The sequence below is a fragment of the Gobio gobio genome, assembly GCF_949357685.1.
Source record: "Gobio gobio genome assembly, chromosome: 24".
Lineage (NCBI taxonomy): Eukaryota > Metazoa > Chordata > Actinopteri > Cypriniformes > Gobionidae > Gobio > Gobio gobio.
In genome coordinates, this window is record NC_137120.1 from 17,320,637 (window position 1) to 17,391,984 (window position 71,348).

General features: G+C 37.8%; 1 protein-coding gene across 2 annotated transcripts; it reads left to right on the forward strand.

The window, feature by feature from the left end:
• Nucleotides 1–35,879: 35,879 nt before the first annotated feature.
• On the forward strand, nucleotides 35,880–56,859 carry ttc14 (tetratricopeptide repeat domain 14). 2 transcript variants are annotated; one of them, XM_079808588.1, is made up of 13 exons: nucleotides 35,880–36,436; nucleotides 38,186–38,224; nucleotides 38,573–38,691; nucleotides 39,009–39,208; nucleotides 44,653–44,737; nucleotides 44,826–44,955; nucleotides 45,035–45,190; nucleotides 45,274–45,345; nucleotides 48,719–48,838; nucleotides 48,940–49,062; nucleotides 51,137–51,254; nucleotides 52,728–52,834; nucleotides 55,871–56,859. In XM_079808588.1, the coding sequence occupies exons 1-13, from the start codon at nucleotides 36,303–36,305 to the stop codon at nucleotides 56,565–56,567; spliced, it is 2,100 nt and encodes a 699-aa protein (XP_079664714.1). In that variant the 5' UTR covers nucleotides 35,880–36,302; the 3' UTR covers nucleotides 56,568–56,859. The 2 variants fall into 2 exon arrangements, with proteins under 2 accessions (XP_079664714.1, XP_079664715.1); XM_079808589.1 differs by lacking the exon at nucleotides 38,186–38,224 and having other exon boundaries at nucleotides 35,894–36,436.
• The last annotated feature ends 14,489 nt before the right edge of the window (nucleotides 56,860–71,348 follow it).

The following is a 71,348-nucleotide window of genomic DNA, read 5'->3' on the forward strand; positions in this document are numbered from 1 at the left end:
TTTAGGCAGTATTTGGTAGATATGTTTACTCAAACTGAATAATTAGGCCAGCTATGATTGGCATATAGAAAGCACATAATTATTCACAGTAGTTTCTCTTGTTAGAAGAAATCCAGCAACTGTTGATTGCTAATATTCAAGCATATAGCCTTTTTGCTGTCACGTAAATTAAAATTCTAAAATGTACCAAACAGACACCTTTCAGACTCATAGTTGCAGGTTATTCTACTCTCAGACAACTCTTTCTCAAATGTTAGATTCTAAACAGTCGTTAAGGGAATTGTTGTTTCTCCCTGCCATTTTAATTGTCATGTCTCTCATTTGGGCTTTATGTTTAGTTTTAATTTGGTTCATTTCCTGTTTGCTGTTTCTAGTTTTGTAGTCCTTTTGTTGTTCTCTGGATTTACTTTTGTTATTCTTCTTATTAAATGTTTTATGTTGCACTTAGATCGTACTCCATTTCTTCTCTAAATCAACCCTCATTACGGAACACTAGACCACTATATGGATCCAGCAACAACAGCTTCATCACATCTTGCTCGCCATCTCTGAGCTCTACAGTCTAGTGTCCTCAGTGCTCTTTATTTGTCCCAAGTCTGGTGGTTGTGGTGCTTTCTGTCACTGCCATGGAGGTCGTCCCTGAACTCTTTGTGCTTACAGTTTTTTACAATCACTATGACAATTTTTTCAATACTTTTAACAATTTTCCTAAACGCTTAACACACTAACACACCTACATCACACAATTACCAAAACGGTTCATTTCATGCTCAAAATCACACATTGTAAACTAAACTTCAACAGTAATTTTCAAAATACAATAATACACTAACACACTATTTTTACCAAAACACTAACACATGTTCTCTTCCAACAGGAACATTTAGTCAGTCATAGCACAATGTCATATAAACACTAACACTAGATGGAATTACAGAAACTGCATTATTTTATGTGTCAGGTCTGCCCTTATACAATATACAGTATATTTTATTGATCATAGATTGTGTGCATTTTGAAGACTCTCCACATTTTTGTTTTGTTGGGTTTAGTAAATGCATGCGTTTTTTGTTTTTTTTTGCAGCAGAAATTCTCCCTTGCCCTTGTCCAGCTACTCATCTTCCTCTCCCTCTTGCAGGCATTTTTCTTACTTTCTTTGTGTTGCTCATTGTTCCTTTTTCACACAAGATAAGCCCAAAGAGGCCCTCTTTATATGGTCGTGTGATTGAAAGAACATCAACACCTGGACAATTCCTAGATGGGAATCACCTGTGATTTATATATTTGCATAACTTCAATCAGCTGTTTCTCAGTACCAATGGAATAAAATACAGGGGATATATTTATGTTTCACTTCACTATATAAACAGCTGTTTACCTTGACTTTAGACTATAAGGATATGTTTAGAACATGATGTTATCTGTTCTGACATGCAGTGTTAAAGCATTGGTAAATTTGGCAGTAAAAATCCAGTGTTTTGGTCTTGGTTGAGCTTGTGCGTAAAATAAGTTCAAGTATTTTAAATTTGTGTAAACTGTATGCATTTTGTTTAAAAGCAACAATAAATGTGTTACAGTTTTTCTCAATTGTTTACGCACAAATTCTGGTACTTGAGACACAATGACCACAACATGTAACTCATTCACCAACCCCCTGAACCAATTCTGCTAAACTACAAGCACAGTTCCTGCTTTACACTCAAATTGCAGTTCTAAAACACACTTTTTTCAAAACACTACACACAATTCTCTGCTTTTGGCACAATTTTCATGCAGAAAATTTCTTGTTTTCACAAGGAACACACTGCCATTCAAATATGCACACTAACTCATCACAAGGGCAAACACCCGTCACACAGTTTTACAATTAGCAATCAGAGCTTTAGCACAAAAGGGCAACAGGTGAGCTCTTCTGTTTTGGAGCAATGGATGCCAACATTGGAAACAGAGGCAGAGCCAGAGGAGGAGGACGGGGAGGACGAGGACGAGGACGAGGACGAGGAAGGCCAAGGACCATAATCTCTGATGAGATCCGAGCCACTTTGGTTGATCATGTGGTCAACCATGGTCTAACAATGAGGGAGGCTGGGCAAAGAGTACAGCCATAGAAAACAATGACAAGTTTCAAAATATTGATAGGGTACGCTTATCAACACTGGACCGTGTCTTGCGCAGAAATCATCTCCGGATGAAGCAGGTCTACAGGGTGCCATTTGAACGCAATTCAGAAAGAGTCAAAGAATTGCGATATAACTATGTTCAAGTGAGTCCCATAATTGATGCATTCTCTCAAAACTGTATACAGTAAATTCTTCTGTTGTTTTGTATGTAGTGTATGTGCAACTTTGTGTTGGTTGGGAATGGGATGTACACTGTGTACATTGTTTTTGCAGGAAAAATCAAATAAAATTGTACCGTGTATTTGTGTGTTCTGAGTATAAAAACAATATTCTCAAATATTTTACAACACACTTATGTTTGTACTGTCTGTAGTAAGTGTAACACTGAACCAAAAAAAGGCCTAAGTCATTATGATGAATGAAGAAGTGTTTTACATTCATCATAGTGTTTTACATTGAGCACATCAGTGTTCAGCTGGTTCTTATAAATGTCTATACATATGATGGTTTGTGTGTGTCATTTGAAAACAAAATCCCATTTTGAGAAGAAATAACATTGTTTTGAATGTAAAGTTTCATTTTGCAGGAGAATTGAGGGGTTTTGCCCATTGTGTGTGTTTTTTTTTTTTTTTTGGATTTGTGTGTAGAGTTCTGAGAATATGAGGCATGCTTTCAGAAAATGTGTGTAAACAATTGAGAAAAACTGTAATAGTATAGCCTACACAGACAGATGTTGTGCTAACTGCGTTAAGCGTTTAGGAAAATTGTTAAAAGTATTGAAAAAATTGTCATAGCGATTGTAAAAAACTGTTACAGTTCGACAACAAGTTAATGCTTACAATTAGACACAAAATGTTAATGACAAAATATTAGCTTACCTTTTCAATATATGTAATGATCTCAGCATTGCTCAGCACACCAAAGGATCTCATTTTTAAAGTTGCAAAAGCAAATGCTGTCATTTCTGCAACATTCAAACGTAAATTAGATTCATTTTAGCGTGGATGAATAAAACTTTAACAACAAAATCTGGGTAGTGACTAATGAGTAAAAAATGCATGAACTGATCAAAAAATGTTTGCTCACTTTGGGGCAGAACTGGAGATGAAGCTGTAGACTGACTTGCTGGTTGAAGTGTACCAGTTGTTTGTTGAGATGTTGGTGCAGATGTTGTTGATTGAGTGGTAGATGTTGGTACGTGGTTTGATTGGGCTGTAGATGTTGATGCAGTTGAGGTCACTGTTGGTGCAGATGTTGTTGATTGAGTGGTAGAGGTTGGCGTAGTTGTTAATTGAGTGGTAGATGTTGGTGCAGATGATGTCAATGTTGGTGCAGATGTTGTTGATTGAGTGGTAGATGTTAGTGCAGATGATATCAATGTTGGTGCAGATGTTAGTGCAGATGTTGTTGATTGATTGGCAGATGTTGGTGCAGATGTTAGTGCAGATGTTGTTGATTGATTGGCAGATGTTAGTGCAGATGATATCAATGTTGGTGCAGATGTTAGTGCAGATGTTGTTGATTGATTGGCAGATGTTGGTGCAGATGCTGTTGATTGAGTGGTAGGTGTTGGTGAAGATGATATCAATGTTGGTGCAGATGTGGATGCAGATGTTGATTGAGTGGTAGAGGTTGGTACAGTTGTTGACTGGGCTGTAGATGTTGATGCAGTTGATGTCAATGTTGGTGGAGATGTTGGAGCAGATGTTGTTGATTGAGTGGTTGATGTTGGCGTAGTTGTTAATTGAGTGGTAGATGTTAGTGCAGATGTTGTTGATTGAGTGGTAGATGTTAGTGCAGATGTTGTTGATTGATTGGCAGATGTTGGTGCAGATGCTGTTGATTGAGTGGTAGGTGTTGGTGAAGATGATATCAATGTTGGTGCAGATGTGGATGCAGATGTTGATTGAGTGGTAGAGGTTGGTACAGTTGTTGACTGGGCTGTAGATGTTGATGCAGTTGATGTCAATGTTGGTGGAGATGTTGGAGCAGATGTTGTTGATTGAGTGGTTGATGTTGGCGTAGTTGTTAATTGAGTGGTAGATGTTAGTGCAGATGTTGTTGATTGAGTGGTAGATGTTAGTGCCGATGTTGTTGATTGATTGGCAGATGTTGGTGCAGATGCTGTTGATTGAGTGGTAGGTGTTGGTGAAGATGATATCAATGTTGGTGCAGATGTGGATGCAGATGTTGATTGAGTGGTAGAGGTTGGTACAGTTGTTGACTGGGCTGTAGATGTTGATGCAGTTGATGTCAATGTTGGTGGAGATGTTGGAGCAGATATTGTTGATTGAGTGGTTGATGTTGGCGTAGTTGTTAATTGAGTGGTAGATGTTAGTGCAGATGTTGTTGATTGAGTGGTAGATGTTAGTGCAGATGTTGTTGATTGATTGGCAGATGTTGGTGCAGATGCTGTTGATTGAGTGGTAGGTGTTGGTGAAGATGATATCAATGTTGGTGCAGATGTGGATGCAGATGTTGATTGAGTGGTAGAGGTTGGTACAGTTGTTGACTGGGCTGTAGATGTTGATGCAGTTGATGTCAATGTTGGTGGAGATGTTGGAGCAGATGTTGTTGATTGAGTGGTTGATGTTGGCGTAGTTGTTAATTGAGTGGTAGATGTTAGTGCAGATGTTGTTGATTGAGTGGTAGATGTTAGTGCCGATGTTGTTGATTGATTGGCAGATGTTGGTGCAGATGCTGTTGATTGAGTGGTAGGTGTTGGTGAAGATGATATCAATGTTGGTGCAGATGTGGATGCAGATGTTGATTGAGTGGTAGAGGTTGGTACAGTTGTTGACTGGGCTGTAGATGTTGATGCAGTTGATGTCAATGTTGATGGAGATGTTGGAGCAGATGTTGTTGATTGAGTGGTTGATGTTGGCGTAGTTGTTAATTGAGTGGTAGATGTTAGTGCAGATGTTGTTGATTGAGTGGTAGATGTTAGTGCAGATGTTGTTGATTGATTGGCAGATGTTGGTGCAGATGCTGTTGATTGAGTGGTAGGTGTTGGTGAAGATGATATCAATGTTGGTGCAGATGTGGATGCAGATGTTGATTGAGTGGTAGAGGTTGGTACAGTTGTTGACTGGGCTGTAGATGTTGATGCAGTTGATGTCAATGTTGGTGGAGATGTTGGAGCAGATGTTGTTGATTGAGTGGTTGATGTTGGCGTAGTTGTTAATTGAGTGGTAGATGTTAGTGCAGATGTTGTTGATTGAGTGGTAGATGTTAGTGCAGATGTTGTTGATTGATTGGCAGATGTTGGTGCAGATGCTGTTGATTGAGTGGTAGGTGTTGGTGAAGATGATATCAATGTTGGTGCAGATGTGGATGCAGATGTTGATTGAGTGGTAGAGGTTGGTACAGTTGTTGACTGGGCTGTAGATGTTGATGCAGTTGATGTCAATGTTGGTGGAGATGTTGGAGCAGATGTTGTTGATTGAGTGGTTGATGTTGGCGTAGTTGTTAATTGAGTGGTAGGTGTTGGTGAAGATGATGTCAATGTTGGTGCAGATGTGGCTGCAGATGTTGACTGAGTGGTAGAGGTTGGTACAGTTGTTGACTGGGCTGTAAATGTTGATGCAGTTGATGTCAATGTTGGTGGAGATGTTGTTAACTGAGTTGTTGTTTCTGGTTGAGTTGTTGATATGGTTTCAGTTGTTAGATTAACTGCAGTTGTTGACTCGGCCATTGTCGTTGTTTCAAATGTAGATGCTGATGTAGTTGATGTTTCTGATTCAGATGTAGTTTCAGTTGTTGGTGTTGTTGGTGGTGCAGGGGTAGTTGTTGTTGACTGAGCTGTGGATGTTACTATAGTTGATGCAGATGTTAGTTCAGGGGTTGTTAATAGAGTTGTTGTTTCTGGTGGAGTTGTTGATATGGTTTCATTTGTTAGATTAACTGCAGTTGTTGAATCGGCCATTGTCGTTGTTTCAAATATAGATGCTGATGTAGTTGATGTTTCTGATTCAGTTGTTGGTGCTGCAGGGGTAGTTGTTGTAGACTGAGCTGTGGATGTTACTATAGTTGATGCAGATGTTAGTTCAGGGGTTGTTAATAGAGTTGTTGTTTCTGGTGGTGTTGTTGAAATGGTTTCAGTTGTTAGATTAACTGCAGTTGTTGACTCGGCCATTGTCGTTGTTTCAAATGTAGATGCTGATGTAGTTGATGTTTCTGATTCAGTTGTAGTTTCAGTTGTTGGTGGAGCAGGGGTAGTTGTTGTTGACTGAGCTGTGGATGTTACTATAGTTGATGCAGATGTTAGTTCAGGGGTTGTTAATAGAGTTGTTGTTTCTGGTGGTGTTGTTGATATGGTTTCAGTTGTTAGATTAACTGCAGTTGTTGACTCGGCCATTGTCGTTGTTTCAAATGTAGATGCTGATGTAGTTGATGTTTCTGATTCAGATGTAGTTTCAGTTGTTGGTGTTGTTGGTGGTGCAGGGGTAGTTGTTGTTGACTGAGCTGTGGATGTTACTATAGTTGATGCAGATGTTAGTTCAGGGGTTGTTAATAGAGTTGTTGTTTCTGGTGGAGTTGTTGATATGGTTTCAGTTGTTAGATTAACTGCAGTTGTTGACTCGGCCATTGTCGTTGTTTCAAATGTAGATGCTGATGTAGTTGATGTTTCTGATTCAGTTGTAGTTTCAGTTGTTGGTGGTGCAGGGGTAGTTGTTGTTGACTGAGCTGTGGATGTTACTATAGTTGATGCAGATGTTAGTTCAGGGGTTGTTAATAGAGTTGTTGTTTCTGGTGGAGTTGTTGATATGGTTTCAGTTGTTAGATTAACTGCAGTTGTTGACTCGGCCATTGTCGTTGTTTCAAATGTAGATGCTGATGTAGTTGATGTTTCTGTTTCAGTTGTAGTTTCAGTTGTTGGTGGTGTTGGGGTAGTTGTTGTTGACTGAGCTGTGGATGTTACTATAGTTGATGCAGATGTTAGTTCAGGGGTTGTTAATAGAGTTGTAGTTTCTGGTGGAGTTGTTGATATGGCTTCAGTTGTTAGATTAACTGCAGTTGTTGACTCGGCCATTGTCGTTGTTTCAAATGTAGATGCTGATGTAGCTGATGTTTCTGATTTAGTTGTAGTTTCAGTTATTGGTGGTGCAGGGGTAGTTGTTGTTGACTGAGCTGTGGATGTTACTATAGTTGATGTAGATGTTAGTTCAGGGGTTGTTAATAGAGTTGTTGTTTCTGGTGGTGTTGTTGATATGGTTTCAGTTGTTAGATTAACTGCAGTTGTTGACTCGGCCATTGTCGTTGTTTCAAATGTAGATGCTGATGTAGTTGATGTTTCTGATTCAGATGTAGTTTCAGTTGTTGGTGTTGTTGGTGGTGCAGGGGTAGTTGTTGTTGACTGAGCTGTGGATGTTACTATAGTTGATGCAGGTGTTAGTTCAGGGGTTGTTAATTGAGTTGTTGTTTCTGGTGGAGTTGTTGATATGGTTTCAGTTGTTAGATTAACTGCAGTTGTTGACTCGGCCATTGTCGTTGTTTCAAATGTAGATGCTGATGTAGTTGATTTTTCTGATTCAGTTGTAGTTTCAGTTGTTGGTGGTGCAGGGGTAGTTGTTGTTGACTGAGCTGTGGATGTTACTATAGTTGATGCAGATGTTAGTTCAGGGGTTGTTAATAGAGTTGTTGTTTCTGGTGGAGTTGTTGATATGGTTTCAGTTGTTAGATTAACTGCAGTTGTTGACTCTGCCATTGTCGTTGTTTCAAATGTAGATGCTGATGTAGTTGATGTTTCTGATTCAGTTGTAGTTTCAGTTGTTGGTGGTGCAGGGGTAGTTGTTGTTGACTGAGCTGTGGATGTTACTATAGTTGATGCAGATGTTAGTTCAGGGGTTGTTAATAGAGTTGTTGTTTCTGGTGGAGTTGTTGATATGGTTTCAGTTGTTAGATTAACTGCAGTTGTTGACTCGGCCATGGTCGTTGTTTCAAATGTAGATGCTGATGTAGTTGATGTTTCTGATTCAGTTGTTGGTGCTGCAGGGGTAGTTGTTGTTGACTGAGCTGTGGATGTTACTATAGTTGATGCAGATGTTAGTTCAGGGGTTGTTAATAGAGTTGTTGTTTCTGGTGGAGTTGTTGATATGGTTTCAGTTGTTAGATTAACTGCAGTTGTTGACTCGGCCATTGTCGTTGTTTCAAATGTAGATGCTGATGTAGTTGATTTTTCTGAATCAGTTGTAGTTTCAGTTGTTGGTGGTGCAGGGGTAGTTGTTGTTGACTGAGCTGTGGATGTTACTATAGTTGATGCAGATGTTAGTTCAGGGGTTGTTAATAGAGTTGTTGTTTCTGGTGGAGTTGTTGATATGGTTTCAGTTGTTAGATTAACTGCAGTTGTTGACTCGGCCATTGTCGTTGTTTCAAATGTAGATGCTGATGTAGTTGATGTTTCTGATTCAGTTGTAGTTTCAGTTGTTGGTGCTGCAGGGGTAGTTGTTGTTGACTGAGCTGTGGATGTTACTATAGTTGATGTAGATGTTAGTTCAGGGGTTGTTAATAGAGTTGTTGTTTCTGGTGGAGTTGTTGATATGGTTTCATTTGTTAGATTAACTGCAGTTGTTGAATCGGCCATTGTCGTTGTTTCAAATAGAGATGCTGATGTAGTTGATGTTTCTGATTCAGTTGTTGGTGCTGCAGGGGTAGTTGTTGTTGACTGAGCTGTGGATGTTACTATAGTTGATGTAGATGTTAGTTCAGGGGTTGTTAATTGAGTTGTTGTTTCTGGTGGAGTTGTTGATATGGTTTCAGTTGTTAGATTAACTGCAGTTGTTGACTCAGCCATTGTCGTTGTTTCAAATGTAGATGCTGATGTAGTTGATGTTTCTGATTCAGTTGTAGTTTCAGTTGTTGGTGGAGCAGGGGTAGTTGTTGTTGACTGAGCTGTGGATGTTACTATAGTTGATGCAGATGTTAGTTCAGGGGTTGTTAATAGAGTTGTTGTTTCTGGTGGAGTTGTTGATATGGTTTCAGTTGTTAGATTAACTGCAGTTGTTGACTCGGCCATGGTCGTTGTTTCAAATGTAGATGCTGATGTAGTTGATGTTTCTGATTCAGTTGTTGGTGCTGCAGGGGTAGTTGTTGTTGACTGAGCTGTGGATGTTACTATAGTTGATGCAGATGTTAGTTCAGGGGTTGTTAATAGAGTTGTTGTTTCTGGTGGAGTTGTTGATATGGTTTCAGTTGTTAGATTAACTGCAGTTGTTGACTCGGCCATTGTCGTTGTTTCAAATGTAGATGCTGATGTAGCTGATGTTTCTGATTTAGTTGTAGTTTCAGTTATTGGTGGTGCAGGGGTAGTTGTTGTTGACTGAGCTGTGGATGTTACTATAGTTGATGTAGATGTTAGTTCAGGGGTTGTTAATAGAGTTGTTGTTTCTGGTGGTGTTGTTGATATGGTTTCAGTTGTTAGATTAACTGCAGTTGTTGACTCGGCCATTGTCGTTGTTTCAAATGTAGATGCTGATGTAGTTGATGTTTCTGATTCAGATGTAGTTTCAGTTGTTGGTGTTGTTGGTGGTGCAGGGGTAGTTGTTGTTGACTGAGCTGTGGATGTTACTATAGTTGATGCAGGTGTTAGTTCAGGGGTTGTTAATTGAGTTGTTGTTTCTGGTGGAGTTGTTGATATGGTTTCAGTTGTTAGATTAACTGCAGTTGTTGACTCAGCCATTGTCGTTGTTTCAAATGTAGATGCTGATGTAGTTGATGTTTCTGATTCAGTTGTAGTTTCAGTTGTTGGTGGTGCAGGGGTAGTTGTTGTTGACTGAGCTGTGGATGTTACTATAGTTGATGCAGATGTTAGTTCAGGGGTTGTTAATTGAGTTGTTGTTTCTGGTTGAGTTGTTGATATGGTTTCATTTGTTAGATTAACTGCAGTTGTTGACTCGGCTATTGTCGTTGTTTCAAATGTAGATGCTGATGTAGTTGTTGTTTCTGATTCAGTTGTAGTTTCAGTTGTTGTTTGATCTGCAGTTGTTGGTTCAGATGTTTGTGCAGCTGGTGATGTAAAAGAAAATATAACAGCAAAACTTTAATAGATGACATAGAAGAGAAGCATTTACAGATGGTAGAAATGAAAGCAATGTACATACATTTTATGTAACATACAATTAAATTGTGTCTATTACTCAGTTTGATCAAACGTATATTAAATTAATTAAATGCATTGGTGAATACTGCAACCAAGCAGCAAAAAGTGTTCATTTTTTATTTTTTTTATTTAATTTGTGAATAAAGGATAGTGCCACATCAAAGCATGAACACCTCCTCAGCTTCACTTGCCCTGAGCAGTTCATGGCAGTGGAAGAAGGACAGAACTTCTCATTCAATACTTGAACCACAAAAAGATTTTTAAGACCTGCAGGATTTCTTGTAAAAAAATAAAAAAATAAAAAAGATTTAAAAACTAAATAAAATACTTTTTTTGTCTATTATAAGTTTTAATTTAAAATGTTTTTGATTTTAACATTGTCTATAACATATGTTAAAATGTTTCGCCACTTGCGTTGCATGAGCAACGTAATATAAATCATAAATCATTATTATGCAGTCCATTTAAAGTAGTCTACTAGGCTATATTAATATAAAGTAATTGGAGTAAAGGAATTTAATAAAACGTTTTTATTTAATGTGTTTAAGCGTGAGATCTATGAAATAATACAAGAGAATTGCAATGATGACAAGCCATGTTCAGTAGCCTAAGAACTTTTGGATTTGAAATAGAAATAATGAATAAATGCTGACAATGTTTACTTTACGATGTTTATATAGTAATAGGGTACAATGGGGCAAAAGGCTCCTTTGATTTTATTTTCCTCTAAACCACTAGATTGCACAAAAACTTGCCTCAGCACTTTCCAAAACAACCGCTTTTCAAGATGCACGTGGAAATTTGTCTGATCTTTGACGCGATCACAGACAGCAGCAAAGTTGATTCTGCATTCATTTGATCTAATATTTGATTTTTTTTTTTAAATGTTGTAGATTTAAGTAGCAAATAAGAATTGCTAAAATTATTGAATATATTTTCAAACAAAGGTCTTGTTAATGTTTGTCAGTTTTGTTCAAGGTAATTAAAGCAACAGTTTTTCAATAACGGAAGAATATGTAAAAGTGGTAATTGGGGTAAAAGGCACCCCTGCTGTTGGGGCAAAAGGCACCATATTTAACATGATAATAAACAGCTGGCTGACTTTTCCATTTGTTGACGTGACATAGTTAGATTCAGATTGTAAGTATCATATTAAGTTGGATGTCCACCTTAGAGAGAATCACCATATTTATAATGAAACCATCATATTTAAAAATTTGCTATTAATCATATGATATAAAATATAATTTATTGTTACTACTGTAAATCTATATTAAATTATAATGGGATCTCCTTCAATGTTTTCAGAATCTTTACTTTTTTAAATGATTTTGTTTCTATATTTTTTTATATATATATTTCTATATTAACATATTTTAATGACAGCATATTTATTGATCAAAATGAATTATTTTATTCATCAAAATAAACATAAAATAGTTAAAACTTTGCTAAAGTGATTGTTTTGTTTTTAATAAGTATTAACATTATTAAAAACATATTATTTTAGCAAAAATATTTGTATCAATACTGTGTTCCTTTTGCCCCATGCTGATAAGCCTTTTACCCCATGTATGGGGTAAAAAGCCCCCTCTACACCCCATATTTTAAGATTTTTAAATTAAATAAACCACTTTTATGATTTATTTTCACACAAAATCTATTGCTCCATAAATGTTCAATACAACATATATATTTTTCTGTATATCATTCGTTATAGGAGTAATAAAAAGCAATTTTTTCTTAAGGTGTGCCTTTAGCCCCGTTGTACCCTATGTTACAGGGTTCAATAGCTAGCTATGGTTTATTAGCTAGTAAAGCGTTATCATATAAAACATTTTTATCCTTCTGCAAGGGCATTGTCTGAGGTTTCTCGATAGTATGTGTCTAGGTATAGCGATTATTTATTTTACTCGTCTCTCATGCTGTTCTGGTTTATTCTCTTTTGGGGGTTCTCTCGACAGGTTCTGATGGTTAGTTCTATCAAGCTGTGAGAGGGAGTCACGTCAATGGTTTAGAGTCCTCCTAACTGCAGATGCAAAGACCTGCTGTTTTCCAACTCATCTATGCATAGGACATTCTTTAGGATTGGTGCTGCTACGAATGCAGCTGTCCGTGTGGAGTCCGCATCCCCTATCAAGGTACTGTGTACATGGTCATCCTCAGCATTCTAGTTCCAACGAATATCTGACGCTCAGCAAGTACTTTCAAGTAGTAATTTTCAAGCAAATACTGGTGGTGGTGGCATGTTTTCTCATTATATATCAATCCTGTTTTTTTTTGTCTCTATAGTCTTTCTAGACTTTATCTGTGGCCTAACGTGGCTTATCTGTATGACCTAACGGGGATTTTGTCTTCATGTGGCCTAACGTGGCCTTAATCTCTATGTGGCTATCGTGGCCTTCATCTCCATGTGGCCTAACGTGGCCTTATTTGTATGGCCTAACGTGTCTTTTATCTTCACGTGGCTTAATGTGGCCTTCATCTTTATGTGGCCTAACGTGGCCTTATTTGAATAGCCTAACATGGCTTTTGTCTCCATGTGGCCAAACGTGGCCTTCATCTCCATGTGGTCTAACAGGGCCTTTGTCTCTATGTGGCCTATCGTGGCCTTCGTCTCTGTGGCCTATCGTGCCTTATCCGTACGGTTAATGTGGCTTCGTCACCATGTGGCCTAACGTGACCTTTCTGCACTGCCTCGTCTCTGTGCGGCCGTCAAAGGCTTTCTTCTCTATGTGGCTGATCAAGGCCGTTGTCTGTGGCCGTTCAAGGCTTTCGTCTCTATGTGGCTGATTAAGGCCGTTGTCTGTGGCTGTTCAAGGCTTTCGTCTCTATGTGGCTGATCAAGGCCGTTGTCTGTGGCCGTTCAAGGCTTTCGTCTCTATGTGGCTGATCAAGGCCGTTGTCTGTGGCCGTTCAAGGCTTTCGTCTCTATGTGGCTGATCAAGGCCGTTGTCTGTGGCCGTTTAAGGCTTTCGTCTCTATGTGGCTGATCAAGGCTGTTGTCTGTGGCCGTTCAAGGCTTTCGTCTCTATGTTTCTGATCAAGGGCGTTGTCTGTGGCCGTTCAAGGCTTTCGTCTCTATGTGGCTGATCAAGGCCGTTGTCTGTTGCCGTTCAAGGCTTTTGTCTCTATGTGGCTGATCAAGGCCGTTGTCTGTGGCCGTTCAAGGCTTTCGTCTCTATGTGGCTGATCAAGGCCGTTGTCTGTGGCCGTACAAGGCTTTCGTCTCTATGTGGCTGATCAAGGCCGTTGTCTGTTGCCGTTCAAGGCTTTCGTCTCTATGTGGCTGATCAAGGCCGTTGTCTGTAGCCGTTCAAGATTTTCGTCTCTATGTGGCTGATCAAGGCCGTCGTCTGTGGCCATTCAAGGCTTTCGTCTTTATGTGGCCGTTCAAGGCTTTTGTCTCTATGTGGCTGATCAAGCCGTTGTCTGTGGCCGTTCAAGGCTTTCGTCTCTATGTGGCTGATCAAGGCCGTTGTCTGTGGCCGTTCAAGGCTTTCGTCTCTATGTGGCTGATCAAGGCCGTTGTCTGTTGCCGTTCAAGGCTTTCGTCTCTATGTGGCTGATCAAGGCCGTTGTCTGTTGCCGTTCAAGGCTTTCATCTCTATGTGGCTGATCAAGGCCGTTGTCTGTAGCCGTTCAAGATTTTCGTCTCTATGTGGCTGATCAAGGCCGTCGTCTGTGGCCATTCAAGGCTTTCGTCTTTATGTGGCCGTTCAAGGCTTTTGTCTCTATGTGGCTGATCAAGGCCGTTGTCTGTGGCCGTTCAAGGCTTTCGTCTCTATGTGGCTGATCAAGGCCGTTGTCTGTGGCCGTTCAAGGCTTTCGTCTCTATGTGGCTGATCAAGGCCGTTGTCTGTTGCCGTTCAAGGCTTTCGTCTCTATGTGGCTGATCAAGGCCGTTGTCTGTTGCCGTTCAAGGCTTTCATCTCTATGTGGCTGATCAAGGCCGTTGTCTGTAGCCGTTCAAGATTTTCGTCTCTATGTGGCTGATCAAGGCCGTTGTCTGTGGCCGTTCAAGGCTTTCGTCTCTATGTGGCTGATCAAGGCCGTTGTCTGTAGCCGTTCAAGATTTTCGTCTCTATGTGGCTGATCAAGGCCGTTGTCTGTGGCCGTTCAAGGCTTTCGTCTCTATGTGGCTGATCAAGGCCGTTGTCTGTGGCCGTTTAAGGCTTTCGTCTCTATGTGGCTGATCAAGGCTGTTGTCTGTGGCCGTTCGAGGCTTTCGTCTCTATGTTTCTGATCAAGGCCGTTGTCTGTGGCCGTTCGAGGCTTTCGTCTCTTTGTGTCTGATCAAGGCCGTTGTCTGTAGCCGTTCAAGATTTTCGTCTCTATGTGGCTGATCAAGGCCGTCGTCTGTGGCCGTTCAAGGCTTTCATCTCTATGTGGCTGATCAAGGCCGTTGTCTGTAGCCGTTCAAGATTTTCGTCTCTATGTGGCTGATCAAGGCCGTCTTCTGTGGCCATTCAAGGCTTTCGTCTTTATGTGGCCGTTCAAGGCTTTTGTCTCTATGTGGCTGATCAAGGCCGTTGTCTGTGGCCGTTCAAGGCTTTCGTCTCTATGTGGCTGATCAAGGCCGTTGTCTGTTGCCGTTCAAGGCTTTTGTCTCTATGTGGCTGATCAAGGCCGTTGTCTGTTGCCGTTCAAGGCTTTCGTCTCTATGTGGCTGATCAAGGCCGTTGTCTGTAGCCGTTCAAGACTTTCGTCTCTATGTGGCTGATCAAGGCCGTCGTCTGTGGCCATTCAAGGCTTTCGTCTTTATGTGGCTGATCAAGGCCGTCGTCTGTGACCGTTCAAGGCTTTCGTCTTTATGTGGCTGATCAAGGCCTTGTCTGTGGCCGTTCAAAGCTCTCGTCTCTATGTGGCTGATCAAGGGCTTGTCTATGGCTGTTCAAGGCTCTCGTCTCTATGTGACTGATCAAGGCCGTTGTCTGTGGCCGTTCAAGGCTTTCGTCTTTATGTGGCTGATCAAGGCCTTGTCTATGGCTGTTCAAGGCTCTCGTCTCTATGTGGCTGATCAAGGCCGCTGTCTGTGGCTGTTCAAGGCTCTTGTCTCTATGTGGCTGATCAAGGCAGTTGTCAGTGACCGTTCAAGGCTTTCGTCTCTCTGTGGCTGATCAAGGCCTTGTCTATGGACGTTCAAGGCTCTCGTCTCTATGTGGCTGATCAAGGCCGTTGTCTGTGGCCGTTCAAGGCTTTCGTCTTTATGTGGCCATTCAAGGCTTTCGTCTTTATGTGGCTGATCAAGGCCCTGTCTATGGTCTTGTCTAGAATTTATGTAAACCGTGTCAAAGGTTCAGAGGTTTGTCCCCCTCAATGTCTATGGTGGTTACGGCCCTGTGCAATAGTAAGGCGCAGACATTTCAAAATAAAATAAAAGTCTTTTATATTATATTTACATTTATTTATACGTTTTTGATTACACAATACATTTAATTATTTAATTCATAGTCAGGAGGAAAAACTAAGAACAGTATTTGACACATATTATTCAATAAAGTATCAGAGTTATAATAGTTAACTAAAACCATTAAAAAAATGAATTACTTGAAATAAATGTTAACTGAAATAAAAAAAACTTATTTGAAGTTTTAGCTTAACCTGATATACTAGCTAAAACAGAAATACAACATTAAAAAACTATATAGATGTTTTTTTTTTTAAATAAAAAAAAACTACATTTACCTTTTTTAGTGGGGGGGTTTTTTGTGCTTGAACGGTCAAAAACACAATTATGTCAATTTGTATGTATTGATATGTGAGCAACAGATCGTTTATGTAATGCTTAAATGCTCAATTAATGCATTACAATTTAACTAAACTCATTAGATTTTAGGAGGCTAAACGTAGGTTTAGTCGACTAAAATTAAAAACAATTCAGGTGATTTAAATATGACTAAAACTAAATGGCATTTTAGTCAAAGGACTGACTAAATGGCATTTTTGTCAAAGGACGGACTAAAACATAATCTAAATTTGCTGTCAAAATTAACACTGCTTGATGGGCACTGTGGGAAGGGGTCACTTCTCAAATTTTTTATAGAGAGTTTTATATAGCAGAGGAAAACAAAAACACAAGGAAAAAAGAATGGGGGTTACAGAATATACAATCCTTACATTATTTACCAAATGGTCCCACACTGTAAAATCTAATTAGTTAGGCTTACTTTAAAAAAAGCATGCAAAGCGATTACCTTAAAAAAAACATAAATAGTATAGTAAATAGGAATAGTAATAGGAAAATAGAAATAGGAATAGTATGTTGTGCTAACAAATGCTTAGTTAGTATAGTTCACTTACACAAGAGTTCTAGTAACTAAAAAAGAACTATAGAGAGTACTTGATCTTTTACTTTAGATTTACTCTTGACTTACACTGTAAAAAAAAATCCTAATTTTACGGAAAATAACTCTAAATTGTTTACAGTATTTTCCTGTAATTTTGAATTATGTTTAAAACTATGTAAAATTACAAACAATATCTGTAAATAAACAACTTGACTGTTATTTTAAGGATTATATCATTAATGACAAATTACAGTAATTCTCATTTTTATAAAGGAAAATTACTGTATTATTTATACAGTATTTTTCTGTTTTCATAAATTACATACAAATTCATGTAAAATTAAAAAAAATATCTGTAAATTAACAACTTGACCATTATTTTATCATTAATGACAAATCACAGTCATTCTCATTTTTTATACAGGGAAATACTGTATTAGTTATACAGTATTTTTCTGTTTTTTTAAATTACATACAAATGTATGTAAAATTACAGAACTAATCTGTAATAAAATATTTAGCTCATTATATTTAAGGTTTATGTCCATACTAACAATTTAACATTATTCTTTGTAATTTTAAAGTAAATCTTATTAGTTTCACTGTAAAAATAAAATCGTAAAAAAATGGTAAATGACTGGCAGCTACAGCTGCCAAACAAAAACCGTAAAATGAAAGTAAAATATCTTAATTCAAATAAAGTGCAAAAACTTTACGTACATTTACATTAAAAGTTTGAGAGAAAACTGTTATTTTACAGATTTTTTCCTTATTTAAATTAAGATAATTTACGTTAATTTTATGTTTTTGTTTGGCAGCCGTTGTCATTTGCATCTGCCAGTCATTTGATTTTTTTAATTATTATTATTTTTTACAGTGTAGGTGTATTTTTACATTCAAACTGTAATTCTGGATACAAATATAACAAACTATATAGGAAACTAAATATCAAACAATAATCTGTTTTTAAAGAGTACAAATCTGCACTGCTCTCCAGGTTGAAACTTTCAAGCCTCTGCCCACACCACAAAACACCACTTGACCAATTAATTAAATATAACAGCAAATAAAAATAAATATACACATTTGCTAACTGTAGTTTAAAACAAACATTAATATTTGTAAGGTTATTTGCTGTCTTTACGTGTTCACTTGAGCGTGATTGGTCAATCTGAACGTCATAGAAATCTGGCCAATGACAACTGTGCGCGCCTTCTACCGATCAAATTTGAAAATACACCCGTTGCCGTTGGAGTGCTCTGCTCGCGCGCGCGGCAATTCTAATCTGCAAAAGGACTGCTTCGTCGGTCCATTAATGGCATCACATGTATCATTTTACATCTGTTAAAATCTTATTTTGGACGAATTTTGATTGTGGGATGTCGACTGAGAACGAAAAACATGGATATGAACAGACATTTAAGTTCCCAATGGCGGACAACAGACGGCAGAAGGTAAATAAATCCCTTTATATTTTTTCTACTGTCACATCAACATATATAAGTTAGTGTATTAAAGTTATATGCTAATCGCGAATAACTTGCATATTCGGTTTCTGTGTTTTGTTATGTTGTAATACTGTTAAGCTAGGACTGGGCACAATGACGATGATAGTGACTATCCAATATTGCACACAATTATCTCAAAATCCCTGTCGTGAGGTATTCGCTTGATTTAAACAGTCAGTTATGTTTGAAGTAACGTTAGAGTTAAACGGTTCAAGTTAACGTGGGGAATCCCGGATCCGTGTCATTGTGCTTTCGTTCTTAAAGGGGCAGCAGCTTAATAAACTGCCGTCCATTAATTTGAATCAAACAACAAAAGACTAGAGAAGACCTTCTGCGTTTTTAAGAATCGAGTGATATTAATGCATAGAATATCATGCAGTGAAGACTAAGCAGTATTATTCTGTAGTATTTCTTAATAAAATATCTATAAAATAACTATACTGTGATATTGTTATTGTATGAAGAATAATATGGTCATAATGCCCATCCCTACTGTCAGCTAGTTTTAAGATCAAGCTTGTCATAAAAGTAAAGGAGTATTGGAATGAGTAACTGTTAATCTGAGAACACTGTCATGTTCACTCATTCTGCAGAGAGGACAGGAAACCACCATCCTTGGACTCTGAAGACCTGGTGAGTAAATTTTGCAAGTCCATGTCTCTGTCAGTAAGTTGATAATTAATATTAATGTTTTATCAAATAAATTAATATTAATTTGTGTGTGTGTGTGTGTGTGTGTGTGTGTGTGTGTGTGTGTGTGTGTGTGTGTGTGGACTGGTAATCATCACGTTATGGGGACAAAATGTCCCCACAAAGATAGCAATATCCGAAATCCTCATCCTTGTGGGGACATTTTTAGGTCCCCATGAGGAAAACATCTTATAAATCAGACTAAGTGATGTTTTTTGAAAATGTAAAATTGCAGAATGTCTCCTGTGAGGGTTAGGTTTAGGGGCAGGGGCAGTGTAGGGGGATATAATATACGGTATGTACGGTATAAAAACCATTACGCCTATGGAAAGTCCCCATAAAAGATGAAAACCCAACATGTGTGTGTGTGTGTGTGTGTGTGTGTGTGTGTGTGTGTGTGTGTGTGTGTGTGTGTGTGTGTGTGTTTCTTCCCCCCTCATAATCCTGAAGTTTTGGGAATGAAAATCTGCCACATGATCTTCAGAGGAAGTGAGTATTCATGTCATATCCAACATTAATACTGTTATGGTACCCTTATGTGTGTGGAAATGTGAACACAGGCAACTCAAGGCACTTGAGCTCAGGTTCAAACGTACCTTCTTGAGTTTAAAAGCATAGCTCACTCAAAATGAAAACTCCCTCATCGTTTTCTCACCCTCATATCTTATCAAACTTGTATGACTTTCTTCTGTGAAACAAAATATTTTGAATAATGTTGTTGGTAACCAAGCTACATTGGACCAAATTTTATGCATAATAATTACCAATAACCATCTCAAAGCTGAGCGGACTCTGTGTTATATAGCCAGAATGTCTCAATGTCAAATGTTGTTTAAAGGAAAGGTACAAAAACAAAATCCTCCCTTTTTAAGGACTTTTCAGTGAATCAATGTCTTTTTCTTTCTTTCTTTTACAGATCCAGCTGATTATTGGAGATTTGGAAGAGGATTGCTCATTATCTGCTGTGTCTGTCCCTTCTGGTGCAGAATCATGGACCTGTTGTATGTTTTGATTTATATTTCTTATTACACTATATAGCTTAGATTCTGAATTAAAAGGTAAATGTTTGTCCACATATATTATCAGAGCTATATGGAGCCCTCGGGGGTCAGTTGAATATAGAGGAAAGGAACATAAAACTTATTTGGAAAATACAAAGTAAATACAAAACAGTAAATGGCACAATTTGTTATTTTGTTATTAAGGTGAAATCATGACCTCATCATGATATTAGTAACCCTAACTTACAAGAGAAATGCAATTTTTAGTTTTTCAATTCCTCCTGGGGGCTCTGAAGAATTTGTTTACATAAATTTACATCTGAATAATACAAGTTTTAGAATCAATAGTGAATCCATGACAATCTTGTAAATGTATCAGTTTTGTACTTTTTTTTTTCAGTATGAAATTTTATTCAACTTTAAGAATTTGATGAAACTGTTCCACTGTTATCTGTATTTGATATGTATTGTATTGTTTACAGACTGTATTTTGTCTTCCAAAATAAAACTGTAAATTTACTTTATTGAATGTTTTTTTATTGTAATGTGCTGGACTTTAAACTTTGGTTTATACAAGGACTTTTATTTTTGTAGCAACAATGAGTTTTGGGGAATAATTAACTCAAATGGTATTAATATTCATGAGTCTATGAATATTATTTGCTTGTTGTACAGACAAAATTTACGTATAACGGAACCTTTAATCATTTAAAAGTAACCTTTATCCCAATTGATTTCTTCATCAATTATCAATCTTACAAACCTTAAGAAACATTGATCTGTTTGATCAGGACAAATAATATCTCTTATGTTTGTACGATCTGCACTACTGAAGTAGTACTACATGAAAATCAAGCTTAAATGGGTAGCTTAGATCTTCCGCTTCAGTGACTTCGAGATTTGTGAGCAAAACAATACGGATTCAATGTAATGCAATTATTGGGTTTTAATAAAACAACTACAGTTTACAAAGCTACGATTCATACGGGGAAATATGCATATATATGTAGGAGAAAACAAACAATATGGTACAAACAAGGAAACATGAAACTTAACGAATAATAAAAAGGGAAGAAGAATTAACAAGAGAGAGAGAGAGAGAGAGAGAGAGAGAGAGACAGACAGACAGAGAGAGAGAGAGACAGACAGAGAGAGACAGCTTCAGTCTTTTCGCAAGAGCCCACAAGAAATTCATATAAATTCATAATTCAGACAACCTTTTTCAAGCAGTTTGATTGTGAAATAGAATACTTGCATTACTACGGCTTCTCGTGTAAGTGTCTGAGTTCGAATCGTCGGGGAAGTTCGCTAAGGATTTGTGAGTCCCAGGTGAACTTCTTTGAAGTTTAGGAAAGTCACTCCAGAAGTCTGCCGGTTTCTCTCTCCGTGCGGGGAGGCCTTCTCTCAGGGTTGGGAAGACCAGGGATGGTCTTCCCCTCCATGGCTAAATGCCAAGAGGTCCGTTCCTTGTGGTGGCGAGAATGCAAAGAGCTGATGGTCTGTTCTAGTTTTTATAGAGGGGAAGGCTGACGCCCAAAGAGTTCAACGCTCCAATCTCTTGTGGCCACATGATGTGGTTCGGATCTAATCAGCGTGACACACAGGCCCTTTGTTTAAGTATGATTTGATTAGACAAGTAACGAGGGCTGTGAGGTGTTCAGACTTTGGTCTATCCTGCCACATGACTGATTGAATCATTACTGTTACATTTTGATACTTATTTCTGAGTTTTCCTATGGTTTCCTGTTTAAAAAAGGGAAGTATGCCATATTTCTTGAGTGCTTGAGTTGTGCAAGGTGCTCCATGTGGTTGCAGACATCCAGCTTCATCATGCTTATAAGTCCTTCGAAATGCAATATCTGTAAGTTACTTTGTTTGATTTGTCTAGTGAACATTATGATTACTTTATTGCTGTGTTGGTAACCTTTGTAATATAGCATTTAATTCAGCATGTTTATCTTTTCTACTCAAGTTTGTAAAGTATGAGTCTATGCTTTTGATATACTGTATTGTTGTTGGTTCTTTGCCTTGTGTGATGATTTATCTATTTTGTGAAATTGATATGTGTATTTTCTCTTCTTTGTAGTTTCACACTATTCATGATTAAACTTCATAAATTGCACCTCCGTGGAGTTTATTGTGGAAGTGTTTAGCGGCTGGATAGCTGGATCAATTCAAACAGTGAGGCCAGTGACAGTGAAAAGATAAGCAGCAAATTGGAAAGATGAATGGGATGTCTGTCTAACAACTGCATCTATCAGAGGGATAAAGTAATACCTCTGCCTGTAAGCCTGCACAAAGATCATGTCTTCAAGAGAATCTAAATCATCACTGCGCCATCGCATGCACAAAGAAAGTGATGATGCTTGCTCAAATTCTCAATCCTTTACCTCATCAATAAGTTCTACGGCTAGTTTAGCCATCACGAAAGCTCGTGCAAGGGCAGAGGCAGCCAAGGCAAGAGCGGCTCATGCAAAGAAAGAAATTGAGCTTAAAGTGGAACAAGCCCGACTTCAAGCAACTCTAGAGGCACTGCAGGAAGAGAAAGAAAAAGATGCGGCTATAGCGGAAGCAGAAATTCTAGCAGCAGCCTTCACAGAAGTAGACCATGTATCAGCATCAGAGGTTTCCAAAGAGATCAGTCTCCAACGCACTGCAGACTATGTAAGATATCAAGCTACTAGCTGCAATGCACAAAGCAGTCCTGAGCACATGTCAGACACTTACAGCCTGGCCAAATACCTTGCACGCAGTCAGTTGGTAACTTCTGGATTGAATTCTTTTGATGATAGACCTATAAACTACTGGGCTTGGCGATCATCTTTTAAAAGTACCATTGCAGACCTTGACCTTAAGCCAGAGGAAGAGATAGATTTGCTCATCAAATATCTCGGAAGAGAATCATCTGAACAGGTACGAAGAATAAAATCAGTGAATATTAGGCACCCTTTTAATGGTTTACAAATGGCTTGGGAGAGGTTAGAGGAAATGTATGGCTCATCAGAGGCAATTGAAAGAGCTCTCTTCTCTAAATTGGAAAACTTCCCTAAAATATCAGGTAAAGATCTGTATAGGCTGCGTGATCTTGGAGATCTGCTTGCAGAGTTAGAGGCAGCCAAGCTAGATGGGTATCTTCCTGGGTTGTCCTACCTTGACACCGCTCATGGATTGAGCCCGATTGTAGGAAAACTTCCTTATAATATCCAAGAAAAATGGATATCGTACGGATCAAAGTACAAGAGAGAGCATCTTGTGGCCTTCCCACCATTTTCTGTGTTTGCCGACTTTATTCGTTCAGAAGCAAGAACAAGAACAGACCCCAGCTTTACCATTTTTCATTCAGCACCACAAGAAAAAAGGGAAAGATCAGATAAATTCAGGCAAGCTTCTATAGCTGTGCATAAAACCCAAGTTAACATGTTTGAGACAAGAGATGCTACGGACAGGATAAGGACTGTTGACCCTCAGCGATACTGTCTCATCCATGACAAGCCTCATCCACTAAAAAGATGCAGAGGCTTCAGAGCAAAAAGTCTTGAAGATCGCAAACCGTTTCTAAAGGAACATTCAGTATGCTTCAGGTGCTGCTCCTCTATAGATCATATGGCAAAAAACTGCAAAGCTCAAATCCATTGCACTGAATGTGATAGTGATCATCATGTGTCAGCTCTACATCCAGGTCCAGCACCTTGGAGGAAAACCATCTCTCCTGTCTTAGAAGATGGCGGGGAGGAAAGAGAATTATTCGATCAAGAGGTAACATCAAAGTGTACTGAAGTGTGTGGAGCTGGAGTGAGTGCCAGAGCATGTTCCAAGATTTGTTTGGTTAACGTCTATCCTGTGGGTAATAAGGTAGAATCCAGAAGAATGTATGCAATTCTGGATGATCAGAGCAATCGCTTATTGGCAAGAACAGAATTCTTTGAAGACTTTCAAATCAAAGGATCTTCTTTTCCATATTCACTCAAGACATGTGCTGGACTAAAAGAGACCACAGGAAGGAGAGCAAGTGGCTACATTGTGGAGTCATTGGATAAGAGTGTAAGCCTTCATCTTCCTACACTGCTAGAGTGCAATCAGATTCCTAACATTCGTTCTGAAATTCCTACTCCAGATGCAGCGTGTCATTTCAGTCACCTCAGGGATGTTGCTGAGGAAATACCAGCCCTAGACCCAGATGCTAATATTCTCCTTCTACTTGGCAGGGACCTCATTAGGGTCCACAAGGTCCGTCAACAGATTAAGGGTCCACACAACGCTCCATTTGCTCAAAGGTTAGATTTAGGATGGGTAGTTATTGGAGATGTGTGTCTGGGAGGTGCTCATCGACCTGCTCGTGTAGATGTTTTTAAGACCTCCATACTCGAAAGTGGTCGCCCCAGCTGTTTCTGGCCCTGTGAAAGTCAGTTCCATGTAAAAGAGCAGTATGGCGCCAAGCTTCAGTTGCGAGATCATCTCACAGCAAAAGGTGTAAGTGCTTTAGCAACATGTGCAAGCGAGAAGCTAGGCCAATCAATCTTTGTTCATACATCAAGAGATCACAAGCTTGCACTGTCAGTGGATGATGCCAGGTTTCTAAGCATAATGGACAAAGAGTTCTACCAAGATGAATCCAATGGCTGGGTGGCTCCTTTGCCGTTTCAAGTTCCTAGAAGAAGGCTTCCAAATAACAGAGGGTATGCTTACAACCGTCTTTCCTCACTTCGTCATACTTTGGACAAACGTCCTCAGATGAAAGCTCATTTTCTTGAGTTTATGACGAACATGTTTGTTAACGGACATGCAGAAATTGCTCCCCCACTCAAGAAAGACCAAGAGTGCTGGTATCTCCCTTTGTTTGGTGTTTATCACCCGAAGAAGCCAAACAAGATCCGTGTGGTCTTCGACTCCAGTGCACCTTATGATGGAGTCTCCTTGAATGATGTCCTACTTAAGGGGCCAGATCTTAACAATAACCTCCTGGGAGTGTTGCTAAGATTTCGAAGGGAGCCGGTTGCGATTGCCGCTGACATTCAGCATATGTTCCACTGTTTTTTAGTCAGAAAAGATCACAGAGATTTTCTGCGCTTTCTCTGGTATCATGACAATGACCCAGGTAAAGAAATAGTGGAGTACAGAATGTGTGTTCATGTGTTTGGCAATCGTCCTTCTCCTGCTGTTGCCATATATGGTTTGCATAGAGCAGCCAAAGAGGAAGAAAAGAACTTCAACAGTGAAGTGAAAGAATTGGTTGAGCACGATTTCTATGTTGATGATGCTCTGAAATCCTTCCCCACTGAAACAGCAGCCATTAGTGTTCTAAAGCAAACTCAAGACATGCTTGCGGTAGCAAACCTTAGGCTACATAAAGTAATCTCTAATCGACCTGCAGTAATTGAGGCATTTCACCCTGAAGATCGGGCTGTGGATTTCAAAGATGTTGACCTCTTCTTTGAAGATACCCCAGTCCAGCGTAGTCTAGGAGTGTCATGGAACTTGGCATCAGACACATTTACTTTCCAAGCTATTGATGATAAGAAGCCATTCACCCGGCGAGGTGTACTGTCAACCGTAAACAGCTTATATGATCCATGTGGTTTCATTGCTCCTGTTACCATCAAAGGCAGGCTGTTGCTGCGGGAACTCTCAATGCAGGCCGAAGACTGGGATTCTCCATTACCAGATGACATAAAACCCGAATGGATCAGATGGAGGAATTCCTTACAAACCCTGCAAGATCTAAAGATACCACGTACTTACTCATCTTTTCCTACTTCAGAGGTTCAGACAAGAGAATTGTGTATATTTGCAGATGCATCCATGAAAGCTGTTGCCGCTGTAGCTTATCTGCGATCCACATCTCAAAATGGCCAAACAGATACTGGTTTCGTGTTTGGAAAGACAAAGTTGGCACCACGGCCAGATCTGACTGTTCCAAGATTAGAGCTCTGTGCAGCAGTTCTAGCAGTTGAGATCGCAGACATGGTTGTAGAAGAAATAGGCTTGCAGTTCAACAGTATCCAGTTCTACACCGACAGTAAAGTTGTTCTTGGATATATTCATAATCGAACAAAACGCTTTTATGTGTATGTGAACAACAGAATCCAAAGAATTCTTCAGTCATCTACCCCTAGTCAATGGAACTATGTTCCCTCCGATGTCAATCCTGCAGATCATGGGTCAAGATCTGTATCAGCTGACTATCTCAGTAGCACAAATTGGCTTACAGGGCCAGACTTCCTTTTGAACTCTCCACCCTTAAAGGCCTTGCTTCAAGAGAACCATGACCTTGTTGATCTTGAACTGGATCCAGAAATCCGACCACAAGTGATTTCATGTCTAACTGCAGTGCCTAATCAGTTCCTGACTCCTGAGCGTTTTGAACGCTTCTCCAGCTTGAGTAAGTTAATCAGAGCGATCGCTCATTTAAGCCACATTTCCCAGTCATTCTCCCATTTATCAAAAGAGCCAAGATGTAGTGGATGGCATCTCTGTAGCAACAGTCCCACAAATGAGGAATTGGAAAAAGCCAGGATTGTGATCCTAAAGAGCGTTCAAAATGTAGCCTATCCCGAAGAGCTAAGTGATATAAAAGCAGGAAGCAATCTCTCACCTAAAAGTAGTATACAGAAACTTCGTCCTGTTCTGGATGATAAAGGTCTTCTGCGTGTTGGAGGCTGTATTACTCAGGCAGGTCTTGAGAAGGAAGAGTGCAATCCTGTGATCGTTCCTGGGAAACATCACGTAGCTACCTTGCTTGTTCGACACTACCATCAAGCAGTCAAGCATCAAGGAAGGCATTTTACTGAGGGAGCAATACGAGCAGCAGGGTATTGGCTGATGAGTGCCAAAAGATGCATTGGAAGTCTACTTAACAAGTGTGTGACATGTAGAAAGCTTCGTCGTCCTACAGAGCTCCAGCAGATGGCAGACTTGCCTGCAGAAAGACTCCAAGTGGCTCCACCCTTCACATATGTAGGAGTCGATGTATTTGGGCCATGGCAGGTTGTTTCTCGCCGCACCAGAGGAGGCTGCTCCAATTCCAAAAGATGGGCAGTCATTTTCTCATGTATGTGCACAAGAGCAGTGCACATTGAAGTGGTAGAGACATTGAGCTCAAGCGGATTCATTAATGCTCTACGACGTTTTTTTGCAATAAGGGGACCTGCTAAGCAGATACGCTCTGATTGTGGCACAAATTTTCTTGGAGCAGTGCAGGAGCTCAAGATGAATAAAGAAACTACAGGCTCTGGTCTTCAGAAGTATCTACAAGAACATGCTTGTACATGGGTATTCAACCCTCCCCATGCATCACATATGGGAGGTGCTTGGGAAAGGATGGTGGGTTTAGCCCGACGTATTCTTGACTGTATGTTGCTTGAAAGAAAGTCCCTGCATCTCACACACGACGTTCTTGTAACCCTCATGGCTGAAGTGTCTTTTATCATTAATGAACGCCCTCTCGTGCCAGTATCTTCGGATCCTGAAGTTCCTTTGATACTCACCCCTGCTATTCTGCTGACCTAGAAAACCTGTTCAATTCCTCCGCCACTTGGCGAGTTTACCGATGAAGGTCTTTTTAAGGCTGAGTGGAAAAGAGTGCAAAATCTTGCAGAAACATTTTGGACAAGATGGCGCCGTGAGTATCTTGCCACTCTACAGAGTAGGCAGAAATGGCAAGACAAGAAGCCTTGCCTCAAGGAAGGCGACATTGTGTTTATGAAAGATGGCCAAGCCAAGAGAAATCAGTGGCCTATGGCCATCATTGCAAAAACACTACCAAGCAAAGATAGTCTTGTGCGAAAAGTAGAGCTGAAATTTATCAGAGAAGGCATGCAGAAAACCTTTATTCGCCCTATATCAGAAGTGGTTCTACTTTACTCCCCCTAAAATATTATAGTTAAGATGGGGTCTTTACATACCCCAGACGGGGAGTGTGCTGGACTTTGGTTTATACAAGGACTTTTATTTTGATACTTATTTCTGAGTTTTCCTATGGTTTCCTGTTTAAAAGAGGAAGTATGCCATATTTCTTGAGTGCTTGAGTTGTGCAAGGTGCTCCATGTGGTTGCAGACATCCAGCTTCATCATGCTTATCAAAGTCCTTCGAAATGCAATATCTGTAAGTTACTTTGTTTGATTTGTCTAGTGAACATTATGATTACTTTATTGCTGTGTTGGTAACCTTTGTAATATAGCATTTAATTCAGCATGTTTATCTTTTCTACTCAAGTTTGTAAAGTATGAGTCTATGCTTTTGATATACTGTATTGTTGTTGGTTCTTTGCCTTGTGTGATGATTTATCTATTTTGTGAAATGTATATGTTTATTTTCTCTTCTTTGTAGTTTCACACTATTCATGATTAAACTTCATAAATTGCACCTCCGTGGAGTTTATTGTGGAAGTGTTTAGCGGCTGGATAGCTGGATCAATTCAAACAGTGAGGCCAGTGACATGTAATAATCTGTAAAATAACTGTTTTTCTGCAGAATTTTTAGTACTGTCACTTTATTGAAGGTGTTTGATCACAATCTAGGAAAAATCAGTAAAATAAGTTTTACACTGTTAAAAAATGGTAAATGACTGGCAGCTACGGCTGCCAAACAAAAAACTTAAAATTAAAGTAAAATATCTTAATTTATACATGGAAAAATCAGTAAAATAACAGTTTAAAACTGTATAAAAAATGGTAAATGACTGGCAGCTACGGCTGCCAAAAAAAACCCGTAAAATTAAAGTAAAATATCTTAATTTAAACAAGGAAAAAATCTGTAAAATAACTGTTTTTCACTAAAACTTTTAATGTAAAATTATTGTTTTTGCACTTTATTTGAATTAAGATATTTTACCTTAATTTTATGGTTTTTGTTTGGCAGCCGTAGCTGCCAGTCATTTACCTTCTTTTTACGATTTTTTTTTTTTTACAGTGTAGTATAGCTACCATTGTTGTTACCATTGCTGTGTTTTGATGCTGAATGTTGAAGTCTGTGTGACTCAAGCATGGTCAACTGCAAGATATTGTTACAAATATAGAGGGATTATATCAACCCAATTAAAAGTTTCACAGGTGTTTATGACGTAAGTGTTAGCAATACAATTTTAAACAATCATTTTATGACATAAAGGGAAATCTTACATAGGTTAATTTTAAAAGATGACCTTAATTTCTGACTAAATCAAAAAAGATAAAAGCAACCTATTTATTACTTCTCTTCCTTTGAAACCAAATAACTGTGATTTCTTGTTGCATCACTGCATCGATAGAAAGACAGTTATAATAATATGAATGTTTCAAGTGCCCAACCAAAGTAGACACTAATCACCATAATGGTGAGGTTTTTTTTTTTTTTTTTTGCTTGACCAAATGGCACTCAAACCAAACAATTAATCTTAACTTGGGTTTTATGAGTAATCAAGAAATAGTATGTGAATAGTACAGATTACTAGATTTTTACAATTAAAACATAGATATTCCATTGGAATAATATGCATTATCTAATTTAACCATATTTTAAAACAAGAGGCTTGTGAAGATTTCCAGTTAAGAAGTATTACTCTTTTGGCCCACAATTAGAGCCTGATTGTGGTGCAAAAAATATGCAAAATGATCCTCTATATAGAGATAATGATGAGCAGAGAGATCTGGGAAAAGGATTCTGGGAATAACAGAGTCCATGGTGAAAGTAAGGGACAAGGCTGCCATCTGCTGATACAAAATGCATAATGCTACACGCAGCTGATAGATGGAACACCTCTGCGTGAATGGATAATGGAAAAGTCTTAAGTGACATGTCATCTATAATACCCCTTTGCCAGTAAGTGAGAGCCCTTGCATTTATTGTCAAGTTATAATGTTTAAAAATGGGAAGGCTGAGGCACATCTAGTGTTTTTGTAAATGGGTTTTGCTATGTGAGGTGTCTTGTAGTTCCATTCAAATGAGATTACATTAATCTTTACTACAATCACACAGCCAATTGGGGAGTAACTTCCAGCTCTAAATGTTTCATTTAAGGTGGTAATCATATCTAAGAAATTTAATTTAAACAAATATTTAGGGTTCTTTGGAATTTCCAGGCCAATGTGACTCTGGGTCCCAGTGTAGGATGTGGGCATGCTAGCATCAGTGGAGTGAGGATCTCTGTGTTGTTGCCTGTTGTATTGGCTGCAGTCACCATTAAAGTTTTACCTTGACTGTCATGTTTCATTGTGCATTCTTCACACTGGTGTAACGTGATGCTCCACTAATTTAAATTGCACAAAGGGGCTAAAATAAGAAAAAATATTTTCACTACTCCAATATTGCAGAAAAAATACATTTGTTTGTATATTTAAAAAAACAGAAACAAAAATATTTTAAAAAGTAAAGATTCTGAAAGCATTGAAGGAGATCCCATAATCATTTTATATAGATTTACAGTAGTAACAATAAACTAGAATGTACATTTCCTGAAGAAAATCTTGCAGTGGCAAAACTCGGCACTCGGTTGCTAGGGTGTTTCTAGGCAGTTTCTAGGGAGTTATTGGTGGTTGCTATGGTGTTACTACACAGTTGCTAGGTATCCTGGTATCCTGGTTGGTTGCTAGGGTCTTTGCCTTTCACCCCAACGCTGATAAGGAAAATGACAGAAACAGCTGTACATGACCATCTTTTCAGGGTCAAACCCCTCATAGAAACTATCCATCATGCTTGTAAAGCCATCTATCATCATAAAAGAAACTTGGCTGTAGATGAAAGATTGGTGACATGTAAAGCAAACACAGGTATGACAAAGTACATGAAAGCCAAGACAACCAGGTGGGGCTTCAAGTTGTTTGCCCTTGCAGACTCATCAAATCAATACACTGTGGACTTTTCTTTTTATTTGAGCAAACGTCCTTTGGGGTCAGAAAAGACCCCGAAGACTGGAGAAGGTTTAAAACTTGCAAAAACCTTTCTGGCGAGAGATTTAAATATACACCAATTTTGGTGCTTCAGTAGTTCTTCAGCAGTTCTTCAGAGGTGCTATATAGCACCTTAGTCAAAGAACCGGTGAAGAACCACTGAAGAACCACTGAGGCACCAAAATTGGTGCTATATAGCACTAAAAAAGGTTCCCCTATGATTACGAGCCAAGAACCATTTTTGGTGCCATATAGAACCTTTTTTTTTAGAGTGTAACTTACAAACAAAAAACTAAATATTTGTAACATTATCTGTATGACCAAAAATTTGTATTTTAAGTTTTAAAAAAATGCAAGTGATCCACGGCGTGACAGTGTGACTTTGCCACTTCCTCTGGAGTTTTGTTTTCTGCGACTAATACATTCTTGTTCAACTAAGCCTCTTCCCGTCAACTAACGTTTAGTCGATTATTAGGGGCCAGCCCTACAAAATAGTGTTGTCTGATTTCCTTTTTTGGGTACAAACATGTTTCTCGCCAGAAGTCAAGAAAACAAGAGATTCAAACAATAAGACTAACCATTTTGAGCTATATAACAATGATAATTTTTCTGGCTATAAACTTAATCAAACTGTTGCTGACCAGTCTATTAAAACACATAATATATTAAAGCATCTTTGGGGTTTCTACAGAAGAAAAATCGAGGATCTGACATCATTGATAGGTGATGCAATGACACAGGCCATACAAGGGTTAATAAAATGTTATTTAATAACAGTAGTCATAAATAAGACTTGCGTCGCCAACTCAATCATCAGAATCCTCTGTAATCCTCTGGTTGAACCAGGCTTGTTCGGTTAATTTTGAGTCTTCATAATCCTCTGCAAACTTCGACAGATGTTTGAACCAGCTCATTCGGTTCTTTTTTAGTCAGACATGCTGCTTCAGCTTTTGCGTCTTATGTCATCAACCAGGGAGTAAGTTCGATTCAGCTCGATAAATGAACCGGCTCGACCGGTTACTTGCTGAGAACCGGCTCAAAAGAACGATTCGTTCAAGAACCAAACATCACTAGTGTTTAGTGTCCGGTTTCGTTTGTGATCAACGTGTATGCAACTTCCTTTTGTTCTTTGTGATGCTGTGGATTACTATTAAATACTCATGTTGGAACTTTATTCTTCCCCCTCATCTGTTTGAGCAACACTTTCTGATGTAAGACTGGACCAAAAGATTAATTATTCTGCTGATAATAACAATTGCCCAAATGGACTTGAACTTGGACACCTGCCCCTACAACAACGAAACCATCAAATCGCTGTTCTGGATCGGGGCAAACTACCACCAACCTGTAGACCTTCCAGACACCTCAGGACTTGACTGGTGGGGGGCCATCATCAGGTGTCTGGAGAGCGTCTGTCCCCGATCCAGGACACAGCCAGACCCAGAGCCCAACCCACCACCACCCTCGACCGTGGAGAATTCGCTCGAGCCCCCCGCAGACGGAGAGTGACTGCCTGCCACGATGAGTGGGCCAGAGCCTGAAGAGGAAGGGACAGTGCTGACCATTGCCCTAGAGCCAGAGCTCCAGGGTGAGTCTGACAAGGGGTCTGAGCCAGCGACAGCAGCAACAAAGGGTATACAGGTGGTTTTGGACACAGAGGACAGGCTGAGATCTGGACACGGAGGAACTGCCTCCCTTCCTATCCCACCCTGAACTATCTGTTTGTTCTTCATCATTGCAGTTTCAAGACAGCATTGAAATTGTTTCATTGACCTGTAGGGACTGTGAATTACCGTCACTTATCCCATCAAGCAGCAAAGCTCAGCCAGTCCTCCATCCCCGCCTCTGCTGGATGCCTGCAGCCCTTCATCTCCACCGAGGATGCCTTTCTGTGATGTGAAGCCTCAAGTCATGCTACCACCAGCCTCGCCTGAGAGAGAGGATCCTTAGGCTCTGCCTCCGGCCTATGATCCATTCATTTCACCTAGGCCCGTCGACCTTTCAGCTTTGTCTTGGCTCCTCACACCCTTGGTTCCACCAGAGCCCCTCCGCCTTGCGGCTCAACCGGGTTCCCTCATCCCACCGGCTTCGCCCTGGTCAGTCGTCACTCATCTTACACTACAGGCCTTCCGCTGCGCTCAGTCTCTCCACCACTACAGTTCCTCCTTCCCTCAGCCTCAATCACACCGGCTATTAATATAACCGGCTAAAATGTATGTCAGACATGTTTAACATTCAAATTCCTTTGAATGTAAAACTTTGTATTCTTGCAATATATCCAATGGACTTTATACAAACATCAAAACAGATTAAACTAGCCAGCAGAGGTATTCCATCATGCTGGAAGAGTATGGATGCTCCATCCATGAAAGTGTGGATAAAGGAGATTTCGAACTGTATCGGACTGGAAAGGCTAACTTATATTGCAATGGGCAAGTGGAAAGACTTTGATCAGCTATGAAGCCATACATAAATATCATGTAAAGTGGAAATGTAGACCTTACCGGAAAAGACATTGTAAACGTGTAACAAATGTATTTATTTTATTTACTTAATATTTTATTTATTTACTTATTTATTATTTTATTTGTTTATCTATTTATTTTTTCTATATATATTTTTTTCTTTAATTTATTTATTATTATTTACTTTTTTATGCAATTATTTATTTAAGAAGTGTACATTGATTGTGCATATGTGAAATGGTGTATGCTTGTGTACTTATTCTGTGGTTATTAAACAAGAAAAGGACAATAAACATATTGGGGAACAAAAAATTGTATGACATTTCGCAAGTCATCCAGCTTTTATTAATATGATATTGTAATATCGATCTAGCTTTCTGCAGTGTGAAACAAGTGCCTCATACCAGCCACTGAGCAAACACACAGATTAACATTATAACATAACTTTTAACACACTCAAATGTATTTTTAGTATGATTGTTTTCACCAAGTAAAACAGCAGTGTTACCCCACAATTGTAATTAGTCAAATAAAGTGTCTGTATGACCAGTAATTACAAACTTCTTTTAAGGCATATTTACGTAGAGTATAGAGTTATACAGATAAACTTACATAACAGAGTGAAAGTTCACCTACTTTTGCAAAGAGCAGTTTCCCTGTGTTTAATTCACTCCCCAAAGTTATGTGAGTTACACTAGCTTTTTTATTACAAATATTAAAGGAGAAGTCTGTCATTTTTGTAGCATCAAGTGGAATTGCAGGGAAACAGATTGTGATTGGTTGAGACAATATTGCTGTCACATTATTCATACCTCCATACAGTTTCTACCATGAAGTCCAATTCTACTCTAAAATGTGTTTTTGTTTTTATTTTGCTTTATTATGTGCTAAAGGTATAGTGTATAGTATAGTAAGTAAAATAATAATCAAATCTAAATATATACACAGATATATTTTGTGACCTAGATAATTCACTTATATGCAGTATATTATAAGCACATTTATAAACACATGAGTAATACACACACACACAGACACACACACACACACATACACACACACACATATGCTTTTTAGCATCAATGTCTTTAGTCATAATAAAATATATCACTTATACACACATATTTAGATTTAAATAGACCTCTCACCTGTTGGTATTGATCTAATCAGTAAAGCCAATCCAGCAAATAAAATAAATCGATACATCCTTCAAGAGTTTGCCACCGAACCTAATGCACGGAAAATAACCTCTGAGAAACAACCTAACACGTAATGACTAATCATCTTCTGATTTATATGGAAACTCACTAAGGAATGATGTTTTGACATAAAGACTCCTATTGTCCTAACGCTCCACCCACCCATTATTTTATAACAGGTTCTCAATTATACAGATAAAGATAGCAAATAACTACTTTACGGGTTATAATTAATGCAACTGACTGAACACTTTCACTTTATGAGTCCATTGTTGTGTGAATAGAAATACCACCCTTCCCATTAGTTACAGTAATATTAATCACTCCTTTATGGTAAGGAACAAAAAGTGCCCTTGTAAACTAGACGTGATGTTACATGTCTGGAGATGCAAAGCATAAATCATAAATATTTTTATTCTTGTCTTGTATGATAACTGTTAAGGCTCAATAAAAAAATAAAAAAATAAAAAATTACTAATAAGGGAACCCTTATGTTTGTTAACAAATTGAGCCCTATTGTAGATTGTTAATAAATTGTTCAGATTTCCATCTGGTTGTCTGGTTGTCTAGTAGTTGAAGTAGGGTGGCGAAACTTGTATTTCTCATATTTATTTCCTGGTTTCGTGTGAATGAATTCTTTTTGTAAGTGTTTCAATTAAATGTTTCTGGGAAACAGTTTTTTTCTGAGTGGCGTAGCAAGCTTTTCAAAAGTGTGGGGGATGGGTGTGGTTTGTTTGTTAACAATAAAAACGATTAATACAATGACAGAAGGATACAAAAGGTATAACATACAAGATATATATATATATATATATATATATATATATATATATATATATATATATATATATATATATATATATATATATATATATATATATATATATATATATATATATATATATATATATATATATATATATATATATATATATATATATATATATATTATACATACCTCAGTTTTTTTTAACCACGGTGTCCGGTTGGGTTCTGATGGCTAGTCACATCAGTTTTTTTCTATTCTATTCTTAGGCGACGGGGACAGAAAGAGGTTAAGGAGAAAAAAAAAGTATTTTACTTAAAAGACTTGAAAAACCTTACTTAAACTTAAAACTTTACTTAAAAAACACCCACATCCCCCACGGGTGCGACACCCCTGGGTTTTTTCTTTGCTCTCCAGGAGTTAACCTGAAAGCAAAAAAATTTAAATAATATAGCCTATATATTTATATATATATATATATATATATATATATATATATATATATATATATATATATATATATATATATATATATATATATATATATATATATATATATATATTAGCATAGAAACCAGCGCATGATAATATTCTGTTTATTTTAAGTGTGTAAGTTAATTTTAAGTTATTTAAGTCTGTTTATTTATATTGTTCGTTCATATTCATTCTACAGTCATCTTTAGAATTAAGAGCACTTGGAAGTACATTTGGCTAATAGTTTGTTCTTGGTTTCCCAGTCCCGTCTGAAATGTTTTTGTAGTTTATATTTTGCGTGTTAGTGGAACTTTTATTTAGAAAAAAAAGCCTGCCTGTGTGACTCTTATTTTGAAAACCGCGAGATCTGATGCTGTTTTTTTTATTTTTTTTATCACTGACTTTAATTTTGAAAACAAGACAACAATAAAACGTTTCCCGTTTCTACAGCCTCTCGTGTGATTCTTGTTTGGCCTATGTTCCGTTAAAGCGAAACAAACTACATTCCAAATAGCTGTATTTTAATGCAATTTCGACTATTTTGTAAAAATCGAATCTTTAAGGATGTCCGAAAGTGGTTAAAGTAAAGTATTTTTCCGGTCTGCTTCCGGTTTCCACGTCTCGCGTTTGGCATATGCACGTTTACAGCTGCAATTATTTCTGCTCAAATTCAGACACTTTTACCTTCTACAGTCTCTTTTCAGCACATGTTTAAAAGGTTAACAGATGATCTAGTGACTTACTCAATCGTTTAATATCCTTGTTAATATTGGGGTGATTATTTTTGCACACATTTAGTGTAAAAATGTGTTGTTTGAGGCACTGATAATGGACAGAGATTTACTCAGACAATCTGTGTCGTATCATGGCGAAAACCTGTTGTCACTGTTAAACTGTGAACAAAATGAAAACCCAGACTTTAAACATGTGGCTGATGATCTCGCCAAGACTCTTGACCAAAGGTGAGTTGTGCATGGTTCGATCCCTTGTTTGAGTTGAGACCCCAATACCCTTTAAGTAGCCTGTTAAACATACTTATAGGAACTATCCCTTTAATACAGAGTAGTTATTCTGTCAAAAATAAATTAATAATAATATGATAATGCACTATAACCAATTACTGGACTGCATCTCGTTTCAAACATATGAAATGTTTTTTTTTCTTCTGTGGAACGCAAATTAAGACGTTTAACAGAACATTACTATTACTATAGAAACGATTATTTTCCGTCCAACACAAGTGAATAGAGACTAGAGCTCTATTCCATTTAAAAGCAGCATAGAAGTAGTCCATAAAACTTGTATCAATACAAATGTTTTATGCCATTTAAGAAAAAAAAAATAAAAACGTTTTGGTAAATCATAATTATGAGATTAAAAGTAATAATTTCGACTTTTTAAATCTAATAATTATTACTTGAGTTAGTTCACCCAAAACTTATATTCTTTCATAATTCTCTCATGTTGTTCCAAACTCGTGAGACTTCTGTTCATCTTCTAAAAAAAAAAAAGAAGATCTTTTAAATGAAATCTGATTTCTCTCCCTCCATTGACACTCCACTCCGAATCCATATGAATTGTGCGGTTTTCTGAAAAGATCAGGTCGCGTTATATGATGGACAGATTGAATTTAAGCTATTATACATATACAAATTGATCAGTGATCAGAAGCTCAACCATACTTGCTTGATGCGCAAGAATGAACCTCACTGGTTCTTCCTGAAGCTCAAGTGTGCTGCGTAACACGAGAATGAACCTCATTGGTTCTTGCTGAAGCTCAAGTGTGCTGCGTAACACGAGAACGAACCTCATTGGTTCTTGCAGAAGCTCAAGTGTGCTGCGTAACACGAGAATGAACCTCATTGGTTCTTCCTGAAGCTCAAGTGTGCTGCGTAACACGAGAATTAACCTCATTGGTTCTTCCTGAAGCTCAAGTGTGCTGCGTAACACGAGAATTAACCTCATTGGTTCTTGCAGAAGGTCAAGTGTGCTGCGTAACACGAGAATGAACCTCATTGGTTCTTGCAGAAGCTCAAGTGTGCTGCGTAACACGAGAACGAACCTCATTGGTTCTTGCAGAAGCTCAAGTGTGCTGCGTAACACGAGAACGAACCTCATTGGTTCTTGCAGAAGCTCAAGTGTGCAGCGGAACACGAGAACGAACCTCATTGGTTCTTCCTGAAGCTCAAGTGTGCTGCGTAACACGAGAATAAACCTCATTGGTTCTTGCAGAAGCTCAAACGTGCTGCGTAACATGAGAATGAACCTCATTGGTTGCACATCAAGTGAACATGCTTGAGCTACTGTTTACCACAACTAATGTGTTTGATGAATGTTTTTGTGAATAAAAAGCCTAAATTCAATCTGTTCATGTTAAAACGATCGTGTCTCTTCAGAACATTTGGATTAAACCGCTTAATTCATATGGATTATTTTTTTGATCTCTTTATGAACAACGGAGGGACAGAAAGCTCTCAGTTTTCATCAAAAATATCTTAATTTGTGTTCTGAAGTTGATTGAAGGTCTTACGGGTTTGGAATGAGGTTAAGTGAATAATGACCTAATTTAAATTTTTGGGTGAACCAACCCTTTAATATGTCATAATTTAAACTTTATGTCAGAGCTATGATTTAGTATTTTAGAATTTCAACTTTTTGTGTTTAGTATTATGATTTACCAAAGCATGAATTTTTTTTTTCTTGTGTGGCAGAAATGGGCTTCCATACACCTCTGAAGACATGCAAATTCAGTAAGGTTTTTTCTTTTCTTTTTTTTTTTTGGGTCGAGTGAAAAATAATGGCAAATATTATTTTAATTTTGAAATTACTATTATTATTTGTATCCAGGGGTCTGACTCAAATACTATAATAACATTATATACACTGATCAGACAAAACACCATGACCACCTTCCTTATTTTGTGTTGGTCCCCCTTTTGCTGCCGAAACAGCCCTGATAATCATTGTTATTCACTTCACCTCATAATCATAATGTTATGCCTGATTGGTTTATATATATATATATAACTATATACGCGCGCGCACACACGTGTAAAAGACATCTCTGATTGGTGGATGTGGTTCTTGGTTTAAAACAGGGATACAGAAGAGACAAGTTCTGTTCTGGAGCAGTTCATAGCCAGGAAAGCTGATCTTCTGTTTGCACCATCATGGAAATCATCTACACCAGCAGATGAATGGCAGGAGGAATCTGGAGGTGGACTGTCATCATTACCTTCAAATTAAATTCACAAACTTATGTCTGTTTAAAGGAATATTTCTCTCAAAAAGATTTATTCAACCTTATGTAGTTCAAAAGTTTTTGAACCACCTTATCCTGTTCTCTCTCTTCCATATAATGAAATTGAATGGGCACCAAAAGTTGAAGTAGTCCATATGAAGTGCGTTATATTCCATTGTAGCTTGACAACCCCAGTCCCCATTCACTTTAATTGTATGGAAATGAGCTACCAGGATATTCTTCTTCAACTCTTCTTCTAATGGTCACACTGATTGAGTATGTTGCTGTTTCAGAGGCGTACGCCATCATGCCCCCGTTGGAGCAGTTCATGGAGGTGTCGTTTGAAGAGAGACGCGAGCTCTTCTACAGGGACGTGGAGCGTGGAGACATGGTTATCGGAAGGATCAATTCTATACGAGACTTTGGTTTATTTGTAACTCTTCTCTGCACTGCTGGTGGACTGGAGAGGGATATCGAGGATCTAGAGCTAAAGGTTTGGGTGATTTATTTAATAATATTTTTTTTGTTCCTGAAGTGTGTAATTCTTAGCCACTAATGGCTGGCATCAGCAACAGAATTACAATTAATTATAATAGATTTTTAAATGAAAGAATTCATGATTCTTTTTAAAAAATAATGTTTATGGAAACTTGCTTCCACCACGGAATAAAAAAGGACATTGTTACTTTTTATCTCACAACTTTTTGTTATAGACCCTTTTCACATTTCCGAGTTTCTCCGAGCGGAAGTCGTCATAGTTGGGTTAAATATTATAGCTGTGAATGAGAGAATACATGAAATATTTTTTTTGTGTTCCCATTTGCTCATATAGCAAAAGAAAAACGCCACAGTAGTGATTTCACAACTTTCAAAAAGAGGGAAAAAATAGAGTGAGATTGATAACGGCAGTGAAAAGAGAGAAATATGTTAATTTTTACCATCATTCCCATAGACGCTATTACTAAACACCCTCACAGCAGCGGTAACTTTTTTTTTATTGTAATTTGATGCAAAAGTAATAAAATACAAAGTATTAGTGTTATAAATGTACATATATTTAAAAAAAAAAATGAGAAAAAATTTGCAGAAAAAAGTTGCAGGATTTACGATATTGTATCTCAAATAAGAATGGGCGATATCTTATCGTTTGCGATATACCGGTAATCGCACGATAAGAATTGGTCTTCCCGCGATAATAACGTTAAAGCTAAAGGCCAATTTATACTTCTGCGTCGAGTGTACGCCGTAGTGTACGCCGTAGGCTACGCGCGTAGCCGACGCCGTCGTGAGCATTTATACTTCTGCGCTGTTGTCTGCGTCAATGTGCAATTCCACATGCAGACGCTAGAAGGCAGTGTCCTCGGGCATGTAGGTGTAATCAAGAGAACAGCCGAAGAAGAAGCAGCTTGTTGTGTAGAATCTGTACATTCATGTCGGAATATCAGCAGCAGTGAGAGAGCGGCTTTTCTTGCAGCTTGAGTTGTTGTATCTAATACAAATTAAGCATCTCTAGTTGATTAGTAAAGTTAAATAAGGCGATCTGGCGCTGGAATGTGTTTGTGAAATTATGCGGAGCTCGTGGCCGCTGTTTTCACTAGCGGTGGCTCGAGCAATCGATTGCTGTTGCGGAGACTCCATTCACGAAAATGTACCCTAATGTGTCCCTGTTCTTGATATACAATTACTGATTGTGTCCCTGTTCTTGATATACAATTACTGATTAACATCTTTGGTTTTAATGAGAAAATAAATAAACTATACTCAGCGGATCTATGTATTTATTTACTACCATAAAGAATCGCTGGACTGCAAAATATTGTGTTATAGCAGACGTAAGGAACTATCATCCAATTTCTGGACACACACACACACACTCCTATCGCAGATTTTTTATTTATTTATTGACCTGAGGGAAGGGTTCTGGCAGACCAATCACAGCGCTTGCGGTCCGCGTAGAATTGACGCGTTGTTACATTTTTGGAGAGGTGCGCGTCAGGGTACGGCGTAGGGTACGGCGTAACCAACGCGTCTATGCGTAGGGTACGCCGTACCCTCTGCGTGCACTCGACGCAGAAGTATAAATTGGCCTTAAAGCCTAGTTGATGACACGACCAGTTCGCAGTTCACGTGCAGAGCGAAAACAACTGTGGCGGAGGAGATTATCACTAAACGAGGAGCTACCTCTACAATCTGGAACTGGCACACAAACACAGATATATTTTCACTCGCTGAGCACTTGGACTGAGAGCGTGAGTTTTCTCTCCGTCAAGCGATCTGTAAAGCACAATATTTTATTTCATCTCAATGAATGCACAGTGTAATTTGACACACCGTAAACACTGAAATGCTCTGTTTCTCACACACTCAAGGAGAGAGCGAGAGAGTTTTGGCACGCAGAATTGACATGCTACATGTAAACAATATTCTTTGTTGTATTTTCCTGTAAAATAATGCCGTTCATGTGGAATTATTCAGCCTTTATTAACAAGATGCTGCGAAAACGGCAACCTCATTGGCTGGCGCTCACCTATTTGATTTCAGCAAATCAATTCGAGTGAACACAGACAACGTGATTAATATTCATAAACCCAGCAGCTCCTCAATCCTTAGTGTGTGGTATATTGTACTTAGTTGTAGAATTCATAGTATTATTGTCTTATCTGTATTGTTATATATATTTTTTTTTTTACAGAAACACTGAATTACCAACCATGTCTTAAGCACCACTACCAGTCCTTAGTTCAGTAAAAATGACATATACATTCATACGTTTTCATTCGCACATGATTACCAAGTTTTAGTTCAAATCACTTAAAGATGCTTGCAGATATGTAGGAAACATGTTATATTCACCTACTTGTTTTTCAGAAAAATAATGCTACAGCCAGTTATGCTTTGAAATGTGCGTTCCGTGTGGGAATGTCTAAATGCAGAGGCGGACAGAGTATACAGCTTCATTACTTAAGTAAAAGTTCAGATACCCCTTGCTAAATTATAAGTAAAAGTACTACAGTCAGATGTCTGCTTAAGTAAAAGTACTGAAGTACTTGTTTTTAAAAGTACTTGAGTATCAAGAGTACATTTTCTAAATATTGCATTACTACTGCCACAGTGCTTACATTTATGTACAGAAACGTCCTACATGGAGTTATGAAAAATGTTAATGTTAATATCTTGAGAATGTAAAAGGAGTTGAAAGTAAAATCAAGTAATTTTCATATTTTTTACCGTGTTGCTCTATTTAACATTTCTCACTTGCCCACAAGGCAATAGCACAATGGCAACGCTCTGACAAACCTCTGCTAGAGTTTTAATGGATTTTTTTGCGCCAACATTTGAACCTGACTGTGTTAAACACACAGCATACTCAAGAACATCAAAGCAAATTCTCAGCTTACATTGATGTGTAATATCAGAAAAGAAAATGCAGCTAACAATTGTGTGTATGTGAGTTTCTCTGTTTTTTCATCAATCAAATCAATAAACCTAAACCAGCAAAGAAGGCAATATAGCAATGTTCTGACACACCTCTGAACCTGACCGTGTTATACACGCAGCATAGAGCAAAGAAGAGAAAATAATAAGATTAAAGAAAATCAGCTAATCAGCTGTGTTTAGGTCAGCGTACAAAGAAGGAAAAATAAAATTCAGCTCATTTGAGTGACAGTATTAAGCCACAGCAAACACTTGAAGCGAAAACTATCATTAACTTGTTCAGAAAATTGAAATAGTCTGGCGAGGTGGGGCCACGGGTTGGCACATTCCCGGGATGGACCTGCTGCGTCTTCATCCATTGTTTCGTCCATGGTTTCGTCTCTTATCTAAATCTGACCATGGAGTTGACTTTGTCGGAAAGCTGAAGGTGATTGCTGATAGGCTGTCCCAATCAGTGTTGCCTGCACAATCCAATCACGTTTGAAAGGGAAAAAACAAATGGAGGATATGTTTTTTTTTTTTTTTTTTTTTTTTAAAGGAGAAGTAACGGGTACTTACGGTTATGGATCGAAATTTAGCGGAGTAAAGAGTACAATATTTGCCTCTCAAATGTACTTGAGTAAAGTCATGAGTACTCCCCAAAAATAATACTCGAGTAAAGCACAGATCCCTCAAAATTGTACTAAAGTACTGAACTCTAGTAAATGTTCTCCGTTACTGTCTAGCTCTGTCTAAATGTTTTTGTTTTGGTCTGTATGATAACGCACGCTGCCGGTTTATCCAATAGTATTTCAACACCACATGTTGCCTGTTGGTGGAAAACACGGCGTATTGCAGCAGCCATGGAAGCCAGCAAACACACTGGGTCAGAGATCACAGATTCTAACCGACCTAAAAAGCCTCAGAATCCATCTAAAAATCTCTATGAACGAGAGCACATTAAAACACGGATAAATCAACTCATCAACATACAGTGTGGCTTTCATTGTCAATTGTGCTCACTTCTGTTGCGTTATCTCAAGCTGGCAACCCGTATGAGCGTTGAGTCTGAGGAGGAGGGGGCGGGGAAACAACGATCTCCAATATTTTGAATTTGGACTGCATTACCCATTTCACTAGGTGTCAATCCTACATACCGCACCTTTAAATTGAAATCATTATTTGTAATTTTGACATGGTTGAGATTATTACTTTTGCTGTTTGCGCTATTTTTGCCCCTGTTTGCACCATGAGAATATGAATACAGAAAATTACCCCATGATTTACTCACCCTCAAGTCATCCTAGGCCTATATGACTTTCTTCTTTCAGACGAATACAATCGGAGTTATATTAATATACTGACACTTTCATACTTTATAATGGCAGTGAACTGTGCTCACGAGTTTGAAGCACATCCATCCATTATAAAAGTGCTCCACACGGCTCTGGGGGTTAACAAAGGCCTTCTGAAGTGCATCGATGGAATTTCAATATTTAACATGTTATAAAGTAAAATATCTAGCTTCCTCTAGACTGCCTTCCATATTCAATTTACACAGAAAGTGTAACTCCTCTTGGAGTCCAAAACCATTACGCTATGTCCTAGTCATACGTCACGCCAGTTACGCTTTTTCCGTAAGTTGAATATTTCCATATTTCCATCCGGCGGTCTGGCGGAAGCTAGATATTTTATATTATAAAGTTTTAAATATGGATATTTTTCTTACACAAATGCATGGCTTTGCTTCAGAAGGCCTTTATTAACCTCCGGAGCCGTGTGGAGCACTTTTTATTATGGATGGATGTGTTTTTTTGAGCTTCAAACTTGTGAGCCCCGTTCATTGCCATCATGTTGTAATTTTCATTTTAAAGTGAACTAATCCTTTAAGTGGTTTCTGACGAGCTCCTCTGATTGGCCATTGCTTTCACACGCTCAACAGATATGATTGTGATTGGCTACAAAGCTCGACGCTTGTAAAAACACGCTGTAAATAGAAATCTTTTTTGCTCAGAGCGACAAACACTAATGAAAGCGTTTCAAAGCAGCGTCAATCAGCAGGTACCGAAAATACCTGTTACTCTGTACTACCGTTACTGCAGAATGCTGGTTCCATCAACTTTTCTTTTTAGCACCAAATGGTACCGGTTGTACTGGTATGTTTAACAACCCTAATCTCAGTTGTGAGAAGAAAAGTCAGAATTGTGAGCTGACTTAACTCACAACCATGAGTTGATAGCAACTTTTCTCTCAAAAATGAGATATAAGCTTGCAATTCTGACTTTTTTCCTCAGAAATGTGAGAGATAAACTCGTAATTGCGAGTTATAATGTTAAATGCTATTACTTTTAAGTCTTTAAATGGAAACCTTTGCTGAAAATGGTATTAAAGTTTTTCAAACCCATATGAAACCAACATGAACACTTAAAGTACATTTCTAAGAAATTAGCACAAAATATTTCTTAATTAGTTGTAGCTTGTCAGTCAAATGTAATTCTAAAACTAAATGTTATCTTTCAAAAGGCCCTCTGTCCAATAAGAAATGTACCTTCGACTGGAAATCATGATGATCCTCTGTCTTATTACCAAATTGGGGATTTAATCAGAGGTATGTTTTTTTATTTATTTAAGGTAAGCCAATGCATTAATATATAAAATGATTATTAGATGGGATAAAGTGATGTTTTATGCCACAGCGGGGGTGAAGGACATTGACCGTTACCACGAGAAGTTGACCCTATCACTGTATTCATCTTCGCTGGCTCCTCACTTGAGTAAAGTCAAGCTGGGTGTCATATGCAAAGAAGATCTTCCTCTTCATTACATGTACGTTGAATTAAGAAAAAAAACATTTACCCGTTTATCTCGGATTTCATGATGTTTATTGCTACTTCCACTCTTTCAGCCGGGGTGAAAAGGTGTCCACAGATAGCAACGAGACTTATGAGAAGCTTTTGGACGGCGCACTTGGTTTGTCCAACCCCTTAAATGTGGACTACCTCCTGGAAAAGCTGGGAATAAGTGGTGCACAAACTCCTTCGCTAATGAGGGGGTTACAGAGGTATATTCTATCATATACACCTTTATGTCAGTCCCAGTTTTATTGGTGTTTTCTCAATTAAACAGATTTTTTTATATATACAGTAAGCGCTTCAAAGAAGAGGATTTTGCAACGACTATTCGGAAGAAGCAGTCTGTATCCTGGGCCTTGAAATGGTTTGTTCTTACCAAATTTTTGAGATTGTCCTCACTGCAGCGCGATGTCGTACTGCATTAAATCTGCGTGATTTTCATCTTCCAGTGCAGTCGATTCTAAAGATTTTATTACTCACGTCAATCACAATGCTGATCGCCTACATACTGCTACAACAGATACGAACCCCTAAACTATCCTACATCCTAACCTTAAACTGGATTGCGGGAAAAAAGCACCCACTATGTATTGGATTTAATCCTGTTCGTCATCGCACTACAGGCTGCAGAGAGGACATCTAGAATTTTTTCCTTATATTCCATTAAATGAACACAATATTTGTTCATATTATTTAAAAATAATATATTTTTAATTTCTGATGTTTTAATTTGCATCAAGTCAGAAATGCCAGGGGTTAAACTTTACAGATATCAAATTGAAGAAAAGTCTTTCAATTGTTATCATTATCAGTAGTGTTTGGGGGTAATGCATTACAACTAACACGAGTTATGTTATCAGATTACTTTTGTAACAAACTCAGGCTTGATATTTGGTTTGAATCCATTTGCAGAAGTTTATTGAAACAATCAATCCAAAGGGACGGTCAAAAAATACAGGCTAGGGTCAATGGACAAAATAGACAGTCCAAAAACAGTAATCCAGTAAATGTGATATCCAATAAACAGGAATGGTCATAACAAGATATCACTATGGCAATGAAAAAAAAAACGCTCATTAAGGCAATCTGTAAACCCGAATAAGCTGGCAAAGCTAAAAAAAAAATGGAGGCAATCAGTTGTAAATCAGAACATGCAGAATTTTATTTTGTAACCATACGTTTTAATTGCTTGAACTCGAAATATTTGATTAAGCTAATGTATACATTTAACTTAAAAATATCATGTAATCTCACATTTTTAGTAGTGGAAACTTGACTTGCTTTAACTAGCAAATTCAATAAATGCCACCTTGCTAATTGGTTACACAATGCTTTGGTAACATTAGCAGAGCACTTTCTGAATAAATATAAGACATTTCACATATATCTGTTCTCAAACTAAGCTCATGCTCCACTTGTCACCCTACAAAAAAACAACATAACAAAAACTTTAAACTCTACTAAATCTCCCACTTAATGTTAATCTTGCACCAAAAAACAAAACAAAAACCCATAATATAACACTTAATTTTGGCATTTACTGTCCCTTTTGAATGTAATGTCAAAGCATGCTGTGAAATAGAAATCCCAGCCCAGTTTCGGTTACATTTTAGTTAAAGTTCATAAAACACAAAACAATGATACAGTTCAGATTACTTAAAATGTGTCTGTGTTGTGAACTCAAAAGAAAAAGAAAGTTTTAAATACTCATAGAAGTTAAGTTGATTGAACTAATTTGTTTAATTTGAGATGGCTCTATTCAAACCATTGCATTATTTAGAGCGTTAGGGTATACAGTGCAGGAAAAACTGGCAATACTTAGCAATGTGTTAGATGAAAGCATGGCTCTTTATACCAGAGAAGGTCTTATTATTGGGAGATATGAGGGTCTCTGGCTCTACCATTGGAGAAAGCGTAACCGCTAACTTCACAGATGCCTTGAAAACTGTCACGCAATTTCCTTATAAAACAGCATTTTTTTTCTGATGTAAACTCAAACATTTGTTTTGTATTGATCTATTTTTAAAGACCACACATTGAAGATTAACCGATGGGCTGTTGATTGATTTAAATAAGCTATTTCCTCACAACAGCAGTTTATTTCCTCTTGTTTTATTCCCTGCGTACCGCAGCGTTAGCAGGCGTTATGCTTTTTTTTTTTTTTCTGGCTAAGGTTGCAGGCTTGCCTTTAAATTGTATTATGCAAACATGAAGTGACTGTAGAGGAAATGGAGTGTGATCAGTATTTGAGTGAGGGCTCTGGTGGTTGGAGGGAGCAGATGTTACAACTTTTTTCAAGAAATTTGTAAAGTAACACTACCTTTAAATTTACAACAAAATATAGATAAGTAACGCAAGTTTCTTTGTTTCCCCATTTAAAATCATGACTAAGAGCAGAGGTGTTGTGTGTGAAAAGGATGGTTATTGTAGTTCTAGCATTTACTCATCTTGCAAAAAAAAGCCCAAAAAACAATTACGTATTATGCAAAATGAATAAAAACTGTGAAATGCAAACTCAGAATATTACACAATCCTGCAATAATTACACAAATATACTTTGTATTTAATCTAAATTTATTAACCAATGTCTTAGTGCTGACCTTCGACAAAAATTTCTCCATTGGGCGGCCGAATTCTCCACTAAATTTGTATATCTGGGGAGTTATTTGGGGGTGTTGGAGCTCCAACATCGTATGTATGAGGGTGGAAATCAACCCGCTGAAATTTTTTTTTACCCACGGCGACAACGTAAAAGTAGCTACATTTTCGCGGGAAAAGCTCTGACTTGGCAACACTGTTGAGCGCCGCCCTCTACTTTGCAGTCGTGATATTTGCATTTCCTTCAGCCTAAGGCTTTTTCATTTCACTTATGGACCTTTACACTTTGCCAACATTCATTTTGTTATTAAAAAACAAACAACCAAATCCAGCCCAGACGAAGAAAAAGTAACGCAAAAGTACAGTAACGCATTACTTTCTATAAAATGTAACTAACGCAATTAGCTACATTTTAGGGAGTAACACGTTAATGTAATGCATTACTTTTAAAAGTAACATTCCCCAGCACTTATATAATTTTTGGGTACCGCTTTACAACAAGGTCTCATTTGTTACAATTAGTTATTGTATGTAACTAACAGTAATTAAATGTTGTAACAAATATATTACTCAAAGTTGTCAGCTAAAAACTGTCAGCTGAACTGTTTGTTCATGTTACTTCACAGGGCATTAACTAATATTAACAAATACAACTTTTAATTTAAAAAAAATGTATTAGTAAATTCACAGGGCATTAACTAATATTAACAAATACAACTTTTAATAAAAAAAAATGTATTAGTAAATGTTGAAATTAACTAATACATGTATTAATGCTGTATAATTATTGCTCATTATTAGTTTACTAATGAAACCCTATTTTAGAGTGTTACCATTTTTAAAAATAATTTAATTTTGAATTGAGATGTGTGTTCAATATGTTATTACTGTTTTACTTGATGGTTACACCACATGACATTTTTATTATTGTTATTAAATTGGAATGTTCCTTGAAAATGCTATAAAAATTGGAAACGAACATAAATACAAATTAACAAACAAACACTCACTGAACATAAATACCGGTACAAGTAGTACATTTCCAAGAATTGTATTTGTCATTTAACCATTTACTAAATATTTAAGTCCAAAACTGAGTAAACGAGTGCTGACTGTATCATTTCTTCAAATCATTATAGTGTTAAAGCTGGTGTTGAACATTTCAAATCGGGTCGTCATGTAGAAGCAATGAATGAGTACAACAAGGCCTTAGAGATCGACACGAACAATGTGGAGGCGCTTGTGGCACGTGGAGCTCTGTAAGTCACATCACATTCATATAAAGAGTATTATTATCATGCAGTGTTGGCCATATTGTGGCTCGTGTAACATAATTACTGTTTTTTATTTTTTATTTTAGATATGCAACCAAAGGAAGCTTGATGAAAGCCATCAATGACTTTGAACTGGCATTGGAGAGCTGTCCTACGCACAGGAATGCTAAAAAATACCTCTGCCAGACGCTAGTGGAAAGAGGAGGACAGTATGTCATCAACAACTGTGTTACTTTAATTCTGACATGAATTACATCAAGACTATGCTGTCAGGCTTATATCCCACCAAACGGCATTTATTTTATGTTCATAATCTTGAAACGTCACAAGAATGCATTGAATTGCTCTGATTCAACAAAGCATTCATTACCTGAGCTATTTATTATTTTAAGACAAGATCCAACCTGTCTGAGGCGTAGCATTAACCGTGTTTACATGCCCAACCAGATTAAAGCGATTATTCTGGTTACATTCTTGTTCCAAACAAAAGATGAAATGTTCTATAAGTTGAACATCTATTCAGAATATTCCCGTACGTGTCATGCATGTTTTTGTTCTTACTATTAACGTCTGGAAATGCCAAAGCTCATTCCATCTGTTGTATATTAAACCTTAATTAAGAGCCACACCCACCTATTAAGCCCTGTGCCACCGAAATTACCCAGAACAATTTGTACCAGGAACTTTTTTTTACAGGAATCCCCCCCCCCCCCCCCAAACCTGCTACTGTCTGCGTTTCCGCTGCAGTCTAAAGTACCGTGAAGATTAGGCAAATTAGTCCAGAGACGTGGGACTGTTCCTCCCAGTCACCGACGGACAGTAATCATTTTTGTGCAACAATAGCAAGTATGGAGGAGATGCAAGCAGCGCTGCTTTTGCTAGTTATGTATTGTTTTACTAAAGAGATAATTAACAAAACAGCGGAAAAGAGACGAGCACTGATACTAAAGCATATTCTGAAAGCTCGTAAAGCTAGATTTAAAATAAGACAATGTATGTTATTATCAGCTATTACGGACATTGACCGTGTGATTGCTAAGACAACGCGCGCCATCGGACAGAAAGAGCAAGACTTTTAAAAATGGCGGTTGAAATAAAATGCTGCGTGAGCTCAACCAATCAGCATGTTCAGCGCCCAAGTCCCACCCCCGAAAGTTCCAGAACTTTGAAAAAGTACTACCTCGTGAGCAGGGGAAATATTTACCTGGAACTTCATTTAGACCCTGGTTCCTGTGGTCGAAACACACGAGTATCACCCCAAAGTTCCTAGGGAAAGTTCCTGCGGTGGGAACGCGGCTTTACTAGCCTGGATGCCAGCCGGACTTAGCCCCGCCCACAACATTTGAGGTTTGGAAGTTTGGTCTGGACTTGATCCGTTGTGGAGCAACTATGCTCGAACCAGAGGTTTTCGGACGATGAAATTGTCAGGGCGGGCTTTATACGATGATGGACAGATGATTAACAGTAACGTTATCATCCACGTCACCAAAGAGCGTTTGGGTTGAATTCGTTCTAATCCTAAACGGAGAACTTGTTTGTATATGCATTCACCTTTACTATTTCTCTCCAAAATTATTGCGTTGGTAAGTATTTATTTTAATTATTTTTACAACAGCAGCAAAGATCGTTTACACTAATCATCATCTACTTCTTCCAGCGTGCATGCAGTTGAGTTCTGTTGACAACTATGAGTCGCCCAGCACGTCACTTACTCCGTTGCCTGATTGGTTGTAGGTCTATCCAATTGAGTGCTGACGCATTTTCTTTCCTGGTTCGGTTGAACCCGCCTCATAATCACTGCCCAATGAAGCAGTATCAGAATCACATTGACTAGAATCCGAGCATGATGACGTCAGGCTAACCTATTACATCATTGCCACGGACCAATGGGAGTTCGAAAAGTGTTTACCAGCCGGTGCGAAATTTTTGAAAGTTTCCTTTGGCAAGCTGTTTCGAGCTTCGTTTTGCCCTTATTTGGTTCGAAATTACGTCAACCGGTCGTTCTTCAATTTCGCTTGAAGTATATCGGGGCCTTTGATATTTTTAACAACTGAATATTAATGCCATAGAAGCTAACAAAACACCATACCAGCCACTTATGAACAGAAACACTCGTTACATAATTTATGAACAATACTTTTACCATAAATGTTTAATTTGCCAAATACCAATATAGACATTGTAGCTTGGAAGACTGCATTAATATCGCTTTTATAATAATTTTAGAATGCCTTTTAACTCTTCCAAAGATGTTTTGACGGTGATCTGATCTTTTCTGCTTAGACTTGAAGAGGAAGAAAAGTTGGTGACCGCTGAGGGTCTTTACAAAAGAGCCGTGGTGTTAGATGACACGTTTCAAGAGGCAGCAGAGGCTCTGGAGAAACTTCAGATACGCATCCAGGTGAGCTGGATAAACCTGCCCGTCACAAAATACATCAGGGTTCCTACGCAGTATGGAAAAGTATTCTTGGTACCATATTACAGAGCATCTAAAAGGACCTTTGCAAAAATAAAAAAATATACAGACTTAACTTGGCGTATAGGACAATGCACACTGAGCCACCTATAGTGTCATCAGTTAATTTCGTGGCATGGTTTCTCCGCTGCCACAGAGTATGCGTTAAAGCAGACCTGAGTCCTTGAAATATGATGTACTGCCCTATCGAAAGCCAAATTTCGACTTTTTTTTACAGTACAAGTCTTTTTTATTTATTTTTTTTACCCTTGAACTTAGCATATAGGACAATGCGCACAGCTGTATTGTGCCAGTAGCTCATTTTGTGTCATGGTTTCTCTGCCACCACAGAGGCTGCATTCAAAAAAAAATTTACAGTACCAATCTTCTTTAGAGACCCTTGAACTTGACAAATAGGACACAATTCGTGTCATGGTTTCTCCGCTGCCACACAGGATGCGTTAAATTGGACATTAGGCCTTGAATATTAGAGGTACTATCCTAAGGAAAGCCAATTTTTGAGCAAATAGATCTCTATCAATTCATGTGCATCCTTGCTCTCGTTTTCTTCATAGTAAGATGGCGGTTATACACAAATGAAATGGGTTACAGAAATTAAAATATAATATAAAACTAGAAAAAACTAAAACCTCCAGTGCGCTATGTGAATAGTTAAATATCATAGAAAATATAATAGAAAAAAACTGAATAGTTTCTCGAGAGCATGAAAATTGTTTTTATTTTAGGGGCTTTGTATGGTGCCACTTTGAGAAAATCACAAAAAAACCTAAGAAAAAAAAAATATTTACAAATGTAAAGCTGATAATCTTCAGGCTTGAAATTTGAGTTTGTAAAAGTATGGAATGTTGAAATGGAGATGTGTAGGAACCCTGATACATGATTGGCTGCCACTGCAAATTTAATCAGACAACTAGCTTCAGTATTTCAGATACATAGATATGTCATGCGTTAAGATACTGCATTTCAACTTTTTTTTCGTTATCAAAAACAAACTTGCATGACGTTTATGTTAACTGATAAGTATTGAAGTACTGATGAAGTATTTTTGTCATTTATGTGCCTATCTGCTCTTGGACCTGTGAAACCTGACTGATGGGACCTTTAACCCTGATTGCACTGGGTTGACATAAATGCCCCATGTGGACATAAAACCCCCCCTCCTCCTTTGGTTTGTATTCTGTTCCTGGTACTACGGTAAATTAATCTTATGATCATGGCTAAATATAAAATGTTATCTCGCCTTTTGTTTTTGCTTAACTTCCTGACGCCGAATACTTCGCTTGGGTGTGAAAACGGCACTTGTGTGAAATTGCTCGTCCTGTGTGCTGCACGCCTGCTTGCTTGATGAATTTCCTTATAATTATTCCAATTTTACCCTGTCAATGAACTGCTTTAAAGAAATCACTTAAATTGAAAGAACAGGAAGCTGCCAAAGAGCAGGAAAGAACTAAGACCGGGGAGACAAGTGCAGAGAAATTGCGTAAAATCCTAAAAGAAGAGAAAAGGTAACATAAACACCACGATGTTGATTCACGTTTTTATTCCTGTTAAGCACATATTTGGTCACATACACAATGCAGCGGTTCATTTATTTACGGAAATCAGGAAGTAAAGGCCTGTTCACACCAAGGACAATAACCATAACTATTAAGTTTTATTAGTATTAATAGTGGGTAACACTTTACAATCAGGTCTCATTTGTTAACACTAATGTATTAACTAAAATGAACTAACAATGATCAATACATTTTACATTATTTATTAATCTTTGTTAGTGTTAGTTAATACAAATCCAGCTGTTCATGTTAGTTCACAGTGCATTAACTAATGTTAACAAATACAACTTTTGATATAATAATGTATTTGTAAATGTTGAAATAAGATGAACTAAGATCAATAAATGCTAGAAGTATTGTTCATTCTTAGTTCACGTTAACTAAAGTTGTTAACTGATAAAGCCTTATTGTAAAGTGTTAACCAATAGTGAAGTCCAAACTAAAACTATAACTATAACAACGCAGAGGAACGATATTGTTAGAATCACTTAGGACGTTTTTTTTTCTTCCAGCAGCTGAATTATAAAGACATTGACAGCCAACCAGAATCTACTCTACTTTAAAGAGAGCATATAAAGCGTCACACGACATAAATGCAGTGCACTTATAAGAAACAGAACATAATCGTGCGTTAATATGTATTTCTTGGTGTTAACATGCCTTAACAACTGAATTTACATTAAATCTGCATTGTGGGAAACCATGGATAGACAGATCGTAAATTTGATCATTTTAAAACGTTAAAGAATTTAAATTAGGGCTGGGCAATATACTTGAATATTCACAATATATTTCTGATTGATATTGTGATGTAAATTTAAGCAACATTGTAAATGCCATGATGATTTACTATGATGATATGTTTCCAAAAGATTGTGTCATAAATGCCCTGATACACTCACAACAAAGTTCTTTTTCGTTCTTCGCTTAGAGGGATAAAACAAAGTTCGAAATACGTGAGCAGCGATTTACTGTTAGTGAACATCCGACGCCACCCACTCTGCTTAGAGCGACGGTTAAATTAATATGTAAATGTGCTGCGCGCTTTCCTCTTAATAACAAAATAAACACACGACAAAACAGCTAGCATTTTAATAAAGCTTAAGAAAAGCATCTGATCATAGCGATGTGGATGTTTGCACAAGCTCTGCTGTTCAGCACTCCAGTAAAGTCTTGTCACGTTTATTTATATAAAACTTTATACAATAGACAGCTTAAAATTAACCGTATTAAACATTAAAAAAAAGTCTCGTTTCATCAGAAGTACAACTTTAGTTTCTGCAATAAAGCGGCTCTCCAGTGTGTTCATGTTTTCACTCGCAGACGTCTGACCTCGACCAACTGAACAGGAGAAATGAACCAGAAAAGATTTAAATGTGAAAGAAGGCGGAGCCTCAGAGCCACACCCACCTATTACGTAATCGCCACGGACCAATGGTCGTGTTTTCCGGAAAAGTTTGCAGTTTCGAACTCCCAAAACAAACTTCAAACGAACTTCGTTTCGGCCTGATTTTGTTCAAAATGACATCACATCAGTTCGTGCTTCAGTTTCACTTGAAGTATATCGGGCCCTTTGGAGTAGGTTTATAATCCCATCCTGTCTTTCTACTCTCAAATATGAGAATTTTTTTAAGCACCTTTGATTTAAACTTTGAGTTAAGTTTAAAGGTACAATATGTAATTTTTTTATTAAAATATTCAAAAACCACTAGAACAGTGTTATATATTTTGTGTACTTGCATTATCCCAAATGTTTCCAAGAATGTTTAAATCCAGAGAAATTGGCAATTTTAACAAGAACATGGACCATGTACATGCGTCACCAATCAATGACATCATACCCGCGTTACCCTTTTGAAAGGGAATATTCAAAAAGCCATAATAGGGGCACTTTAACATTTTTCAGCTGAAATAAAATCAAAAAAGCAGCGTCAAGTGGTTCCATGCAACTATATTGAGTAATTTTTACAAATAACAATTTAGTTGAAAAAAAGAAATTCAAGTAAAGCAAATACAAATCATTTGAATTTGTCACTGTTACATAATATTAATATGTGCAGTTTACTTAATGTTATGTTAAATGAATAGAAGTTTGTTAGGTGAACACATGTATCGATTTAATTGACCTTTTTAAATTAACTATTTGCTCTACAAGTGTAAGTTTAAAACTATTAAATAACAAGCATATTTTTAGAAACAAAATGCAAAAATAACTAATTGGACAAACTTCAGGAATTCCATCCAATAAATGTGTGTATGTGAGTGCCCATAGCCTAAACACAGGCACCATTTTTCTGCATAATGATAACCACAAAAATACAGAAACTCCTCTAAATGTCCAACATAACTGAACATTAAACACTAACATAAACTAACAACACTCCCTTTACTGAAAAACACATAAAATAACAATTTAATCCCTAAATTTACTCTCCTAATGCAGTCCCTTCCAAAGCATTCTGGGAACTACATATCCACTACTCAGTTTTTGTTTCACTCTGAAATGTTAAGTTGACCGAACAAACACTTAAAGCTGACAATACAATTTTTTTATAGAAACAACTCACTAAATTTAAGATCATGTAGTTACTTGAGTTTTTGTAAGTAATGTAAACAAGGATGATTTGAGTGCAGCTAACAACAGTGAAAGTTATTTTTCTTTTTTAGTGTATCGCGAGTCGACTCGTTGCCTAAGAACTTTATTATGACTGGTTTAATTTTCGGTTAATGTTTTCCATTTAAAAAAAAATCATTTTGCTGCATCATGTATTGAATATCATCAAAAGCTCAAACTATGAACATTATTAAACTATCGCCTAGCCCTGATTTAAAAATGGTTCGTCACTCTCAAAACTTGGCATTGTGTATGTGACCATTCAACTCTATTCTTCCATCAAAACAAGGTAAGAACTCTTTTATGCTTTACTCTTTTAATCGCTGTCAATGTCCCATGCAAGTTTCAGTGTGATGTTTGCTTCCATATAGAATGAAGAGGAAAAGGAAGCGGTCGACCTCTTCCTCTACGTCCTCAGATACGTCTTCAACTACAGGCGACGACTCTCCTTCAACGAGTCGTAAAAAATCGAAGAAGCGGAAACACAAACGCCGACGCTCGTCTCACGGCAGTAAGAAACACAAGCGGCGAGTGTCGTCTTGTAGCGATAAAACGGCGGAGGACGACTGGTTTCCGGCTCCTGCGAACACCTCCGCCTCATACATCAACCAGAAACAATCCATAACCAAACTCCTCAGCGAAGGAGAACAGTCCTGGGGCAAAAGCCAATATGAGGACAGCAGAGGTAGGTTAGAAGACGCCATCGACAGAAGTCCGGAGAACGTCAAATACGGGTCTAGACCCGGAGGTCCTGATGGAAACGGTGAGGTTTACGCGACTCACAACACCTCAGAACGTGCCAGAAACAGGAGGGATTCTTCCTCCTCAACCCAATCCGAATATTCTCACAAATCTGATCGCTACTCTAAGGAATGTTTCTCGCAAGGCAGAAAACACAGCGAATCGGAACGAGGCAGGAATGAGATGATGGATAGAGCGGAGAGAAATAGTCACGATCAAGATGGACGCAAGTCTTCCGCCGGAACCCTAAAAAAAGAGCTTCCTTCCAATTTGCTGGACATTTTTAGTCAAATCGACAAGTTTGAGAAGGAGAAAAAGCAGAAGTAGTCAATCTTTAGGGTTCAAGTCCCATTTTTCTTACCGATAGCTCAGATGTGGTACGAGTAACACTAGTACTAGCAGGTTTGAGCTTCAATTATAGTGATTTAACCATATGATAGATTGATACGCTGATCAAAACTGTTTATTTTCATAATTTCAGGTTAGATATATTTTCTTTTGGGGAAGCAGCCTGTAAAAACTAAGAGCAATGGCCAAAATGTGCCGTGCGAATGATGCCTCAGTATTATAAATTGCCTTCAGTGTATTGTCAGTGTTCAAATAAACACATGTAATGGCCAAAGTGCTGTCGTGTAGTTTTTGAAAACATCCTACAAAGTTTTAGATCTGAAGGTGCACCGTATATAAAGTTTTTGTCTCTCAAAAGAGTCAATTAAACAAATCGTTTTTAAAAACGAATCCCAAGACGAAACGTTAGCAAATTTGCCCGCATTTTTCAGCGTCCTTTGCATTTTTAAACAGTTCCTGAACGTGCACCGAAATAAATTTAGCAAATAATTGCACTAAACTAACAAATGGCGACAGACAGTAAGATTGATCAGATTATAGGATATCACTTACTCAGACATTCTTACTCCGATTCTGAGTGTTCAATCGGCCTGAAGTGCCATAAACTACATTGATACTTACCATTGAGTTCTCATTGACTTTCTGGTTTATCAGCAACTCTGGACGTTTCCTCGTCGGACTCTGGCTCGAATTGGTAAGGCAAAATTGATGCCATGTCTGTTCATACACTGTATAAAACGTTCAACACTTGACAAACGGTAATCCAGTAATGGCGATAGGCGTTCCGTTTCCAATTACAACTGACTGGGTCATCTGACCAATCACCGCAGATTAGCGCCGCGCAAAGGAGGGGTTTGGAAAAATTAATCCTTGAGTGAATCCTTTTGGAGTCGTTGAGCAAATAAGGTAAAAATACATGCATATTATAAGACAATAAAAGTGTTTTTTGACATTGCCATGCATGTAAACCTGTTGTTGGGGACTCCCAAAACAAAAATGGGAACCTTTAAAATGCCATAATAGGGGCACTTTAACGGTATTATCCGCCCATTGGAGTCGTGGACTGGGGTTCAGAAAGCCAAATGATCAATTGAGCCATATTCAAGTTTTAGGACTTTGCACACTAAAATGTAATGCAGACTTTCAAAAAATATGCTCTGATCAAGCTAAAACGCTTCAACTTTATATCTTGATTATTGGCATTCGACAGTTAACTTGTGTCAACTTGGTTGCTCTTTTTGGTATTACTGAATTATGTAAAAAAAATTTAAATGCAATGAAAGTGTATTAAAGTTATTAAATGTATTAAAATTAAATAAGCTCATTTTCCAACTCCCTTAGAGCAGTGGTGGAATGTAACGATTACTTTGTTACTTTACTTAAGTACATTTTTCACATCTCTGTACTTTACTTAAGTAAAATCAAAAGTGCATACATTTTACTTTTACTTTGTTACATTTTGAAGCAATTAATATACTTTTCTACTACATTTCTACAATGTTCCGTTACATTTTCTGATCAGTTTCAGGGCTCGACATTAACGGCTGTCCTCTTGTAATGAACTGACAAGGTTGCGCTGTGGACGCTCGCGCAGCCTCATGACGAGAAATGGAAACACATCAGCACCGCTCACACAGAGAAACTCAGTCACATACTGTTTTTATATTTGACATAATAATACAGTTAAAAACATCACACGACCAAGAGTGTTGTTTTCCTGGATACCATCACAACTGAAAATGTGTCACTTATTTCATATGACACTGACAGTTCCAAACAATTAATTTACAAAAAGTCAATTACATATTTTAGTTCTATTTCAGCAGAGAAAATAGTTCCAAACAAAGATCACAGCAGAACCATAACGGATCTCACAGCAACAGAGCTTTACTGAATGATTCAGCATTTTGAATGAATCGGTTGAATCAAAGATTCAATCCCCTGTTCATAAACGACTGCATCATTCTTGAACGAACGTTTGAACAAATCGATTCAATGATTCACTCATTAATACCTGCCGCCACCTATTGGCAGTTTAGTTTCATGTTAAAACATTCTTTCCAACATTCCTTATTTGTATTAAAACAAATATGTAAAACAATGTCATAACATTATTTAAAGGGATAGTTCACCCAAAAATGAAAATTCTGTCATTTACTCACCCTCAAGTTGTTCCAAACCTGTATGAGTTTCTTTGTTCTGCTGAACACAAAAGATGATGTTTTGAAGAATGTTTGTAACAAAGCAGACAGAGCAACCATTGATTACCATGGTAGGGAAAAATACTATGGTAGTCAATGGTTGCTATCTCTGCTTTGTTACAAACATTCTTCAAAACATCATCTTTTGTGTTCAGCAGAACAAACAAACTCATACAGGTTTGGAACAACTTGAGGGTGAGTAAATGATTTAGGTGAACCTATCCCTTTAATGCAGTTGTTTTTTTCCAGTGTAAATGATTTAATTTGATTGGTAAAAGCCCTATATTGTCTTATTCTAATTTAATGTATTGATCTAATTTAAGAATATAAAAGGAAAGCTGAACCATATCCTATATTTAATAAGATTAGGGGGAAACTGCCCTTTATAAAAGGTTAAAAATGTCATAAATATGCTAATTTAAATACGTCAAAGCTGTTCAGTTAACACTAGGGGTGTGACGAGACACTTATCTCACGAGACGAGATTCGAGATTGGGTTCACGAGAACGAGACAAGATTTTTACATGGTATTTTTAAGAAATCCTCAATGATGAAATGCATGACTAGAAAAATTGTTTGCAGGTGCATTTTAAATGTTTTAACTCATCATCTTGTAATGAATGTCATTTCAGTTCTACGTTCTGAGTATGAATTATCATAGCCTATGCAGTAAAATACAATACTCAAGCATAAACGTAAACGTTTTGCCAAACGTTTTGCCAAAAACTCAACTGATTCTCTCCTGTATGATTGTCTCTTCAGACCAGAACATGAGCTTCTTTTGACCTCCTAACTGAACTCCTTCCCACAAACTGATCATAGATATTAAGTGCAAACAGTAACCATAATACCATAATCAAAGTACTCAATATTCAAAGTGCAAATAGAGACCACATTTTTCTTCAAGCATGATACAGAGCTAAGAGATGGTTACAATGAGAAAGCTTATATATTGGGAGATATTCGTTTGCCTCAGGGAGCCGCTTCCAAACAGCGGTAACGTATTGAAATCACGTTTTAATGTGCGCTCGCGTTTACTTTCACTTTGAATTTCGCGATTAAGTGTACTCTGGGAATAGTATTCCCAGGAAATAGTATTCCCAGGGAATAGTAGCTACTGGTGGTGCCATTTAACACTCATCACACCCCTACTGAACACTACAGGGAGTGCAGAATTATTAGGCACGTTGATTTTCTGATCATATTTTTTTTCCAGGCACATTTGACCAATTCCAAACCACAGTAATCCTAATAAATACTATTGATTTAGTATTTAATAATGTATAAGTGATATATAATTGTTCATGAAAGCTGGAAATGAAAATCACCTTATATTCAGGTGTGCAGAATTATTAGGCATGTTTTCTTTTACAGATAAATTGAGCCAAAAAAGAGATTTAACTCCGACTGAAAAGTCAAAAAGTATTAAATGCCCATGAGAAGGATGCAATACTAATGCAATACTAGACATTGCAGTTAAGGCATGACCATTGGACAGTGAAATGCTCGTTGGGTCAGCAGGGTCAGACAAAAACGGTTAGTTCATGTTAGTTAATACATCAACTAATGTTAACAAATGAGACCTTATTGTAAAGTCTTACCAAACTAGCATAATTTTGGAGGGAAAACAAGCACAAACATCCGTCAGTAATTATTTTTTCTTATTGTTTTTTTAAAGGATTTGAAAATCATTACACACACTGTAAAATGTCACCAATTAAAACTATTCAAAAAATAGATACAGAAACGGCTGAAATGTTTCTTAATCTCTGTTTTTGATATCAGAAATACATCCAATAATGATTTAAAATTCATTCCATGTTCACTCATATTGTGAATAAAAAACAAGCATTATTAAAACCATTTTTTTTTTGTTATCCAGTTTTTAAGACATGATGGGGACAGGTACTGCATGACCTGGGCAAAAACTATTAAAGATGTAATTTAAAAGAAACTTCTGTGAATATTAATATTTGAGAGATTTATTGTATTATAGTTTTAGTTTGTTAATGCCACTGTACACATGAAATATGAATTCAAATGCAGTGTGCAGTCCATCAGAGGGCAGTGTAACACTGGGCTTCCTCTATAATGGGCTTTTGCCCTCTTATAATGTTGTAATAACACAGTCTTACATTAAACTTATCACAATCTATTAAGTTCAAGATGCAATACATACAGTTCATTTTAGATTAAGTGCGGTATGTATGTGCACTTTAGCATTAAAAAAAGAGTACTTATATACTTTAAAAGAATATACTGAAGTATAAACTGAATGTAATGTTTTTGTATGCTTGATTGCTTGTAAATTGCAATTATGTGACAATGTATTATAGTTCAAATGTATTAAATGCAATTAGCTGAACTTCAGAGTGCTTTTTGGCTCAAGTAGGAGTTAAAGGAACACACTGACTTTTTGGGACTTTAGCTTATTCACCGTATCCCCCAGAGTTAGATAAGTCCATACATACCATTCTCATCTCCGTGCGTGCCATAACTCTGTCTGACGCACCCACCACTAGCCTAGCTTAGCACAAAGACTGGAGGTAAATGGCTCCATCTAGCCTACTGCTCAATAAGTGACAAAATAGCGCCAACATTTCCTATTTACACGATGTGATGTGTATAGTAGTTACATCGTGTACTAAGACCAACGGAAAATGAAACATTGCGATTTTGTAGACCGATATGGCTAGGAACTATTCTCTCATTCCTGCGTAATAATCAAGGATCTTTGCTGCCGTACCATGGGTGCAGCGGCGCAATATTATGTAGCGCCTGAAAATAGTCCCCAGCACGCTCTCTGTGCAAGCAGGTTGTCATGTTGATGGAAGTTAGCCTATTTTCAGGCGCTGCGTAATATCATTTCGCCGCTGCCCCCATGGTACGGCAGCAAAGTTCCTTGATTATTATGCAGGAATGAGAGATTAGTTCCTAGCCATATCGGTCTAGAAAATCTCAACTTTTCATTTACCGTTGGTCTTAGTACACGATGTATCTATACACATTACAACATGTAAAAAGGAAAATGTTGGCTTTATTTGTCACTATTTGAGCAGTAGGCTAGCTGGAGCTGTGTACCTCCAGTTTTGTGCTAAGCTAGGCTAGCGGTGGGTTTTTTAACTTTGCAAATGTAATATTGATTAACACCATATACGGTTAAAGGGTTAGTTCACCCAAAAATGAAAATTAGCCCATGATTTACTCACCCTCAAGTCATCCTAGGTGTATATTACATTCTTCTTTTAGACAAATAAAATTGGAGTTATATAAAAGTCCTGGCTAATCCAAGCATTATAATGGCAGTGAATTGTTTTTTCTTTTATCAAGTCCATAAAAGTGCATCTATCCATCATAAAACTGCTCCACACGGCTCCGAGGGGTTAATAAAGGCCTTCTGAAACGAAGCAATGCGTTTGTGTAAGAAAAATATCCATATTTAGAACTCTATAGACTAAAATGGCTAACTTCCAGCGGACTGCCTTAGGCATCGATTTACGGCGAAAGAGTAACTCTTGAACCCTTGACGTATGCGTATTGACGAACGCAGAAGCGCAGAGGAAAGAGCAAAACAAAACACCAGTCATGAATTAGAGTCTAAAATTTTAATTTTTAAAGAGAAATGGTGGAGGATTTCGATATAAGAAGAGAAGAGTGGCTTGAGTTTGTTGCCCAGTCCAATCCGCAAGAGGCGTCAAAGCTTGTGATGCTTCTATACATCGCATCAGGGGTTACTCTAATTGCGAATTGCGTACGGCTTTCTGCCGAAAGTTAGTTATTTTAGTCTATAAAGTTTTAAATATGGATATTTTTCTTACACAAATGCATCGCTTTGCTTCAGAAGGCCTTTATTAACCCCCCGGAGCAGTGTGAAGCAGTTATATGATGGAAAGATGCACTTTTATGTACATCATAAACGAAACAACAATTCACTGCCATTATAATGCTTGGATTAGCCAGAACTTTATTTAATATAACTCCGATTTTATTCGTCTGAAAGAAAAACGTCATATTCACCTAGGATGACTCGAGGGTGAGTAATCATGGGCTAATTTTCATTTTTTGGGTGAACTAACCCTTTAAAATTATAATCAAGTACTTTACATGTTAGTCAACACATCAAAATAAATGCACTTTAAATCAAGACAAAAGATTATTAAAACAGTGATTTAACTTGTGCTTCAAATTTTCAAGTGTACTTGAGTGTTCAGAAACCATCTTGAAAGTGTACTTCATTCATTAAAGCAGCACTAGGTAGGTTTTGCTCTCGGGGTCCCCCTACAGTTGGGAAACAGTATTGTCCTCTACTACTGTCGTAAACTGCGTCTGCGTCAATGCTTCTCGGCCCGTGTGAATGCGGCGTGATAGCCCTGAACACTGCAGGAGAAGTTCACATGTTTATGGAGTTCACATGCAGGTGTTCTGCTTGCGTCGCGTGTGAAATGTCTTCATCCCAGGTACAGTGGCATATGTTTCAGCATGTCATATGAATATAATTTCATGGGTTTTATTTTTTTTAAAACGCCAAATGATCGCGATGCTCACGTTTACAAGCCAGCGTCATTATAGTAGCCTAGTCTATTGGTTCCCGTTTTACAGAATCTATATGATACTTCAATTCAATGTTTGAGTGGTAGGTAATAACCATATATCGTCAATATTATAGTATCAAGCTACCATAGATTAATCTGCAAATTTGAAAAATCGATTTGCATTATAGCTTGAGGCAAGACAAATAAACAAATATCACAGACATGTTAGGTATCCTAAAATATGATTTTGTATGTCTTATGTATTTACTTGCAAGAATGTAGACCCTTCCTCCTTAAGCTCACGCCAACGAGCAAACGCTGGCCCAATGTTGATCCTCGTCCTGCCTTTAATCCGATAACTTTCTCATTTCCTCTTTTTTCTTTCCTCCGACAAATCTTTTGCTTTCTTATTTTTCTGTGCTGCTTCAGCCATGACTATAACATTCGGCAAACAAATGATAGTTGGGTTCGCACGTCCGAATTTAAGGAAGTGGGGGTGGTGGTGGAAGTGACGTATATGCCGTAAAGCAGTCGAATTTTGTAGTTCTTTTTGTTCTCGGGTTACTACCCGAAACCCGAAGTTTAAAAGTACGATAAAACGATACAGACCCCGTCAGGCTATGGCAGACGTGTCATTCAACCTATTGTAAGCCGATGTATCATCACAAGAGTCTTGAAAATATATTATAAAGGTTGAAAACTTACCTAGTGCTGCTTTAATGCATTACGTGCACATTCAATAAATAAGTGCACTTCTTTTTCACAAGGGCTTTGCCGTATCTTTCTTGAAATAAATGACATTTTGATTTTTGTATCTCATGTCATTGAAAACATGACTACTTTTTGGGGCCAATGTATATTTATTCAAGTAAGAGGCATAATAATTAAAGCACATATACAGCAGAATATGTGTGGCACTAAAGGTCCACTAGTCCTTGAGTGGTAATAATGGCAGTGGGCCTTGGACAGACATGACTGCATTTGATGAAATGGCAGATTTTCCATCCAGGAATTACACATCATCCCCGTCTGCCACTCAGTGATGGAAAACTGGACGGGCCCTTTCAGAGGAGAAATTTGGTTTGTATGAATCTATTCTCTGAAGGGATAATCAGACTGAGGAACATGCTGACTATGAAGAGGCTTTCAATTCAAGCTGAAACAGGGAAAAAAACGTCTTCTGGTTAGACTAAAGGAAGTTCCCGCTGAGTTCCTGGAGCATGACTTCATGTTCGAAGGGAAAATGAGAGTAAAATCCTGTGCCTTAAGTTTGGATGATTAGAACGTAAAAGCTGGACAAAGGAATATATTAGATATAAATAGAAAGAAGGAATATTTTTGCTTTGCCAACTTTAGAGAACCAAATCTCATCCATCCTTTGTGGTTTTTTATGTTTTTGTTAGTTATTTCTTACATAACTGGTTGTTCTACCACATAATTTCATCTTGTCCATCAGATTGAAAAATCAAGTAAATAATTTCAATGATGTATAACAGTGGAAGTCTATGGGACAAGTCATTGCAGATAAACATTAAGACACTTTTTGAGAGTTGAGCTACCAGGCATAAACATTAGGCTTCATGACATTAGTTAATTCTGTTACCACATCTCAACAAAAAAAAAGTAATAGAATTATATAGTGAAAATGACGCTGGAAATGATATTTTGACAGCATTTGAAAGTAAAATGGATATTTTGTATTGATAAGGCTACTGTTAATATTACATAATATTTATATACAATTATTGACACCATTTAAAAATATGATCAAATATATATATATATATATATTTTTAAATCACAAAAATCCTTTCATTGGGGCAAAAACACGTTGGTCGCAATTATTGGTACCCCTATATCTCTGAAGTATATTCCCATTCATATTTACATTTTTTAGCACACTAGGGTGACTAGGAACATGAAATTGCCCAGCTATGACTTCCTGTTCCACAGGAGTATAAATATGAGGAAGCACATTGTTGAGCTTCACAAAATAAGAAAATAGCTAAAGCATTGAAAATCCCCATTTCCACCATCAGGGCAATAATTAAAAAGTTCCAGTCAACTAAAGATGTTACGAATCTGCCTGGAAGAGGACGTGTGTCTGTATCATCCTAATGCACGGCTTGGAGGAGAGTTTGAGTGGACAAAGACTCTCCAAGGATCACACAGATGGAGAATTGCAGAGATTAGTTGAGTCTTGGGCTCAGAAAGACAAAGAAAATTATCAAACAGCCCCTTCATCATCATCACCACATGTTATTTGGAAGGGTTTCAAGAAAAATCCGTGCTCATCCAGAAACAAACTCCAGTATATTTAGTTGTCAGACACGACTGGAGCTTCAGACGGGGATTGGTTCTGTGGTCAAATTAAATAAAAAAAGAGCTTTTTGGCAGCAAACACACCAGATAGGATTAAAAGTACCCCATGACCACGGTTAAATATACCGCTGGATATTTAATGTTGAGGGCCTATTTTGAAGAGCTGGGAATCTGAAGGATCTAGAGAGATTCTGTATGGAGGAATGGTCTCTGATCTCCAAACTCAGAGCGGTTATCTTGGGGAAAGGAGGTTGCAAAAAGTATTGCAAAAAGGGTGCCATTAATTGTGGCCAATGTGAAAAACGTTTATTTCATAAAGAGTGAAAAGTGGAAAAAAGCTATAAAATATAACAAAAAGGAGTTGGTACATTCACGTTAGTTTGGTTGGTTTTTAAATCAGATCAAGAAAAAAATTAGAAATCGCATGGGCAGGGTGAATACTTGAAAATGTTGAAATGTTTTTCTTATCAGCAAAAGCATTATTTTATTCGACACGTTTCAAAAGTGCATTCAGAAGTTTTAGTTTAAACTACTGTCCAAAAAAGCGTCCCATCAAACTCAAGAAAAATCCACTTGCAACAAATCACTATGCAAATGAGCAGATATTGTGCCGTCCGTGCGTCTCCAGGATTGTTGTTGTGGAAATAACCGATGATGCAACACGATTGGCGCCAAACAGGCTTTTCTGAGTGCTGGCTTTTTGTACAACGCCCTCCAACGTATTCAAGCGCATTTGAATATACAGGTTTAGAAAAGTCAGTGAATTGCATTACACTTGTACCCTAGAAAAGATTTGGGTTAATTTGGCAAACACCGACTCGACGGTGCTATAGAAAAACGCAGAAACGAGGATGGAAAATTCAAGGGAGCAGAATTTCCAAGACAGGAAGGAGAAGAAAGTGCTGACTCCGGTTGCTGGGCTAAATCCAGTGCAGATAGGAACAGTTTCTAATTTGCTTCAACCCTATTTTAATAATAGCTGTGCATAAGTAATTTATGAAAGGCCAGTCGGCACTGGGCATGGGAAAATTAAACTCATTTTATCGTAAAGCAGGTGGATTTCTATTTATCATTAGCATGCATACAATTTTCACAATGTTATTCCTCATACTGATGGAATGTAACCAAATGATGTATGAAGGTTTTTTGGGGGGGATTGTGCACAAGTGAAATTCAAAGATAAAAGTGCCAGCCGCTTGCAATTTTCTGCCACCCCAATCTAATTCTGGAAGCTTCTTATTACAGCGCAGATTCATTTGCTCTGAGTTAAAGTGACATTAGGATTCAGATCTGATGAAATGCTGGCCGCCCTTTGTATCATTAGTCGCGCACCCCCTTTACCGCCTCCGAATTCAAACCTTGCTAACAGCCTGCAGAAACATATTACATTATGTGTTATCGCATCTGTGTCGACATTAAAACTGTGCCATCTAAAAACTTGTTTTTATATCAAATGTGCATGTTCCCGTCTCTTGTGGTTGTTCGGGAACATGTGTGGGATGGGGAAAAGTGCTAATTCGGAATATATATGAACCCCGGACATAAGCAGATTATGGGCATTTAGAATGGTTTGTTATCATAATATTCTGTGCAGCATATTGCAAACTTGTGTTGGCCAGTTTTAAACATGCCGTTGAAGATCATAGTTAATTCTGCTGATTTATGGTAATTCTGTGGCGCTATCACACGTGGCATCAGAAACACTAACAAGCTTAGCATAAGCTTCTGCTGAAACCTTATGAGGTTTGAATTCCTGGAACGACTGCGGACTGTGGCGCAAAATCTCGCTTCAGCAGAAATGGGGCAATTCCGGCTGTAAAAATTAGTGCTACTGCATATATTTTTTGCAAGGAAAGGTAGTCTGGGCCTTGCTGGAAAAATGCCATGTTCGTGCATTTAGGGAAAGTCAACTCTTTTCCACTCTAATCATTACTGAGCTGAATTTTGCATGAGTTGGTATATCAGAAAAAAATAGCAGATTAACCAATTTAATCAATGTAGATTGTGTGATTATTAATATTTAGGGTTTATTAAATCAATTAGTAAGGCTGCTCATATTTTAGGTGTGTTATCTGAACAAAGACTTGAAATTTAAATAACGAGGAATTATTACTCTACTAAGAAATCAGACTTATGATTTTTGCCTGGTGGATTATAAAACAACAACAAAATAATATACTTACACTGAAGGAGCGACCTGAAACATTTCTAAAGACCAAAATATCATGTGCGTAGACTCTTTTGACCTTGACTAGTAAGCAACCACCACTAAACTGCTGCTAAAAAGCACCTATAGCAGATCTTAGCAACCGCGTAACAATGCCCTTACAAACACCAAGCATATCTTAAAAGGATAGTTAACCCAAAAATGAAAATTTGCCCATGTTTTACTCACCCTCAAGTCATCCTAGGTGTATATGACATTCTTCTTTCAGACGAATAAAATTGGAGTTATATTACAAAAGTCCAGGCTAATCCAAGCATTAGAATTGGATTAATAGTTGCTCTGTTTTTGAAGTCCATAAAAAGTGCATCTGCCCATCAAATAACATGCTTCACGCGGCTCTGGGGTGTTAAAAAAGGCCTTCTGAAGCGAATCGATGCGTTGGTGTAAGAAAAATATCCATATTTAAAACTTTATAAAGTAAATTGTCGGCCGACCGCCTTCCGTGTTCAATTTATTGAAAAATTGTCGAAAGTTCCCCTGCCGATTCTTTCACTTTCAACATTCAATACTTTTCCATGGAAGGCGGTCGGCTGGAACTTTACTTGATAAAGTTTTAAATATGGATATTTTTACTACACAAACGTGTCGATTCACTTCAGAAGGCCTGAGTAAAATATGGGCTAATTTTCATTTTTGGGTGAACTATCCCTTTAACAACCCTGAATGTTGTATCAAACACATAGTAACACCCTAGTAATCACTCACCACAGCAACAATCCGGATCACCTTAGCAACCACATAGAAATTTCCTAACAACAGCCCAGAACACATTAGCAACACTATAGCAGCAGTCTACTATTGCCCTACCATCAACCTAGAACATCTTATTTAAAAAATCAATGTCTTAGCAACCACCCATAACACCAAAACAACCACTTAGCAACACCCTAGAAACCATGCAGAATACCTTTAGTAACCACTTAGCAACGCAACAGCAACCACCTTGAACACCCTAACAACCACTTAGCAACACCCTAGAAACAACCCACAACACTTTAGTAACACTATAGTAGCAGTCTACTAATGCTCTGACATCAACCTAGAACATCTTATCAAAATCAATGCCATATCGACCACATAGAAACACCCTAGCAGTCACTCAGAACACACTAAAAACTTTAGCAGTGCCCTAGCAGCCATCTTCTTATGCTCTATGCTCTACCACCTATCACACCTTCCAACTGCATAGCGAAGCCCTAGCAACCATTCTGAAAACCATAGCAATCATCTAGTAATGTCTTAGCAACCATCTAGAACAGTTTATTTCAAAGCCCTAGCACCCACCAAGAACAACTTCTTATCAACACCCAAGCAACCACTTAGCAACACTGGAGCAATCAACCATCACACCTTAGCAACCTCATAGCAAAACACTACCAATGACCATGGACACCATGGCATCTAACCTTAACCCTAACCCTAACAATCCCTTCATTAACAGAATACCCTAGTAATCACATAGTTTGGTAACCACTTTGCAATGCTAAAGCAACTACTTGCCTATAAACCACTCATCATATCTTCAACTACATTACCTTAGCAATAATCTACTAATGCCCTAGCAACCACTAAGAACATCATAACAACCACTTAGCAACACCCTAGCAATCATACATAACACCTTAGTAACCAACAATGCTAGAGAAACCACCTTAAACACAATAACAACAACTTAGCAAAACCTTAGCAACCACACATGACACCTTAGTAACCAACAATGCAAGAGCAACCACCTCGAACACCATAACAACCACTTAGCAACACCCTAGGAATCATACAGAACATCTTAGTAACCACTCAGCAATGCTAAAAGCAACCACCCCAAACACCACAACAACCACTTAGCAACATACTAGCAACCATGCAGAACACCTTAGTAACCACACAACACTAGAGCAACGACCTTGAAAACTTTAGCAACCACCCGAATACCAAAACAACCACTTCGCAACACCCTAGAAATCATGCACAATACATTTAGTAACCACTCAGCAACGCTAGAGCAACAACCTCAAACACCATAACAAACACTGAGCATCACCTTAGTAACCACTCAGAAATGCTAGAGCATCCACCTCGGACACCATAACAACCGCTTAGCATCACCCTAGCAACACAGAACCCCTTACTAAACTCTCAACAACCCTAGAGAATCCACCCCGAACCCCTTAGCAACCACCCCAAACACTAAAATAACCACTTAGCAACACCCTAGCAACCACACAGAACACCTTAGCAACCACCCCAAACACTAAAACAACCACTTAGCAACACCTTAACGCCTCAGAATATCTTTAGTAGCCACTTAGCAACACTAGAACAACCACCTCGAATACCATAACGACCACTTAGCTACACCCTAGCAACCACACACCCCATAACCCCTCAAAAATGCTACACTGTAAAAAGTGATCAGTTGACTTAATTTACAAAGTGAGGAAACCAGTTGCCTTAAAATTATTAAATAATAGACTTCATGTTTAATTGAAAAAATTAAGTTATGTGGACGTGCCAATCCCACGTAACTTGTTTTTTTTTTTTCAATTTCGCATGAAGTCTATTTAAATTTATATTTTAAGGCAATGGGTTTCCTCACTTTTTCAGTTAAGTCAACTGATCACTTTTTACAGAAACTGCCCATTATACCTTCCAACTGGAAATCAAAGGCCAAGCAAACACGTTGAACACCACGGCAACCACCCAGAACACCTTATCAACTTATATCAATGCCTATAGCAACCACCAAAAACACCATAACAACCACATAGCAACACCCTAGCAACCACTTAGCATAACTACACTCAAACTTGCACACTGATGAGGGTGAAGAGAAGTCTCCTTAGAAATCCAATATCTTAACAACCCAGAATATTGTATCATCCACATAGTAACACCCTGCTCATCACTCACCACAGCAACAGCCCAGACCACCATAGCAACAGTAATGCTCTAACACTGACCTAGAACATCTTATCGACTACAAATACCATCCTGAACACCATAACAATCACTTAGCAAGTAGTCACCCAGAACAACCAGGATACCTAAGGAACCACGTAATGCAGAACACTTTAGCAGTGCCCTAGCAACCACCCAGAACACCTTAGCAACCAACGATAGAGCAACCGCCTATCACACATTCCAGCTGCATAACAAGAGGCTTTCTCTGACAGCGTCATGTGGTCATATTCCGGCTGGAAACATCATTTCACGACCTTAAAACCCCTTCCCCTCATTTCCCGTGTGTAATAATTCAATGCCAGATGGAACCTTGTAGCAGGTTACTTGGAAATTTCATTATTATAAACTCTCAGTATTATCGAAATTATACATTTGGAGCCGTTATAGTGTGGCTCGACAAAAACGGGGGGAAAGATGAGGACAGTCTCATCTCATTAAAAGAGATGAAATAGTGGAATTAGCTTCAATCTAATTACAAGCCACACTATCTAATGTAAAAACATGCCTGTTTTTTTTA

Excerpts from the sequence above, each read along its gene's own strand:
- ttc14 (XM_079808588.1), top strand. The coding sequence starts at position 36,303 with ATGGACAGAGATTTACTCAGACAATCTGTGTCGTATCATGGCGAAAAC. Across the intron at positions 44,738-44,825 it reads AATTGGGGATTTAATCAGAG|CGGGGGTGAAGGACATTGAC; the intron begins GTATGTTTTTTT and ends TTTATGCCACAG. Across the intron at positions 45,191-45,273 it reads CTAATGAGGGGGTTACAGAG|TAAGCGCTTCAAAGAAGAGG; the intron begins GTATATTCTATC and ends TTATATATACAG.